This window comes from Prunus avium, chromosome 5 (genome assembly GCF_965620075.1).
Source record: "Prunus avium chromosome 5, drPruAviu1.hap1.1, whole genome shotgun sequence".
Classification (NCBI taxonomy): Eukaryota; Viridiplantae; Streptophyta; class Magnoliopsida; order Rosales; family Rosaceae; genus Prunus; species Prunus avium.
Genome location: NC_142288.1, coordinates 250,212 through 319,929, shown reverse-complemented (window position 1 = coordinate 319,929; position 69,718 = coordinate 250,212). Strand labels below are relative to the sequence as shown.

General features: G+C 39.2%; 7 protein-coding genes across 12 annotated transcripts; 4 read left to right on the top strand and 3 right to left on the bottom strand.

Annotated features, from left to right (window-relative positions):
* The first annotated feature begins 3,082 nt into the window (after positions 1-3,082).
* LOC110769599 (Serine/Threonine-kinase, putative (Protein of unknown function, DUF547)) lies at positions 3,083-8,930 on the top strand. Of its 4 annotated transcripts, XM_021973615.2 has the most exons (13): positions 3,560-3,929; positions 4,065-4,117; positions 4,242-4,369; positions 4,464-4,524; positions 4,992-5,096; positions 5,362-5,637; positions 5,794-6,170; positions 6,375-6,474; positions 6,803-6,856; positions 6,948-7,034; positions 7,499-7,627; positions 7,749-8,020; positions 8,832-8,930. In XM_021973615.2, exons 3-13 carry the CDS (start codon positions 4,299-4,301, stop codon positions 8,854-8,856), a joined length of 1,557 nt encoding a protein of 518 aa, XP_021829307.1. In that variant the 5' UTR covers positions 3,560-3,929; positions 4,065-4,117; positions 4,242-4,298; the 3' UTR covers positions 8,857-8,930. The 4 variants fall into 4 exon arrangements, with proteins under 4 accessions (XP_021829305.1, XP_021829304.1, XP_021829307.1 ...); XM_021973613.2 differs by lacking the exons at positions 3,560-3,929; positions 8,832-8,930 and adding an exon at positions 3,083-3,469 and having other exon boundaries at positions 7,749-8,249; XM_021973612.2 differs by lacking the exons at positions 3,560-3,929; positions 8,832-8,930 and adding an exon at positions 3,083-3,473 and having other exon boundaries at positions 7,749-8,249.
* LOC110769600 (AP-1 complex subunit sigma-2-like) lies at positions 8,879-10,946 on the top strand. Of its 2 annotated transcripts, XM_088253410.1 has the most exons (7): positions 8,879-8,930; positions 9,269-9,355; positions 9,718-9,809; positions 9,951-10,059; positions 10,175-10,210; positions 10,292-10,378; positions 10,576-10,946. In XM_088253410.1, the coding sequence occupies exons 3-7, from the start codon at positions 9,721-9,723 to the stop codon at positions 10,645-10,647; spliced, it is 393 nt and encodes a 130-aa protein (XP_088109536.1). In that variant the 5' UTR covers positions 8,879-8,930; positions 9,269-9,355; positions 9,718-9,720; the 3' UTR covers positions 10,648-10,946. The 2 variants fall into 2 exon arrangements, with proteins under 2 accessions (XP_088109536.1, XP_088109535.1); XM_088253409.1 differs by having other exon boundaries at positions 8,880-8,930; positions 9,269-9,809.
* Positions 10,947-21,413: 10,467 nt separating this feature from the next.
* LOC148294186 (uncharacterized) lies at positions 21,414-21,893 on the bottom strand. Its single transcript, XM_088253302.1, has one exon. It carries the CDS (start codon positions 21,891-21,893, stop codon positions 21,414-21,416), a length of 480 nt encoding a protein of 159 aa, XP_088109428.1.
* Positions 21,894-41,103: 19,210 nt separating this feature from the next.
* LOC110769604 (Tetratricopeptide repeat (TPR)-like superfamily protein) lies at positions 41,104-49,796 on the top strand. The gene is made up of 20 exons (XM_021973622.2): positions 41,104-41,509; positions 41,624-41,707; positions 41,855-42,274; positions 42,393-42,443; positions 42,631-42,723; positions 43,130-43,270; positions 43,352-43,432; positions 43,666-43,913; positions 43,993-44,164; positions 44,598-44,713; positions 44,814-44,871; positions 45,128-45,193; positions 45,344-45,556; positions 45,717-45,768; positions 46,089-46,462; positions 46,571-46,665; positions 47,146-47,385; positions 47,786-48,429; positions 48,783-48,983; positions 49,252-49,796. Exons 1-20 carry the CDS (start codon positions 41,498-41,500, stop codon positions 49,428-49,430), a joined length of 3,540 nt encoding a protein of 1,179 aa, XP_021829314.1. The 5' UTR covers positions 41,104-41,497; the 3' UTR covers positions 49,431-49,796.
* Positions 49,797-49,897: 101 nt separating this feature from the next.
* LYK5 (Protein kinase superfamily protein) lies at positions 49,898-52,105 on the bottom strand. The gene has a single exon (XM_021973623.2). The coding sequence runs from the start codon at positions 52,071-52,073 to the stop codon at positions 50,037-50,039; it is 2,037 nt and encodes a 678-aa protein (XP_021829315.1). The 5' UTR covers positions 52,074-52,105; the 3' UTR covers positions 49,898-50,036.
* An 830-nt stretch (positions 52,106-52,935) lies between these two features.
* On the bottom strand, positions 52,936-56,924 carry LOC110769602 (Calcineurin-like metallo-phosphoesterase superfamily protein). Of its 2 annotated transcripts, none has more exons than XM_021973619.1 (9): positions 56,478-56,924; positions 55,719-55,946; positions 55,479-55,600; positions 55,207-55,267; positions 54,915-55,055; positions 54,320-54,427; positions 53,928-54,156; positions 53,587-53,838; positions 52,936-53,206 (listed from the first exon to the last, which is right to left on the bottom strand). In XM_021973619.1, exons 1-9 carry the CDS (start codon positions 56,619-56,621, stop codon positions 53,124-53,126), a joined length of 1,368 nt encoding a protein of 455 aa, XP_021829311.1. In that variant the 5' UTR covers positions 56,622-56,924; the 3' UTR covers positions 52,936-53,123. The 2 variants fall into 2 exon arrangements, with proteins under 2 accessions (XP_021829311.1, XP_021829312.1); XM_021973620.2 differs by having other exon boundaries at positions 56,490-56,919.
* An 8,533-nt stretch (positions 56,925-65,457) lies between these two features.
* On the top strand, positions 65,458-66,177 carry LOC148294185 (uncharacterized). The gene has a single exon (XM_088253219.1). The coding sequence runs from the start codon at positions 65,458-65,460 to the stop codon at positions 66,175-66,177; it is 720 nt and encodes a 239-aa protein (XP_088109345.1).
* Positions 66,178-69,718: the final 3,541 nt, after the last annotated feature.

The following is a 69,718-nucleotide window of genomic DNA, read 5'->3' as shown; positions in this document are numbered from 1 at the left end:
AGGTATTAAAGCAAATAAAAATCACAAAACACACAAGAATATAAAAATAAAATAATTATAAAATAAAAATTACAAAACAAACAAACAAATATAAAAAAAAAATAACGAAACAGTCTTACACAAACTAATACCCAAACGATTGAAAGCCCAACCCAAAAGAAAGTTAACCCACTTTGAAACCCGAAGCCCACACATTTTAAAATTTTTTTTTTTGAATTATTTATTTATTATTATTATTATTTATTTATTTATTTATTTTTTTAAGATGACACGTGAATTGGGAGCGCAAAGGCAGGATTTTTGAAAAAAGAGAATGTGGTCCCTGATGTCTCGGCTCCTATGAGTCACGGGCAACAAAGTGAGGGACGTGTTACATGCAGAGGCCCCTCACACATTCCCAAGCCAGAATTATTGGCCTCTTGGGTGAAGCGGGACGACTTTTTCACTTTGAAGGTGGTGAAAGGTGAAAATGCAATTAAGGGGGGGTTGGGGAACAGGTGCGGCGACAAATAGAGATAAGTCATAAGGGCCGCGCAGAACTCAGAAGCGCAGTGACATGGTATTAACAATGGACTTCTATGACATGGTATTAACAATTTACGTCTATGACATGGTATTAACAATGTACTTCGGGCTTGTTGGGCTTGTTTTGGGTTTTTTTTGAGTTTTTTGTGTTGAGCTTGTTTTAAGTTAATCAGTGGCAGTCATGTAATTTATAGGAACTTCAATACTCATTTCTTATGTAATAAATGATTTTTGGGTATGTTTCTAAAGTGCATTCCATGTGGGGTTTTTTTTATAATATCAGCCCCTATTTTGGGTATATTACTAAAGCTCCCTACTAATTTCATCATCTACACTATTAAAGACTTAAAAATTAATCATTTATATTCCAACAAAAGAAATGGAAAAAAAAAAAAAGAGATTTTATAAAGCACAATATTAAGGTACCCAACTCATACATGAAAAAAATTAAAAAATTAAAAAATTAAAAAATTAAAAAATTAAAAAATTCACAAAGCTTTAAACAAAAGAGGAAGAGAAAAAGAGCGCATTTCGTGGCCAGCTGTTTACCTCCTTTGGAGAGCTCCCGCGGCGAAAGGGATTAGTCACTACTGTTAGCGGTGGACACCCTTGGATCTCATCCAAAAAAAGAGGAAGAGAAAAAAACCACAAGGTGTGGTGCAGTTGGCAAACTGCCACCTTCAGCTGGCGAGCAACCTGGTGCCTCAATGGTAGGGGTTCAAAACCCATTGGAAGCACTTTGTGGCCAGGGGCAAGCCGAATCCTGAGCGGGGATTAATCCCACTCTTCAGGTGTGGGGACACCTCGTGATATTTACCAAAAAAGATAGGAAGAGAAAAAAAGGGTTAAAATTTTAGGAGTTTTAGTTCAAATATCATAAACTAACCTAGAAGATTTAAGGGAGATGAGTAGAAGGGAAATCAAGAAATTTTATGGTTTATTTGTATACAAAAAGAACCTAATATATTATTTTATTTTAGGGTAAATATCCTAAAACTAATATAATATATTATAATATTATATATATCATATTATTTTATTTTATATATCATATATAATATACAAACAAAAGAGGTAAAAATGGAGTGGAGGCCTGGGACCACATTGGTCTCATGTTGGCTCCACCCTTGAATGGAGTGAGTGGACTTCTGCACAGAGATAAGCCATACCAAAGCGTTTTTCGCCATTTGCACAGAGATCAAAGCACTCAAAGATTAAGCATCTCTAACCGCAAAGAAAGGACTAACATATGATTCAACCATCTCTTCACCAAGTGTGTAGATTGAAGAACCAAGGAGCCTATATATAGTTGCAGAATAGAGCCAACGACACACAACTTTTCTCTCAGAAAAAGACTTCAGACTCAATCAACACTTGATAAATGTTCATTTATCATGTTATTCAGTTACAACCAATTTCGAGGTTTTTTTTATAATTTTAAAAAAATGAATTTAAATACATTTAAAAAGTTAAAATGAAAAAGAAAATTAACGTCTAGCTGACGTTAGCACACTCAGCCTTTGGATATGCAATTGCACAAGATGTTTCGTGCTCATGCCCATGCGTGATTCTCTTCTTGAACAGCACATGTGTTGGGCCCACAAAAAAATTTAGCCTGAGCTATAGCTGGGCTACAAGTGGCATGGGCGGAGGGCCAAAGAGCTAAATGTGGCCCTTCAAATTTGCCCAAATTTTTTTTAGCCCATAACTAAAGATGAGTTTTGCACGTTTTAGAGCTACATTTGGTCTATGGCCTATGACTTGGGATGGCCGACTATGTATGAAATTGTATAACTTTATGTATTTTTAAAATAATATTGGGCTATATAGTTATAATATTTGTTTTCCCTTAGAAAATCTTTCCTGAGCTACAGCCCACTTTGGAGCCCATTTTGGGGCCCAATTGACTCAAAACAAATAGCTTGGTGCTAAAATGCACCACAACGCTTTTTGAGGTGAACACTTGCATGCGTTTCTCTGTAAATTTTTGAACACCTCTACACGGTTATTCTCAAAGAAAAACAAAAGCAAACACAAATTCTTCAGCTTCATGCCCTTCCATGGCTTTCTGGATCCCTCCGTCAAAGTGCCAGTCAAAGATTACTCTTTAGCAATAAATTGTTAAATAATGAGTAATTTAAATTAGGTCAAGTCTAATGAACTGAATTTTACCGGTGAAGTAATGAAAAGGTTGTCGTGCGATTCATGTACTTAGATTTAATGGAAGGAATTGTTGATAGAAATTGCATTGAGGTGCCATATAGTCTATAAAGTTTCAAGTCAAGGTGGTTAATTGGAAACGTCTTTATCTAAAGTTGCGTTTGATTCTTTTCGTACAATTTTGCCTTAACTGCGGGAAAGAATTGATGCTATCAAAAAGGTCCACGTGCATTTAATGTTGATATGAGAAACAGCTGTAAATGCTTCGTGTACTTTGCTTACCAAAGAAAAATACTTGATGGACTTTGTAGCTAGGTAGCTAGCTTTATTATTATTAGAAAAGACGGTCCAATGCAGAGACATTATTATTAGAATTTAAAAAGTGGGGGCCGTAAATATTTATATTAGACTATAATAATAATAATAATAATAGTGTGATTTAACATTGGATGGTGCTGGTAGATGAGATTATGATTATGATTATATTATAAGCAGTTGAGTTGTTAATTATCATATACTAGTATAGCATAAGTAGTTGGTTCACTTCACTGGAATGAATATTGTTTAGTTTGTTTGGTCTGCGGTTCTGGGGGTCTGCGGAGATTTGGCGGAACCAGAACACCTACTCCTCTTCAGCGCCATAACTGTTTTTGTTTACCACCGCTCTCCTCTTCCGCCACCTAATTAGCAATTTTAACTGTCTACTCTGTGTCTTGAAAAACTTGTGTGAACATGACATGTGGTCAATGACTGGAGCAAAACAAGGGATATCTTTCTCCAGTGTGTCGGTATTCTTTTTCTTTTATATTTATTTACAAATAATAATTAGTTATATAATCATACCTCTGAAGAGATAAGTAAATAAATAAATAAATAAATTATCGTTGCTTTGCTCATGATTCATTGTTATTATTCATATGTCACCAAGAAAAGGAATCATCATGATATTCAATGTTCATCATTATTGTTGTTTTGTATTGCCCTGTTCAACCCGTCTCCTTGGGTTGTCGTCCCGGCCGGTCCCACAATCTCATTCATTCTTTACTAATTTAATTCTCTTCTCTTCTCTTCCCTTCCCTTCCCTTCCCTTCTGCTCATAGATCCCACTACCCGCCATATCTTCTGGTGTGGTGGATCATCTAATTTTTTATTTTTTATTTAGTCCGTGGAGTGGAAGGTTTTGTTGTCTACTTGTTTATCTTTAGGCTACTCAATCTCGTGCAATGTCAGCTTGTTGACTACTTGTTCGTTTCTTCTTCATCTTCGTCTTCTTCATTTTCATTTTCATTTTTTCTTCTTCTATAAGATACGAAGAAAAAGAAATGATGATGTTATACGCAAGAGCCCAAGTTTAATTATATATATTTCTGGAAATACAGGTCCTTTCTTACTTGGGTTTCAAGTGTCCAGCACCACTTCACCAGGAGACCAGGTAATTTATTTAATTGATTAATGCTGCTCCACTTTCCAATTCATTCTCCAATTTTGCCCTCTCTTTCTTCTAAATTTGTTGCCTTTTTTATGCTAACTACTCTCTCTCTCTCTCTCTCTCTCAGATTCTTAATCAGAAAGACTTGTTTCTTTTCATACTCTGTAACAGACGGAGACAGAAGATGCTGGCTGTGAATTGCAGCTCTTCCTCTTCTACTTGTCCTCCTCCTCCACCATTGGGCTCCCATTTAAGGTAAAACAAAATTGCAGGATTTTACGGGTTTGATTGAGTCTTTTCTGTTCTGGAATTAATTAATTAATGCTGGTTTGGTTTGGTGAAATTGCAGCGGACCTGACAATGGGGTTCTAGTTAACATGTCACCTACACTTTTCTCCTACTTCAACCCTGTAAGTAGTTCTCTTACTTGCTATTTCCCTGATTCATCTGATGCTTGCGATTCTTTCTATTAACATTGATTAATCATAAGTTTGCTTCAATTTGGGAGAATGGGTTCCAACTCAGTTCCCCTCCTCAATTTAGTTGGTTTGAGAAATTTGGATTTTAAGACATAGGTTCATTTCATGGATTCTAGTCAAAGCACTAGCTAGAGCACTTATGTACAAGATAAAAGCTCCCAAACTGGAGAAAATAGTAAAATTGCTACACGAGTCCAAGATTTCTTACTTTATATTATTTATTGAATTCAATTGATTCAGCACACCATGTTTAGGATATCAAAGGCTTGAAAATAGGCTATATCACTAAAGAATGACCATAACCAAAAATAAACGGGGAAAAGAAAGAGTAGGCATTCATGGTTGATCTTGGCCTCTGGAGCAATACTGACACATTTTCTATGTATCTTTTGACACAGATTGTACAGTTGGATAGGAATTTACCTAACAAGGCTTCCCCTTGTTGTGACTCCGAGGAGGCACTGGGTTGTACTATCATCAACTCTTTTGCTTCAACACCGAAGGTTTGTTTTTTTTTTTTTTTTTGTACACGCCTCTGTTGGCTGTAGTGAATTTCAGTAGAGCAGTTTACTAGTTTCTATCTGCAGTGATTTTTTACTCCAACTACCATTCCCAAGTCATTCCTGACACCTTTTTAGTTTTCCTTTTGTTTCAAATATAATGCATTCATATTCTAACAAATGTTGTTAGGTTGCTTTAATTTTTACATTCGGCATTAGTTTGTTTGTTTGTTTTGATTTGTATTTTGGCGTTTCGGCTCTGAAACAGTCTTCCACGGAGCTGAAGGAGGAGATTGACATGCTTGAGCTTGAAATTATGCATGTAGAACGTCATCTTCTTTCACTATATAGAACAGCTTTTCAAGGATGTGCCTTGCCGAGTACCCCAGAAAGCCGTTTACAATTTAAGACAGGACACTCCAAATTGGAGCTGCAAATGCACAGAGGTGGATTGGTCCATCATGATCAAACTTCCCCTGCACATCGCCGGGTCAGCTCAGATAATCGGAATAGTGCCACTAGCATAAAAGCCCCATCTAACTGGGTAAATTGCCTGACAATCGATTAGATTTAGATATTAATTGGTTCATACACATTTAAATTTCTTTTTTGAGGGGCTAAAGGGGATTTTACATTATTGTGCCTATTTATTTTCTCCCTAGCTATCATTTGTTTATAATTGAAGTTTATGAATTTGCAGGACCGGAAAATTAATTCTCGTCATCGCAGCCTAGCTGATCATCTTGGTGAGACTTGCAATGATAGTACCCTTAATACTCCAGATAGACTTTCTGAAGATATTGTAAGATGCATCTCTTCTATATACTGCAAACTTGCCAATCCCCAAACCCACACATGCCCGTCAGCGTCGCCTGCTTCCTCCTTGTCCTCCTCAAGTATATTTTCTTCTAAGAATCCTTGTGATAGTTGGAGTCCACATTGCAATGAGGATGCTACAATGCATCATCAAGGGTTGAAAGAAAACAGTGGACCCTATGCCACAATGATAGAAGTTTTGAAGATATGTTTAGACGATGACAGCTTCAATTATGCTGCTATGATGCTGCAAAATTTCAGGTTGTGCGCATGTACCTCAATATGAAATTTATATTTTTTTTCCTTATGGTAAAATTAGGTTGGTATAACCTTAAAATTTTTGTTGGTTTGATCATTAGAAAATAAGTAAAAAGAAAAGGGAAAAAATATATTTTGTGGTTGTGATTTCAAAACTTCTTTATATTTGTGATTCTTTCAAATGTGACATGCTTCAATGCTTTATAGGTCATTGGTGAGAAGTCTAGAGAAGGTTGATGTCCTAAAGATGAAGCGTGAGGAGAAGCTTGTGTTCTGGATTAACATTCACAATGCCTTGGTGATGCATGTATGGCTCCAGATGTTCAAACTATAAACCCTTTTTTTTCTTTCCATTATATCTTTCTCTGTACAATAAAACTTTAGTTCATAACTTCATATTGAAAACTTTTACTCTGAAGTTGACTTGTTCTATAGGCATATGGTTATCGAAAAAAGGGGATATTCTAGTAACACAATAATTACTTTTCTAAGAGATAGGTATATGTGAAATGTCAAGAAAGTCATGGTATTTGCTTAACTATTCAAAGAATATTACATAATGATAAAAACTGCAAGAAGATATTCTTCATAGGTGTAAATGCATGTCTGGTGAGGCTTATGACATTTCTTTGCAGGCATACCTGGCATATGGAACTCACAGCCGTGTGAAAAGTACTTCAATTTTAAAGGTAAAAGTCCCATCCTATAGTATACTGTGATTAAAATGATATATGGGACTCACCAGTAAACACACTTGTGTCCTTTAAATCCCACTTTCAGGCAGCATACAATATAGGTGGACATTGCATAAATGCGTATATCATACAGAGCTCCATATTAGGAATTCGAGCACACCACTCAGCACCGGTATGCACTGTTCTCTGAAACCCTACTTACCTCATATGGTCTGCGTGCTTTATGAATCTCAACACATCCCGTAAGCCAATCATGAGATTTTATGACTGCAGTTGAGTAGTACTGAACAAGTTTTGGTGATTCCATGATCTTGAAAAAATTAGGCCTCTGAGCTAGAATTAGTGCACACTCTTCTGCAACACCACTGTGAACAAAGGGCCAAGAAACTCTAAAATTACCTGCCTATTAATATCCTTACTGAGTGTTTGAGCATCCTCATTTTGGAGGTGCCTTTTGGTATCCTTACGGATAACTGAATAGCATGTCATTATCCTCAAGGAGCTTTCAATTACAATATGTCGAGTAACCATCATTTGAAGCTAAATTGGATGCCTATCCAGCATTTCACAATTTCATCGGCCATGCTGGGAACAATTTCACTTTATAATGCCTTTCTTCATACTATGTAAATGCAGTGGCTACAAACGTTGTTCCATTCAGGAAGGAAGTTGAAGACAGGGAGCATCAGACATGCATACGCGTTAGAATACCCTGAGCCACTAGTCCATTTTGCTCTATGTTCAGGGGCGTACTCTGACCCGGCGGTATCAGTTTTCTCCTGTTGAAACTATTTTTCAGTGACATTTATGCCTAGAAATAGTTGTGGCCTTTTCTATGCATCTGTTTCTAGCTTTGTCTGAAGTTGTGCTGCTTTACTGGATGCAGGTTCGAGCATACAGAGCGAAGAGCATATTTCAGGACCTGAAACTTGCTAAAAAAGAATTCATTCAAGCTAATGTCTATATGTACAAGGAGACAAAGCTTTTCCTCCCAAAAATTCTTTACTACTTTGCAAAAGACATGTCACTGGGTATGCTAGGGCTCTTGGAGGAAATAAATGATTGTCTCTCAGACATTCAAAAGAAAGCTATCAGAAGCTGCATGGCAGGAAAGCTTGACAAGTACATACAATGGCTACCTCAAAGTTCAACCTTTCGGTATGTAATCCATGAGGAATTAGCCAACGTAAAATTAACTTTATAATTCCCCAGTATGGTTAGAGAGGAGCAAGGAAGTGTTTGTTTCTGATAGGAGCCACAAATAAAGGGCAAATGTTAATCTGTACAGAGTTGGATTGAGGAAATTAAGTACAGAATATTCTTCACCATCCACTTAAATTGAATCACTTTGTTCTAAATAAAGTTTTCTAAGAATGCTTTGCGGTTATGGATAGCCTTTTGGATTTTGGGCAGAATCATGCAGCCAAAACCAATAACCGACCATTTCCAAGGACCGAAAGAACCTCTCCATCCTTCCAGAGATTGTTGTGGACTGGAGAGGAGAGGGTTGTGGTTGCTGCTGTTGACTGGCATTCGCTGGTGAATCATGGTTGAAAATAGTTTTTCAGACTCGTCTATGGACAAAGTTTCTTTCTTTTCTTTTCCTTTTTTGGTCTGGTACAAAGTAAACTTATAAAAGTGTTGATAAAGTTATAGCAAGGGGCTTGTAGCTTAAGTGGTTAAAAACATTTACTTATGTATCCGAGGTCCTAGGTTTGATTCTTCTGCCCCAAATATCCTTTGTATTAAAAAAAGAAAAAAAAGAAAGGGTGATGCTAGGGAGACGACATTATTAGACAACCTTATAAACCAACTCTCTAATAAAGGTGGAACCTATCAATACAATGGGTCTCACCTCTATTATAAATGTGGTATCCCTAGTATTTTCCAAAAAGCAAAAAAGTTACATAATTATAAATGTTGGAGTTGGCCAGCCTGTGTAATACTAATATCCAATATATGGTTGCAGCATTCTTCTCTGTGCACTCCGTTGAATCGGCCGACTCTTTGAATCCAAATTTGTAGCACAACGGCCCCCCTCCGTTAGTTACGTTTACCCTGACCCTGAGTGAGTCTAGTCTAACATAACATCTCATGTAGAATATAAATAATAAATATATGTATATATATAATTAAACTTGCTAATTAAGATTATTTACACAAAACAAGAGCATCAAAAGAAAGAATACGCTTGCTTCTTCATTAGCAATGGTAATTACGTCTGTTCATTTCTGTTTACTGGATCTCAAACATTTTCATTGCTACGCTACGCATGATTTCTTTAACCAATTAATCCCTCTATAATATTATTAATTTGTCAAAAGCATTTGCTTTAATTAGTTCTTGAATTAATCCATATTGATATAGTAGTTTAACAGCTTCGATCCGCTTTTTGAATTGTTCCAGATTCATTTTGTCATTCTTGTTAGTCGACAAGGAAAAGTGAGGCTGACCAAATGGTTTTCACCCTATTCCCAGAAGGAACGATCTAAGGTACCAGTCACTTACTTCCAACGATGTCTCCTTATGAAATTAGATAGACTTTTTCTTAGTTTGCAAGTGGGCAATTCTTTTCTAGGCGTTTTCAGCTAACTAGAAATACTTCTGGATGGGAAATGATTGTCTAAACCACGGCAGTCGACCAGACGTCGATTTAAAACGACGCAGCCTTAAAAACACAAAGTTAAAAGTACTTGTAGGTGGTAAAATTGGCTATAAGATTCTTAAACAGGTCATTGTATCGTCAATCCTACATATCGTGTGACAGTGTTGGCATAGATTTTGTATTTATCTTGGTGTGGAAATGTTGCTGCTTATATATAATGCATTGCTTACGCAAACTTTGTGAGAAAAAGGTAATGCGGGAACTGAGTGGCATAATACTCAATCGGGGCCCCAAGTTGTGCAACTTTGTGGAGTGGAGGGGGCTTAAAGTTGTGTATAAAAGGTACAAGATTACTGTTTTTCCTAGCTACTCACACATTTAATTAGTCCTTAATTAATTTTGAAAATCAAAGTTGTACACTGTAATATTGTTCTTGAAGATTCATAATTGTTTTGTTTTTTTCCTACGGATTATCATGCTCAGATATGCCAGCCTCTATTTCTGCATGTGTGTTGACCAGAACGATAACGAACTGGAAACCCTTGAAATAATTCACCATTATGTTGAGATACTGGATCGCTATTTCGGCAGCGTGAGCTTTATTAACTTTGCTCTTGCAACAAATAAAAGATTTTTTTACTATTAGTGATCTTGGGATGAATTCAATTGATTTAACTATGCCATGCTTAATTCTTCTTCTTAAATAGGTTTGTGAGCTGGACTTGATTTTTAACTTTCATAAGGTATTCCTTTTATCCTTCTTTATATCCCCGTTCATTGGCTTATGTATTTTCCAACTTTAATGGAGGTTGGTATATTTGCAGGCTTACTATATATTGGATGAGCTTCTGCTTGCTGGCGAGCTTCAAGAGTCAAGCAAGAGAACAGTCGGGCGGATGATAGCTACCCATGTATATACTATAACATTCCAATTTTCTCATATTACTGCGGATGTTTGGACGTTGTTACCGTGCGGACGCCATTATAAATATAATGGAAAGTAGGGAAGAATAATGGAAAATACATGGTGTTCGCACAGTAATAACGTCCAAATGTTCGTAATATGTGTGTGTTTGTATATTGATGACTCGGGTTTCATATATAACAGGATCGATTTGTGGAGGTTGCTAAAGAGGAGGCGAGTTCAATAGGCACTTTGATCGCACAAGTCCGCATGTAGGAGAGGAGATTGATTCATATGAAATGCACAAATATTGCTATGAGTTCTACATTAATTGATTAGAAATTCGGAACTGCCTGCCCCAACCTTCCTTCGGCAATTACCGTTTGACAGATCCAAATGTTGCTTTTATATTAGAGCTCCAACGCTGGAGACAGAGTATATAACCCACACCGTGCTTTGTACTTACTACACGTGCTGCTTCATGTTCTCTTATACACTTGATTACTGTATAGTAACGAGAATAAAGGGGCACAACTTTGCATCCATATCTTTAATTAAACAATTTCTTTTTGGCACTTCTGCACATATGTACATAGAATAATTTTTATAGCATTTTTTATATAAATAAGTTCACTTTAGCATGGCGGATTGGTGACGGTCGGCTGGTACAAATTTATGGTGATGTTTAGATTCCCTACCGTCGCATATTCAAGGTTCAAACTGCTCCAAGCGTCCCTATGGATACTAAGGTTAGCACCCTGATTTCGGCAAGTGGGCAGTGGGATGTTTCCAAGGTTTATAGTTTATTTACTTTCATGGAAGTGGAGACTATCTTGTCTATACCTTTGGTCTGTGATAACGTCGATCGTAGAATTTGGCACTTTACCGCACATGTGCGATATACTGTGAAGAGTGGATACTGGGATGCCTTAGAATATTAGAATTTTGCTCTCAGTCACACTGACACTGGTACTGGATCTTCTCCGTCACAAAAATTATGGAAGCATCTTTGGAAAATGAAAGTGCCGACGAAAATACAACACTTTCTTTAGCGTTTCGCTCAAAATGGCATCCGACAAAAGCTGTCATTTTTCACCGTAAGATCGCCATGGACACGACTTGTTTTTGTTGCTCCACTGGCTGTGAAACAGCAATTCATGCCCTACGAGATTGCCCAGCTATTCGTCCCGTATGGGAGTCTTCGGAACTGCCGACCGTTTTTCTTGGTTTGACTTTGGACGACGCTGCTACTTCGTTGTTGGGGGCATGGGATTTAATCCCAACCGCTCAGCAACCTTTTTTTGTTACTATGCTGTGGCTATTGTGGAATGATTGGAATGCTGTCCTTTTTGGTTCTAATCCTATGTCTGCGGAGCATCCCCTTTTCTATGCAAAGAACTATTTTGTCCCTTGTGGTTCTACCTGGGAAAGTTTTAACGAGGCCATTGTTAACATGCTTGTTCTTACCATGTAATATTCTTTTTGGGTTGAATGCAATACCATTTTCTCTCTCCAAAAAAAAAAATTAGGGCTTTGCACAAATAGGCCCATTCTAACTTGACATATTATACAAAAACTCATTAAAAAATTGACAAGTGGTTACTTTTGGGTTTTTCTCTCCAAATAGGCTCTATAAAGGTTTTTGTATAATATGCCAAGTTAGAATGGGCCTATTTGTGCAAAGCCCTAATTTTTAAGTGAGGCTAATGTAAACATCATTCCCAGGGTTTCCATCATTCACAGTGAGGATGTTCTCATTTTTCTTACATCTAAATGTCCTCTTATAACATAATTATATATAGAGAGAGCGCTTCAACAATTTTAGATATTATAATTTCTCCAAAAAATCACTTCACTCAAAAGTTATTTGACCAATCAATTATGTGGCATACACCATGTCACTAATACTAAGTTAATAAAATGGTGTACATGTGGTTAGGTATTTCATTTTTGAGAAACAGATCATAACATTGCATTAAGAGATAAGCATAACATCATTAGTGAGAATGGGAGACAACCATTGAGGTCCATCTTCCATCCAAACTATAAGGTCCGAAATAGAAAGTGCAAAACGTGCGAGGCTATGAGCCGCACGATTACAAGTACGAGGTCGAAACTGACCAACACAACTATGAAATATGAATTAGCCAAAACCTGAATTTCATTTACTAAAACTCCTTCGTAGCCCAAATCTGCATCACATTGGAAAGCCATCTGTATTGCTGCTTGTGCATCTGACTCCAAGTATATATGTTGCAACCCCAAGTCCTTAGCAAGTTGTAGACCCAATCTGATTGCGAATAATTCAGTAGCATTGGGCGTAAACAAGCCACACACTGGTTTGACTGCTGCTGCAATCAACTCTCCACGATCATCTCTAATAACAACTCCCAGCCCTCTAAACAACTCCCAGCCCTCTAACACTATCATTTGTCTTTAAAGCCCTGTCCACATTAATTTTAAAAAACTGAGCAGGAGGCCTCTCCCAATTCACCACCAAGTTACTTCCTCCTTGAGTCGCGCATGCATACGTACAATTCGCACAATAGAATTCTTCTGCCATCTCCTGCATGTGTTGGTAACTTTGGAAAGCATTGGGCTTACGGCCTTGAAACAATTGATCATTTCTTCCATTCCACACATTCCAACAAATATACCCAAAATGCCTAAGTTCCTTATCAGTCAATACAGTCAAGATATAGCGGAATAAATTGAGAAAGCAACCATGATATTTCGAGGTACATGAATCTTGAAGAGCTGAAAATTGCCATACCTCACGGGCTGCAGGACAGTCCCATAAAGCATGTAAAACTGTTTCCGATGCTTGGTGACATCGAAAGCAAATAGGGTTAGATACTACTCTCTTCACAGAAAGATTTGCTCGACATGGTAAAATCTCAAGCATACATCTCCATAAAAATACTTTGACTTTATTAGCCACTTGCAGCCGCCATAACCTCAACCAAATGTTCTCAAAGTTGCTGCTAGATGCCCCCACCTCTCCATCTCCGCGATCTCGAATTGCACAAGCAAGCCAATATCCACTTCGTACTGTGTAGCAACCTTTTTTCTCATAATGCCAGACCAGCCTGTCCTCATTTTGTAATACATATCCCATTGGTATACTGAGCACTGCATCTGCTTCATGTTTCCAGAAACTAGCATTAACCAGCTCGCGATCCCAATGTCCTGAATCATTGATGAAGTCACAAACTCGGGTGTTTAGGGGCAATCGTGGAGGAGTGGTGATTCTAAAGAGATGAGGTAGTGGCACCCATTTGTCCTCATTAATAGAAATTTGCAATCCATTACCAACGCGCCAACGCAGTCCTGCCATTAATAATTCTCTGCCCCACAACAAGGATCTCCATACAAAAGAAGGATACACCCCGACATCCGCATCCAAAACAGTGCCGCTAGGAAAATAACGAGCCCTGAAGATGCGCGCTGTCAAAGAATTCGGATTTATAAAGACCCTCCAAACCTGTTTAGCTAGGAGAGCTTGGTTAAAATCTTCAATGTTTCGAAAGCCCAATCCGCCCAACTTCTTTGAGCGACATAAAAATTCCCACCTTCTCCAGTGAATTCCATGCTCCCCATTACTCTTTCCCCACCAAAACTTTGCAAATATGGAATGTAGCTCTTTGACAACAGACTTAGGCATTCTGAAGCAGCTCATGGAATAAGTAGGGACCGCTTGAGCCACAGACTTAATTAGAATTTCCTTACCAGCATTAGATAAAAAAATTTCCTTCCAACCTTGAACCTTCCGCTTGACTCGCTCCTGGACTGTTAGAAATAGAGAATGCCGATTCCTCCCCACCACCGTTGGCAGCCCAAGAAATCGCTCGTGGCAAGCCACAACAGGCACTTACAGTATATTCTTTGCTGCATCAATAATTTCCGCTGTTACATTTGAGCTAAAAGACACCGCAGATTTGTCAAGATTTATCTTCTGGCCCAAAGCTTTTTCATAGGTAGCAAAAATTCCTTTGACAATTTCAAACACTTCCCTTTTGGCCTCTAGGAAAATCAGGGAGTCATCGACAAAGAAAAGATGAGACACTGGTGGGGCTTCAGCCGCCACTTTCACTCCTCTGATATGTCCCAATTGCACAGCTCGTTGAATGAGACCTGTAAATCCCTCTGCACAAATTAAAAAAAGATATGGGGATAAAGGGCATCCTTGTCTAATACCTCGATGCAGGGTGATATGTCCAAGAGGATTGCCTTGCCATAGGACCGAGAAGGAGACCGTAGTAATACAATCCATGATACGAGTTACCCAACTCTCCGCAAACCCTAAACGTTTCATCATTGCCTCCACAAAACACCATTCCACTCTGTCATAAGCTTTCGCCATATCCAATTTTAGAGCCATTTTAACACCGCTCCCACTTCGTGGCCCTTTCATATGATGAACCACCTCAAAAGCGGACATGACAATGCGTAGACTTTGGTTTGAGCTTGGATATTTCATCACTTGGAATATGTGCGTAAGCACTACAGCCGAACACCCTAAGCTTGGAATAGTCCATCGGCTTCTCAGACCATACCTCTTTTGCACTCTTAAAACCGAGAACTGTAGATGGTGATCTGTTAATCAAATAACTTGCATGATTAACAGACTCTGCCCAAAAACTATCAGGCAATCCTGCATGAAATCGCATGCTCCTCTCTCTCTCCATGAGAGTTCGGTTCATCCTCTCAGCAGCTCCATTTTGTTGGGGATTCTTCTTTACTGTGAAGTGCCTTATGATGCCTTCTTGCTTGCAGTAATCGGTAAACTCATTACTTGTATATTCACCTCCATTGTCACTTCTCAGGTACTTGATTTTTCTTCCAGTTTGATTCTCGGTTTCTGTTTTCCATTCCTTGAACTTTGCAAAAACCTCGGATTTCTGCTTCATGAAATAAACCCAAACCTTCCTAGAAAAATCATCCATGAAAGTAACAAAATACCTGGCTCCACCATTTGATTTGGTTGGTGCAGGGCCCCAAACATCTGAGTGAATATAGCTGAGTTGCTCCTTGCTTCGGTTATTTGCACTGCTACTCGCGAATGATACCTTCCTTTGCTTTCCAAGAACACAATATTCACAAAAGTCCAGTTTGCAAGATGACACGCCTTCCAACAGGCCTTGCTTGTGTAATTCCTGCAACCCTTTCTGGCTTATGTGCCCGAGCCTATGATGCCAGAGTTCAGTCTTGTCTTCTATACCTTGATTTACAGAAACAGCTGCTCCCCCGACTATAGTGGTCCCAATTAACTTATATAGCTTATTGGGTTGTAGGTCACCCCGCATTACCACCAGTGATCCTTTGGTTACCCTGAGTCTTCCCTTTTTAGACTCGTACCCATAGCCCGCCTCATCTAAAGTACCCAAGGAAATCAAATTCTTTCTTAGTCTAGGGACATACCTAATGTTCCCCAAAGCTCATATCATCCCATCAAACATTCTGATTCGAACAGTGCCGATTCCTTTTACAGGACATGCAGAATCATCCCCCATTAAAACTTCCCCACTGCTGACTTCTTTGTAAGTATCGAACCATTCTCTTACAGTACACATATGAAAAGTGCATCCAGTATCCAAAATCCAATTTGTGAAAGCCTTGGAGCCTGATGTTACTGAAAGAAGCTCTCCGTCACTCTCATGCTCGGTGACTGCACTAGCTGAACCTGAGCTTCCTTCCATCTTGGCTTTCTTCTCTTTCCAAATCTTGCAGTTCCTCTTCCAATGATCGGCTGAACCACATACGAAGCAACCTTCCTTCTTTTCCTTTTTCGTCTTGGATTTTGACCTACCTCTGTTGCTTGTTTTCTCTTCCTTGGTTTTTTCCCGCCCCCTCTCTGTGCCTTTGGCATAAAGGCCTTGAGAACTTTCAGTTATATCATCTAGTTTAGCATATGACTGAAAAGCTTGAATTACGTCTTCAAGCTTGAGGGACTCTTTTCCAAACATTAGAGTTGTTCGAAAGTGCTTGAAAGACGAAGGTAGAGACCTCAGCAAGATGATAGCCATATCATCATCTTTGTAAGTTTCTTCGACCTTTTGAAGATTAGTTATGCAATTCTGGAACCTGCATACGTGATCTTCAATATCACCTCCTTCTTCCAGTCGAAGTTCGAATAGTTCATCCTTTAGAAAAAGTTTATTGGACACGGTTTTGCCCATATAAACATTCTCCAACTTTGTCCATGCTTCATGGGCAGTCATCTTTTCAGTGATGTGTGACCGAACTGATCTTGTGAGATGGATCTCGATGGAACTCTTGGCCTTCTTGAGAACCTTAGTCCATGCTGCGTCTGTCATGCTTGTCGGCTTCTCACCGTTGAGTGCATCATCCAAATCTTGCTGTATCAGTACGTTCTTCATCATCCTTTGCCAATCCGTGAAGTCATCCTTGCCGTCAAAAGGTTTTAACACGGGTCCTAGATCCGCATTCATCTTCCCTTTAGACATCGTAGAACCCCTTGAACCTGGCTCTTGATACCAATTGTTAAATAACTTGCTGCTGGATCTTGTTCTTTAATGTAACCAACGGCAATAGACTAAACTAGCAAATATTAGGAAACTTAGACACACAAGAATTATACTGGTTCGGCAGAACTTTTGCCTACGTCCAGTTGTGATTTCTCTAGGTAGAGAAATCACCGCTCCTTTGATTAATAATAGAGATTACAGAACTTTTGCAAACCCTAGAACTAATCTCAAAACTCTTGGCTGTCTCTGGCTATTTTTCCTCTCACTAAAAAATAAGCCTTGCCACATCCTATTTATAGATATAGAGTTGGCTTACATGTCCTAAGGCTGATTGAATTCCTATTCCTAAGTGGATTAGGAAATTACACTTATCCAAAACCAAATAGGCTTCTAGAAATCCAAACCTGAATTGAATAAGGAAAACTGAAATTCTTTCCTAATCCCTCTAGGACAAGAATACCTCTAATTTCCCTAAAGCAATCCTAAACCAACTAGGACATATTTGACGAGCCAAAAACCTAACAGGATACACCCCGACATCCGCATCCAAAACAGTGCCGCCAGGAAAATAACGAGCCCTGAAGATGCGCGCTGTCAAAGAATTCGGATTTATAAAGACCCTCCAAACCTGTTTAGCTAGGAGAGCTTGGTTAAAATCTTCAATGTTTCGAAAGCCCAATCCGCCCAACTTCTTTGAGCGACATAAAAATTCCCACCTTCTCCAGTGAATTCCATGCTCCCCATTACTCTTTCCCTACCAAAACTTTGCAAATATGGAATGAAGCTCTTTGACAACAGACTTAGGCATTCTGAAGCAGCTCATGGAATAAGTAGGGACCGCTTGAGCCACAGACTTAATTAGAATTTCCTTACCAGCATTAGATAAAAAAATTTCCTTCCAACCTTGAACCTTCCGCTTGACTCGCTCCTGGACTGTTAGAAATAGAGAACGCTGATTCCTCCCCACCACAGTTGGCAGCCCAAGAAATCGCTCGTGGCAAGCCACAACAGGCACTTGCAGTATATTCTTTGCTGCATCAATAATTTCCACTGTTACATTTGAGCTAAAAGACACCGCAGATTTGTCAAGATTTATCTTCTGGCCCAAAGCTTTTTCATAGGTAGCAAAAATTCCTTTGACAATTTCAAACACTTCCCTTTTGGCCTCTAGGAAAATCAGGGAGTCATCGACAAAGAAAAGATGAGACACTGGTGGGGCTTCAGCCGCCACTTTCACTCCTCTGATATGTCCCAATTGCACAGCTTGTTGAATGAGACCTGTAAATCCCTCTGCACAAATTAAAAAAAGATATGGGGATAAAGGGCATCCTTGTCTAATACCTCGATGCGGGGTGATATGTCCAAGAGGATTGCCTTGCCACAGGACCGAGAAGGAGACTGTAGTAATACAATCCATGATACGAGTTACCCAACTCTCCGCAAACCCTAAACGTTTCATCATTGCCTCCACAAAACACCATTCCACTCTGTCATAAGCTTTCGCCATATCCAATTTTAGAGCCATTTTAACACCGCTCCCACTTCGTGGCCCTTTCATATGATGAACCACCTCAAAAGCGGACATGACATTATCAATAATATGTCTTCCTGGAACAAAAGCACTCTGTGACTCAGAAATTACCTCTATTAAGACCATCTTCAATCGATTAGCAAAAGACTTAGCAATCATCTTGTAAAGGACTGTACACAAACTTATGGGCCGAAAATCAGTGACTCGAGTAGGTTGGGCTATTTTCGGGATCAACGCAATTAAGGTTTGATTAAAATCTCGCACACTACCTTCCCCATTTAGAATGCGTAGGCATGCATCACTGACTGAATCACCCACTATATGCCAATAGCGTTGGTAAAATAAGGCAGGCATCCCATCAATTCCAGGAGACTTGGTTGGATACATCTGACCAAGGGCTTGCTCCAACTCCAAACGATTAAAAGGACGTAGAAGGATTTCGTTCATATTCGTTGTAACACAAGGAGTTATAGCTGCCAAAACCTGTTCCATATCTTGACCACCTGTCTGAGTGAAGAGACCATTAAAATAGCTGCAAAACATGGACCCAATATTATCACTATCTGACTGCCACACATTACTTTCATTGAAGAGCACCCAAATGGTATTATTTCGCCCCCTAGATTTAGCCTTCTCATGGAAAAATCTAGTATTTCGGTCGCCTTTTTTAAGCCAAGTGACTCGAGAACGTTGTTGCCACATTGTCTCCTCTACCTCCAATAAGTCATTTATTTTTCTCTTGACTTCTCGTCTGCGAGACACCCACACTTGTTCAAACTTCCCATTCTGTAATTTGCGCAATTCAGCATGGGCAATTCGCAATTTCTTTTGAATATTACCAAAGTGTTGGCGATTCCATGAGGTCAAAGAATCAGCACAGTGAGCAACACTAACCGTAACATTACTGCATGACCCCCTTGTATCCTTCCATGCCTCCTTAACCACCTCTTCACAACTAGCCTCTTGGACCCACATTTGTTCAAACTGGAATCTGCGCGTGTTCCTCCTTCCTTGTTGCTGAGTCAGTGTAGTGGATACATTAAGAAGGATAGGTTTGTGATCAGATCCCACAGTGTCTAGATGTTGAATCAGCAAATTAGGAAATCGATTAAGTAGATCTGCATTAGCCAAACCTCTATCCAAACGAACCTCTGTCATGATACTTACAGTTCTTCTCCCTGCCCACGTGAAGGGGTAGCCCTTAAAAGGAAGAGAAATTAGAGAGCAGTCACGTATGACATTTTTGAATTGTGTCATTTGTCCAATTGGTCTCTCCCTGCAACCTTGTTGTTCTTCTGCTGATAAGACTTCATTAAAATCACCCAATACCAACCACGGTCCATCAACTCCGTGGTGCAGTCTTCGTAGCAACTCCCAAGAATGTTTTCTATTGTGGACTTCAGGATGACCATAAAAACCTGTGACATGGAAAGCATCCCCATTTGGCGAATGAACAATAACATCGATGTGCCCTATTGAAGATGATAGTAAATTCATACTCCATCCATGTTTGCACAGCATCATTAGGCCTCCACCCATCCCTACACGTTTCACTACAAAAGCCATATTCATCCCAAGCCGATATTTCACCTTTTCCATTTGTGTCTCTGTCATACGGGTTTCCATGAGAAAAACCACGTCAGGGAACTTCTCCCTCAAAAGGAGTTTGAGGGCACGGAATGTTCTAGGGTTCCCAAGCCCTCGAACATTCCAACTTAAAATAATCATTGCTCATGGTGGGCCAGCTCCACTGGTCCCACCATGTTATTGACTGTCGTCATGTTTTCTGAACCATCAATTCTTCCTTTCTTGCTTCCCCTCGCTGTTTCCATCTCATCCTCGCTTGTTTTACGCTTGGTCCCTAGCACCACATTGATTTTTTCCGTAGTAACTCCAGGCTCAGTACCCCTTGCTTTCTTTTTCCATTTTCCTCCTCGCACTAAAGTTTTGAGAGGAATAATATCCATATTCATTGACAGCTCATGCCCTCCATTGTGTGGTTCATTGCTTACCACTTTAGGATTTTGGAAAAAAGTTGGGTCTGCCTTGTAGTTGATGCCTTTGTTAGTAATTTTTCCTCCACCGTTAGAGAAGTCCAAAGGCTGCCCAGGCCCCACTTCCTCTACCACCGAAACTGTTTCCCCCGCATTTACTATTCCTTGAATGTCTTCCCCTAATTGTCCTCCCAATGATTCTTTGAAACGTGCCGCAGTCAAATTGATAATAGGCGTTAATTTGGGGAGCTGTTTATTATGTTCATCATGAGGAGAAACGTTGATATCTTTTGCTTTTGCTCCAGCCATAATGGGTGTAATAAAATTATCCCCTAAATCATTGTAACTGCTGCCAACCTTTTCCTTCCCCTTCACTTTATTGCACTTGGCTATTGAATCAATTGCCACGTCAGCCCTAGTGTTTTGTGGGCTAAGTGGCGTATCCCCACCATGATGTCTGCCGTCACTCCGTCGTCCACCTTCTTGGGTGGCCTCCCAAGCCTCCAATCTTTTACGCCGCTGCAATTCCTCCTCTTCTTTGTGCCTGCTCGCCTTTGCAGGAAAAGGCCTTGTCATCTTGGCTCCCTTTCCGGAAGAAAGATCATGTTCATTTGTCATTAAGTTAAGGGATTCTCCCCTTGGACGTGGCGTTTCAATTTCTTTCTGACCTGCTCCTCCATCCTTGATTGAACCTCCACTCTGTGCGTCTTTTTGAAGTGGACCTTTGCCCCAATTACTTGGCCTCTTGGGGCTTGTTGACCAAGGTTTCGCAGAATCGTGAATCACCCTTAAGAATGAACCATAAGGTTTATCTTTTGCACTTTTGACCACATCATCCACAAATGTACAAGCACCCATAATATGTCCCATTCGCCCGCAATTGTAATAGAAATCCGGTAGCCGCTCATAACGAAAATCAACCCACTCTTGTTGTCCTTATGGAAGTGATATCTTTGTCCCCCGTTTGAGTGGTTTGGTTATATCCATCTTGACACGCACCCGTAGAAACCGACCCATACATTCTCCCTCCTATCCTTGAGTCACGTCTATGCATTCACCCATACAGTTTCCAATTTGTCTCCCTGTTTGCACCGTCATGCCGAGCAATGGAACATTATGAATCTGGACCCAAAACTCAGCAAACTTCAAAAGCATCCTTGATGGCGCAATATTACCATTCGGCTCTTCCAGAAGCACCAAGGCTTTATCAAAATTCCACGGACCGTTGCGAAGTACTCGGTTACGGTCTAACTCCGTTGCAAAGATGAACAAAAAGAGGTTCTCCCCTAAATCTTTCGCTCTGACTTCCCTAGAAGTGTTCCAAATCTTCATCATAGTCTGTTTAAAAGCTTCACAATTGAAAAGCTCGGTTGTTAGCACCTTGCCCACCAAAGCAGTTTTCAACCTTTCATGGTCGTCATCTTCATCTGCTTCTCCTATTGGCACAACATTAGTTTCTTCTTTAGTGAGGAGGAGAACTTTGTCAAAAGAAGTAATGACTTCCTCCATCTCGTCTCCCCAAAATACAGAAGAGGATCGCTTAGTGAATCTTCTCAAAAGAACAAAGAAAGAGAAATTAATTTGAGATGTAAAACCTAGAATAAACTCTAGGGGAAAACCCTAACAAAGCCGTAGGGGTGTAGAGCTCTCACCTACCCGTAGGGAGAGAAAAGGCCGGTTAGGTATTTCATTTAGAGTGTTGCTAAACGAACCCTAAAATTAACTGAGTACACCCTACTGACAAATTATTTATTGAATTACTAATTTACCCTAATATAAAATGACCAAAAAGAATAGATTGAATTGTGAAACAAATGTAATTTTAATAAGTACACCTTACTCACCATATTCAATCCTAAGCGAAAAACCCTATTTCCAAAAACCTAAACATAATAGTTGTCTATTTTGAGTTTAAATACTTGTTATCCCATATATAACCTGTCATTTTGAACAATATAAAATTATTTCCAGGAAGTTGATGAGTACGACATCTTTTACAAAGGAAATATGGAGAGCAATGGTTATTATAGTACTTATATTCATAGAAGTGGGCAAAAGCGTTATAGATGTGGAATTTTTTTTATAAGCACGACATGTATGTTAATCGATTCCTTTTTCTAGTCCAAAATGTATGAATCAAATACTTTTTAACTAGATATGCCATAAAATAAAAATAAAATAAAATAAAATAAAGAGGAAAATAATCAAGAAGAAAATTAGGAAACAATCTGTTTGTAATCGGGGCTGGATATTAACAAGGCCTAGTCTTCAATTGCAGGGATGAATACTCAAGAAAGTAAAGTGGTTGATTTAGCCATTTCGTTGGGTATTGGACTGGGGAGTTGGCGTTTGAAATACTTGGGGCTTCCACTTTAATCCATCGGCAACAAGGTGGGTTTGGTGGTCTGATAGTATTCGGCAGTCAGCTCTTGAATGGGTTTGGTGTTGTGTGATAGAGTGTATTAGGGTGTATCATGAGTATTTTTGGTAGTTAAATAGGGTATACTTAGTTAATTTTACATTTAAATTTAAATATTAAGGTGTACTTAGAACATAGGGTGTACTCAGTCAATTTTAGGGTTTGTTTAGCAGCACTCTTCATTTAATAGAGAAATTATAAAAATCAGTAATGTTTAATTTAACAAAAAGTCACCACCACATAGTGTATCCCACCACTGCCTACATTACCGTTGTTGTGCCACCTGCCACACCACCATGGTGCCCATCTCTCGATCATCTTGGCTTTCCACATTAATTAGAAGCCTAAGGCCATGAGAGCGGATCTTCGAGAGTTGTAATCTAAAAATAAGATAAACTCCTCCCACTTGAGAACTCTTGGCAAATTTATTTTTGCTTCAATACTATATCATTCATAAACCAACCAAATAACCTTCAGTTTCAAATTTTCTTATCGGATGGAGCACCCGAATATTCAAAAAGTAAGGATCTTGATAGGCATATTGATGTAGAACAACTAGCAGAGGTGATCGAGGAAGAAGTGCAGTGACGTGTAGGCAAGGGCAAATCAAGTACGTTGATGCTTAGTTTTCGCACCACCAATCAGAGTGCATGTAAACCCTTTAGTCAATCCTTCCTCAATGGCGTTCTTCTAGGCTCTAAAGAGCACACTTCCGTAAATCGTCTTTTCCTTGCGCTTGGTGTAGCGAGGTGCTGGCGTCCTTGACTCTAATCCCCTGAAAAAGGAGACAAGCAGGGATCATTGAAGAGGTGGTGATGGGGCCACCAACCACTCTCCGATGCCTAAGTCCGATTCTTTCCCAAAGGAGGATTGAAAAGTACTGTACTCAAATATGGGAGGATTTCAACTTACCTATTTAGTGGATGTTCCATTTTTGATAATATCACTACTACAAAAAGGGCAAAAGACGAACATAAAAAGACGACGGTAAAACAAAAAACCGTCGTTGTTTTTAAAAAGACGACGGTAACAAAAAACCGTCGTGGATAAGTGACTTAAACAACTAAAAAATGGAGATACTGTTGAGAATTTTTTTATAACGACGCACACAAATAAAAAAGCGTCGTCTTATTAAAAAGCTTTTCTTCAGAGTTAAAATCTGACCAAAAAACAACGACAGCAGGTATGACAAGCGTCATCTTTTAAAAATCAAGTGTCCTTTTTTTGGTAAAGACATGGTTGTTTTGAAAGAACTGTCGTCTATTATATGTAAAGATGACGGTTTTTTTATAAAAAGGGTCGTCTATTATTAAGTAAAGACGACGGTTTTTTTATAAAAAGGGTCGTCTATTATAAATAAAGACGACAGTTTTTTTTATAAAAAAGCTCGTCTATTATTAAGTAAAGACGACCCTTTTTATATGAAAAGGGTCGTCTATTATGAAGTAAAGATGACGATTTTTTTAAAAAAAGGGTCGTCTATTATGAAGTAAAGATGACGGTTTATTTTAAAAAGGGTCGTCTATTATGAAGTAAAGATGACGGTTTTTTTAAAAAAGGGTCGTCTATTATGAAGTAAAGATGACGGTTTTTTTTAAAAAGAGTCGTCTATTATATGTAAAGATGACGGTTTGTTTTTAAAAAGGGTCGTCTATTGTGAAGTAAAGATGACGGTTTTTAAAAAATAAGATTTAACGGTTATTTCAACTCTGATTTTGATGATTTTTTACAGCTACACTCCTTGACTCTATATGAATACAATGACTGCATTCGATCGTCAATTTAAAATATTAACACTAGTGGATACCACAAAATATTATGTTATATTTAATGAAAGTATAAATAAACACTTAATTGTTAGTGAATATATTATTTTGATGGCATACGCATTCTACGAAACTAGTTTCAACGATCCAACCATCAAACTTGTTTGTTTACACATCGAGATCATATACGCCAAAAATCGGAAAAAAAAATAAATCAGAGATCAAGTAACGGAACAAAACATTTCGACGGTTATAAACGAAAAATCAAGATTTAACGGTTATTTCAACTCTGATTTTGATGATTTTTTATAGGTACACTCCTTGACCCTATATGAATACAATGACTGCATTCGATCGTCAATTTAAAATATTTACACTAGTGGATACCACAAAATCTTATGTTATATTTAATAAAAGTATAAATAAACTCTTAATTGTTAGTGAATATATTGTTTTGATGGCATACGCATTCTACGAAACTAGTTTCAACGATCCAACAGTCAAATTTGTTTGTTTACACTTCGAGATCATATACGCCAAAAATCGGAAAAAATAAACATTCAGATATTAAGTAATAGGGCAAAACTTTTCGACGATTATAAACGAAAAATCACGATTTAACGGTTATTTCAACTCTGATTTTGATGATTTTTTATAGCTACACTCCTTGACCCTATATGAATACAATGATTGCATTCGATCGTCAATTTAAAATATTTTACACTAGTGGATACCACAAAATCTTATGTTATATTTAATAAAAGTATAAATAAACTCTTAATTGTTAGTGAATATATTGTTTTGATGGCATACGCATTCTACGAAACTAGTTTCAACGATCCAACCGTCAAATTTGTTTGTTTACACTTCGAGATCATATACGCCAAAAATCGGAAAAAATAAACATTCAGAGATTAAGTAATAGGACAAAACTTTTCGACGGTTATAAACGAAAAATCACGATTTAACGGTTATTTCAACTCTGATTTTGATGATTTTTTACAGTTACACTCCTTGACCCTATATGAATACAATGAACCAATTCGATCGTCAATTTAAAATATTTACACTAGTGGATACCACAAAATCTTATGTTATATTTAATAAAAGTATAAATAAACTCTTAATTGTTAGTGAATATGTTGTTTTGATGGCATACGCATTCTACGAAACTAATTTCAACGATCCAACAGTGAAACTTGTTTGTTTACACATCGAGATCATATACGCCAAAAATCGGAAAAAAAAAAAAATCAGAGATCAAGTAACAGGACAAAACATTTCGACGGTTATAAACAAAAAATCAAGATTTAACGGTTATTTTAACTCCGATTTTGATGATTTTTTACAGCTACACTCCTTGACCTTATATGAATACAATGACTCAATTTGATCTTCAATTTAAAATATTTACACTAGTGGATACCACGAAATCTTATGTTGTATTTAATGAAAGTATAAATAAAAAAAGGGTCGTCTATTGTGAAGTAAAGATGACGGTTTTTTTTAAAAAGGGTCGTCTATTATGAAGTAAAGATGACGCTTTTTAAAGAAAAAGGGTCGTCTATTGTGAAGTAAAGATGATGGTTTTTTAAAAAAAGGGTCGTCTATTATATGCTAAGATGACGATTTTTTTTTTAAAAGCGTCGTCTTTTAAAACACGCTAAAAAATGGCCGCTTAAGTGAATTCGCGCTCGATAAATTTTCAAATTTTCACCCGTCTTTGAAAACCTTATCTCTCATTAACAAGCATCGTCTTTTAAAACACGCTAAAAAAAGGCTACTTAAGTGAATTCGCGCTCGACAAATTTTCAGATTTTCCCCTGTCTCTGAAAACCTTATCTCTCCCTCCTTGAAACCCTCATGAAACTCTCTACAAAATCATCAATGAAGGAGTTGAGAGATTGAGGTCTTCGCAAATCCATAAGATGTAGAGGGAGGTTTTGTATTTGAGAATCAAAGCTGATTGAAAGGTTTGATTTGAAAGATCTCGACCTTCACTTTCTTCAAAGAAGATCTTGCTCTCAGGCACTCAACTCGCTCATCAAACTCAGCGACTCGATCTAGAAAGACTTATGGAAATCGGTATATATATATATATATATATATATATATATATATATATATATATATATATATATGTTTGTTCATGTATTGTGCTAATTTCGTGGGATTTAAGTGAGTTTCTCATTTGGGTTTTTTATAAATATGCACAGCCGTCCCACAAGGCCTTCGTAATCAAGAAGAAGCTGACGAAGAAGATGAGGCAAAACATACCCATCCCTCACTAGATCCGTTTGTTTTTGGACCGACAACATCATCAGGTCCAAAATACTTTTTGTTTTTGTTGTTTACTTTAATTATTTTGGAATTTCATTGTTAATTTTTTGAATCTCTGATTTTTCGTTTGTTATGGTGCCACCACAAGAACAGGTACTTTGCCAATTATGCCAATTGTGTTCTGCTGTCATTCTAGAGCTGCATAGATCTTTTTGCTAAGGTTAGGTTACTGCTAAACAAGTTTATGTTTAAGAGTATTGGGGTCTCTTTCGTGCAGGTCTTTCCTTTTCCGACACCAACAACTTGGAAAATGTGCAAGAAGGCAGAGCTAAGTCAACCCAAGAACAAATTGATGAAGTTAAAATCAAATTAGTAGAATTTGTGAGCTCCGTTATTTCTAATTATAGGTAGGAAGTATGTATGTAATAGAATAAAGATTGGTTGACTATGTAATAACTATTGACTCTTCAAAAAACTAAAGATAATAAAATGATGGTTTTATTGGAAAAACCGTCATCTGTATATATTATCAATGTCCTCTTTTAACACCATAACGTCTTTTTTATATACAATCAACGACGGTTTTACTAAAAAATCGTTGTCTTAGAGTTAATAGACGACAATATTTCAAGAAATCGTCGTCTTCACATTTAATAGATGATGGCTTTTTAACAAAACCGACGTCTTTGGATATAATAAAACATAGTTCTTTAACAAAAACCGTCGTTTTTACATCAAATAGACGAAAGTTCTTTAAAAAACCGTCGTCTATTATATGTAAATAGACGACGGTTTTGAGTAAAAAGCGTCGTCTATTTACATATAATAGACGACGGTTTTGAGTAAAAGCGTCGTCTTTACAAATAATAGACAACGGGGATTTACCGTCGTGGTTTTATGCATCAAAAAGATGTCGGTCGATTTCACGACGGTTGAAAAACCGAATACACGACGATGGATTACCGTCGTCTATTTCGATTTTTGTAGTAGTGTATTTTGATTGCTTATGAATTATCCTTTGACTTTTGATATGGAAAAAGGTTATGATTTTCTTGTTTGGAATTTTACCAAGCATTGTTTAAAATGTTTTATTTTTTCTTCAAAATGAATTAAATCTCATTATGTATTGTATAACATATCTCTCTTTTTCTCTCATCCATCATGGTGCCACTGAAGGAAGTTTTACCTATTCTAGAGGCATCCACTAGGGTAATCCCTCTTCATTTATTCTCTATATGGAACCTTTGATCACGCATTTCAATAATTCATCTTTGCATGTGCTAAGAATCATATCGGCTCAATGGTTTGCAAATTTAGTTATTTTCATTGACACCCTCTAAGGTTTGTGGTGTTTTAAAAAACCTCTAAAATTTCAAAAATTACACTAACACCCTGTAAGGTTTCAAATTATTTTCACAAAACCTCATTCTTTAAATTTCCATGGACATTTTGATGATTTCATTCAATTAACTTCTTCACATCATAACATTAACCTCAATGAGACAAAGTGTATGCGCAATCTAATATCTAATTTTAACTTTGTCATTTAGATTAATTTTTTTTTTTTGAAGACATGAGCAGTTTTTTACGTAACGGGTTTTGTGAAAACAAATTGAAATCTCAGGGCCCGTTTGATAGCCATTTCAATTGTAATTTTTAGTTTTCAATTTTTGTGCCAAAGTATAGAAGAAAAAGAAGGAGAATGGAAGTGAGAATAAGAGTGGAGATGAGATTGAGAAGGAAGATGAGAGTAGAGGATAGGAAGAAGGAGTAACAAAAGTGAAAACAAAAACTAAATTTTAGGCCAAAAAAAACTAAAAATTGAAATCTATTTGAAATTGTTCTCATTGGGCCAAAGCCCGCATGCCCAAGTGGGTAGTTCGAGGCCCAATGGGCCAAAGTCCGGCTTGACCCGATTGTTAGGCCTGCTTGGCCCAGTCCGTTCTAAGATTGGGTAGGGTTTGGGCTTAGGATTTGTAACCCTAGGCCCACCCACGACCCGCTCAACTAGGCTTGCCCACGACTTGACCCTTTTTTTGTCAAGTTCAAGTTTAATGGTTTAATAAAGAATTTGAAAGCTTATTTTAGTTTTATTAATTCTAATGGCACAAATTGCTTTAATTTTCTTGATGTAGTTTGGGATAGAAGTCATACATTTTCATAAGATTCATTTATAGGTATAATATTTTGTAAACATATTGGCAATAGGTCTAGGTTTAGTAAAAGAGTTTGGCTATTATATTTTTGTTTTCTTAAGTTATGTAATAATCTATACTATTGTTTAAGAGAAGACTATTTATCCATCACTTTTGACAACAAATATGTAACAAAAAGATTTAAAAGACTTGAAAAAAATATTTTTTTTTTATTATAAAAAAGCCCTGCCCGTTTAGGCCCATGGAGGCCGCTTAATGCCCTGCCTAATGGGCGAGCTTGGGCCAAGCCTTTTGAAACTTCGGCCTTCCCCTCTCATTATTTCTCTTAATTCATCCTTACTCCATTTTCATTTTCCTTTATGGTCTAGCAGAAAAAAATAAAAAAAATTGAAATGATAATCAAACGGATGTAGAGGTTTATAAAAATATCAATAACCGAAAGAGTATTGGTATTGCTGTGCTGTGAAAATAATCGTTGTTAGATTTGCTATGAGATAAATTAGTTGTGAAAGAAAGTAGTTTGGTATTTGGTAAACTTTTTGTTAAAAGTTGGAACAATAATCAATTTTTGAGTGTTTGGTAAATTTTTATGTGAAAGTGTTGTAAGCTGTGTATAATGACTAAAAAGACAATTATGTTGAAATGGTTTTTCTATTCAAGTGTTTGATTAAAAGAATAACATTTTCACTTCACTTATATATATATTTTTTTGTTAAATATGTTTTTATCACACCCTAAAAATTATTGCATAAAAAAAAGCCCTAAAAATTAGTTTAATTATATAATAGATGAAGTATCATGTTGAATTAAATATTTGTTTCCAAATGCTCTAAACTACTGTTTGAAAATAGACCCAACATACTCCATTAATAAGATCACCAATTTGAGCATTAAGACTTTGGCGTGTTCTGTCCAATTTGATAAGATCACTAATTTATATTTTCTCAACGCTTCCCATATGGCTGAATTAGATTCGTCAAGGGCAACCAGTGGAGCTGCTACTAATTGAATAATTCCTTTGTTTCTCAGTAAACATGACTGGGTTTTAGCCAGTGCTTTAACCGTAGGCCTAAAACGTAAACATCCTTAACCCCAAACACCGAAGCCCTAAAACCTAAATACCCATAACTCCAAACACCAAACACGACAAGATGGTAGTGAAAGCAGCTGTAGGGGCTTTTTTATTCCGACAACTATTGACGGGCTTGGGCTGCTGTAAAGAGCCAAATGTGTGAAATTGCCCCTAGGTCTGAGTTCAACGATCAAACCCCAAGAATGCTTCGAAAGGGTAGCTGAGCCTTATGAAGCACCTTGGTTACCTTCACCAGCAAAACTAACAGTCGCTTACAGGTAAATACTTAGCTTGGCATGAGAGGCTTGTGGCATGGAAGCGAAACAGTCATGAGTTTAGCATTAAAGAGAGAAATGGCTGTGATTTCCTATGAGAAACAAGGGTTTAAAGTAAAGGGAGAAGGCATTTTGAGAGGATTAGTTGAGAGAGAGAGAGAGAGAGAGAGAGAGAGAGAGAGAGAGAGAGAGAGAGAGAGAGAGAGAGAGAGAGAGAGAGAGAGAGAGTAGGTGGTTTGAGTAATTTCCGATAGCTAGACGAAAGCTTTGCCTAGTTCTGGAATAGCTTGCCAAAAGAGAAAATGGGAGGACATGGAGGAATAGAGCACGAAATTGTAGGGGTTCGGGGATGAGAGATAATGCTTGCTCTCCAGATGTGGGTTGAGATAATGGGCAAAGGGTACCCTCCTTTTATAGCCCCTGGAAGCTCCTCCTTCCCAAGAAACCCTAATGGGTTCTCTCCAATTTTGCCAAGTCTCCCCTTCCATTTCTCTTCTCTCCTTTCGATTCATCCCATTTTGTGAAACCTTCCTCTATCCAAACACACAAAGACAAGATTTTTGGGAGCTCTAGGCTTTCCCGCAGCTGCTTCAGTGTTGAACTCCTATTTTTGGCTACCACATCACCTTCTTTCCTTCCCTCTTCGATGGCAAGAGCTGGTGGGAGAAAGAAATTGGTAAGAGCGTTGGTTTAAAGGGTGCCCCTTCTCCTAGCAACCTGCGCGCGTGTTGCGTAGATACAGCTGCACCAAAATGGATTCAGTTGCATCCTCAACTTGTGATACTCGCAAGTGCACGAGCCGTTCGGTAGTATAGCGTATGTAAGTGCGAGGTCGATCCCACGAGGATTGGTGATTGAATGATTCAATTCATTTTCCCTACACAAAACAGAAATGAAAAAGAAGGGAAATAAATAAAACAAGGAAGAAAGAAAATAACTAACTCAAGCAGATAAGTTCCCAAGTTCAATTAGATTAACGGATTGATTCTAGCTAATGTATGATTAAGCCATGGTGTGTGGTCATAACCTTGTGTTCCTAATTCCCTAATTTGATCATTTGTTGTCTAACCTAAAATTAAGCATTAGGAACCCATTAAGCATAGAAGAACAATTTAAACAACCAAGCATGTATCTAATCCCTGTTGTCGAATGTCCATACATACTCTTCCTATTCATAGTTCAATTCGAATTAAAGTATGGTGTCTACTCTTAATTCAAACCAAGATAGCTAACATGCAAGCCTAAATGGTGATCAATCATTCAAACTAGCATATTAACTTATAAGCATAATGAATAAGAACATGAACCATAATTGAAACTTGGAAACTAATCAAACTTGAAACTAAAGAAAAGAATTTACATAATGAAAAATAAATTACAACTAAGAAGCAAAAGGAAAGCTAGAATTGAGAACTAGAAAGGAAAACTAAGAGAATTTGAGGGAGAGAAGGGAAGGGAGCTCTAGAGAAGTGTTTGAGAGCTCCCCCCCTTGGGGTGTGTTTACAAGCTTGGGAAACCTCACTATATATAGGCCTAAGGAAGCTGAAAATCTGAATTAAGTATGGCTAATGCATACAACACTTGTTTTATAGAATCTGAAATGGTTGATGCACTTCACTAATGCATACAACACGTCCATTATAAAATCTGAAATGGTTGATGCACTTCACTAATAAATCCCACCAGCAGCCCTAGCTCATCTTCATGTCACCATGACCAAGCTTCCAACCAGAAATAATAGCTCATCCTGAGGTCAGCATGACCAGCAACTTCAAGGGCTTACGAATTGGGCTTCCCTTAAGCAAATTAAGACTTTAAGCACTCAAACTTGAAGTTCAGAATGTCTTCTTTCCAGCCATATATCATTTGGGCCAATCCAAGGTCGGAGGAGGAAGTTAAGGCCAAAATAAATTGCTAACTCATTTTGCGCGCTGATAAAATCCATCCTGAGCATGGCTCTGTGTTTGCTAGGTAACAGACTCCATATTTATCCAATGGGGCTGAATTTTGGATATGTTATAGTACACACCCATTGGAACAACTTTCATGAAGAATGTGGCCTCATCCGAGCTATGTAGGTTGCTGAAACAAAGCTTGCAATATGACCTACGAAACTGAGCTGGCAGGGGACTGTAGCCAAAATTGAGTTTGTCTTTAAGCTCTTCATCCATTCATCCAAATTAGGCCCTAACATGCATGGATTGCATCATTTACTATCCAAAGCCCTCATTATTACCTAAAGCTCAATGAACTGAAAGATAAACACAAAAAAGATTAAAAGCACAAGTTTAACTCAAAAACATAACCAAATCATAAGCTAGAAGGGTACAAAATGATATGTAAATATGCACCGATCAAATACCCCCAAACCTAGATTTTGCTAGTCCTCGAGCAAAACAACACAAAACAAAGTTAAAAACAAAACAAGAAGTTAACTAGACCACTTTCGTAGGTAACTCGATTGCATTGAGCGAATGCGACAAGCCTTTAAACCTCTAGGCATCCCTAGTAGGAGGAGTTGTGTCTCCTGAGGGTTTAACAGATACGATACCCACAAACGTTTTTCTAACTCTACAAAACAAAATGGTTAGAAAACTTAATAGATTTGTTAGTCCTTAAGCAAAAACAAAAACAAAAACCAAAACAAAAATAATTACAAAAACAAAAACAAAAATAAAAGAAATAAAAATACAACTCAAAACAATCTTTCCGAACATTTTCTGAAGAGAAATGACTCATGCACATGACTCAAAAATTTTAACAATAAAAACTCAATTTTAGAAATTATTTACAAGGCGGCAAAGTTCAAAACACAACATGCTCAAAGTGTGGTAGTGTGATAGCCAAATGTAACAAATTCCCCAATCTTAGTTTTCACACAATTTCAAAAATCATACAAAGCACAAATTCAACTTCAAATCTCACCAAAGTTGTCCTCTCACAAATGAATCACTCAGAAGAGGGCTATAATGCAACACTCAGTTATAAACATGAGATTAGAGTTAAACCATAAAGACTTAACTCGAAATAGAAAGATGAAGAACTTGCATTAATATGATCTCAAGAAGGATGCCAAACACTTAAAAGTAAGAAAATGCATGCAATTCAACCATATGACATTTAAGATCAATTTAGGTCTTTAGCATAGGTTGTAATGGGGCCAAGGGTGTAAGGTGAGTAAGAAATGAAGGGTATGGATAAAACAAAGTCCAAGAAACTCAAAATATAAGAGCATAAAACAATTGTTTACAAGACTTCGAATCATCACGATTAGAATTTTTTCTTTTACACGATCAAAACTCCTTATACCTTCATTTACAATTATTCATACTCCTTTCCTTGAATTGAACAAACACCAATTTATTTAGAAGGCCCAAAAATGAAACCCAAAAATGAAATTTCATTCAACCACGAGTTTATCACAATTTTTTCTCTTTTCTTTTATTTTCTTTCACCAATTGAGTGAATTTTTTTTTCTTTATGTAATATCCCTTCCCAAACTTAGCATGAAAAACACATCCGAATTAGAGCTCATGAGTTCCTTATAAAGGTAAATTCTTGTTTTTCGGGCTAAGGTGAGGAAATATAATTGGTAAAATGAAAGAAAAGGTTTACATGTAGGCTCAAAATGGTTAACAATGGAAAATCATGCTTAAGCATGCATAAGGTTAGCTTGAAAGGCACAAACGATCCAAAGAGGGCCTTAATATCACTTCTTAAATGTCATGAAATCAAATTGCATAAGAATGAATGACTTTTAAGTGTTCAACCAAATCAATGAATAATGAGATCAACAACTTTGATGACAAGAAAATAAGAGTATGTATATAACACTCATGAATTGAAGTACAAGGCTCAAAAGCTCACTTTATATAGTTGGTTAAATAAGTCTAATTTATGATTCATACAATTCTTTAGATCATGCAAATCCTTTAATTGGAAAATTATGAAACAAATGGCAAGTGCAAAGAAGGTTTCGAACATGTCATGCTAGAACGATGCCAAATTAATTAATTAATTAATTATTATTTTTTTACAATAAAAATTTACAAGGAAAAAAAAAATAAATAAAAAATAAAATTCAATTTTTTATTTAAGTCATGCAACATTTATCACAATCTCATCAAATGTGTTCAGAAAGTGACTAAACAAAACAAGATTCAAAACAAGAAAGAAATTTAAAAATTTTTTATTTTTTATTTTTTAAAAATTTTAAGAAAAACCAAGTTTACTTGCTAAACTCCAATACCCCCAAACCTAGAAATGAGCATTGTCCTCAATGTTTAAAAATTAGCCACAAACAATGTCATAACAACAAATGAAAGGTATTAAAGCAAATAAAAAAAAATCACAAAATCACAAAAGAAAAGAAAAACAAAATAATTATAAAATAAAAATTACAACACAAACAAACAAACAAAAAAAAATGAAACAGTAAACCCTAATCACACAATTCTGAAACCCAAAAAAATTTTGAAGCCCAAAGCCCACAATTTCGAAACACAAACCACGGTGAATTTAACCCACTTTGAAACCCAAACTAAAGTGAAACCCGACCCACAATTTGTTTACATTTCCGGCTTTGTATTATTATTTAGTTTTGTAAAAACAAACTATCGAACCGTGATTAGCAACACAAAGAGCGGGATTTTAACATGGGTCATGATGTCTCGGTTCAGTGTAAGGGACCAACAGACAGGGCGAGACACGTGTCGACGCATAGAGGCGCCGCAGACTCCACAAGCAAAAATTACGGGCTCATGGAAAGGCGCGAAGACTTTACTGAACGCGTTCGTTCAGAAAAGACACGTCATGATAAATGAGTTGGGTATGGTTGGAAGGCGAGAAGGTTGTGGGACTCAAGGAATGCTTGGAGATTCAGAAAATGCTCAGATGCTGTAATGGCTAGGGTTTGTCAAAGACTAAGTCTATAAGAAAGGGTGAAAAAAACGCAAACTCAGAAACACACAAAAGAGAAAAGAAAGAAAGAAGAAAAGAGAGTGAGAAATCAAATGGCCTCTAACTACCCATTTTCGTTGGATCTCAACCTAGCTCCACCGACTCAGATACGAGGCCAAGCAGCGGCACCAGTATGGATGCCCTACTTTGCTTCCGCACGGGGGCCTGTGACAGTAACTGACTCAATACTCCTGGACAACGATGTTGCCATTGGAGTGGCTAGAAATTTAGTGACTCCTAAAGATATACGTGTTCTGGGGACAAGGGATGACAACCGGGTCGTGAGCGATGCCCTGGCACTGAGCGTGCAGAGTACAGCAACAGTCGCAAGTTTGGGTCATCGCCTACTTGCGAAGTCCCATGAGGTAGAGGTGCTCAAAGCTCAGTTGGCGGCGGAGCGAAGTATGGTTGAAGATTGTCAGAGTGCTATAAAAAGCTTGAAAAGGGAAAGGTCAAGGATAGTGGAGGTGAATCGACACCAGCTAGAAGTATTGCGGGACGAGAATAAAAACCTATCAAAGATGGTAGAGTTGTATTCTCGCGACATGCGAAAGCAGCTGGAGGACCTAGACAGACCGGGTAAACGCAAACAAGCAGATCGCGAGAGTAGTTACGCTCAAGCTAAGATTGCGATCTTTGGGAGCTCAAGTGATGAGCCCCAAGAAGCTGTGCGTGAAGCCCCGGAAGAGGACAGCCAGAGGGCCAAACTCAAAGCTCCAATGGTCGAGACACCAAGCACTGAGAAGAAATGACTTCTACTGCATTATTGATGTTTTTATTTTATTTTATTTTATTTTTTTTGGTTGTTTTTGTCTTTATTTTGTTTTGGAAATAAAAGAGTAAATTTGCAAAAGGAAAAAGAAAACGGAAAAGAAAGCACACTTTCCAAACTTAAATCAAACGAAGACGACAAACGGAAATGGAAGCACAGTTCCCTAACTAAAATAAAATAAAGATGATAGCCGAAAGGGAAAGGCAAAAACACAAAGCTCTAGAAAATGAAAGTAACGGGCAAAAACATTAAACACCAGAAAACACGGAAAAAAGTAAAGTAAAAGTAAAGGTGCTCCCCCTTGAAGCGATTAGGTCGAGCATGCCCGGGAAATCCGAAATGGTGTTGGCTCTCTCTCATCAGCATATGTCTATTTAAACCACACCTCTGCAAGCGGATGATACCCAGCATTTCTTCCTGCAACTCAAGGAAAAACATCAAAAAATCCAGAAACAGAAAAAAAAATGGCATCCTCATGCACTCACCTTGATGATCTCAACCTTGAGCTCTCACTTGCACCACCGAATGCCCAGACAAGGGCTCCTCCAAACACTGTCTTTCCAAACTCTTCATATCATCACGGCACGGCCTCAAACTTTGCTGAGGCAATACCGAACTTTTCTGAGGCACTGTCGAACAGAGCAGTGCTGCTAGGAGGCATGATTAGCAGCAAGCTCACTCCGACAGATCATCTGCATGTGGCACAGAGGTCTGATAAGGCAGCGGTAGAGGAGTCCCACAATTTAACTGTGCTCCACGCGGTCTCCGCTACCAATTTGGGCATGCGATTACTGGCGAGGACAAGGGAGTGTGCCGCGATGAGCGAGGAAATAGCTTCCTTGAAGGCTATGGTGGCGGACTTGCAGAAGTGTCTCTACTGTGCCAATCAGCACGTGGAAGCACTGCAGAGGAAAAATGAGGACCATGTCGAGCTGCTGCAGATTCTGCAAGTAAGAGAAAATAGAGGCAAGCCATGATGATGATGAAGATGAAGAAGAAGAAGTTTTTTTTTTAATTTTATTTTTTTATTTTTTTTATTTTTTTTGTTTTGTTTTTTGTTTTTTTTGTTTTTTAATGCAGCGTTTGAAATAAAAATGTGTTTTAACACTCAGAAATAAACTAACTAACAATACCACGTAAATAAATAAATAAACTAACTTAACAAAACAAAAACAAAGACTATACAGAAAAGAAAACAAAGAAAATAAATAAATAAATAAAACTTAATTTAAAAACACACGAATATACAAGCAACTCATGGATGACCAGTTAAGGGCCTCAGAAAACACAGCCAGGGGATCCGGGAAGGTTGGAGGGGTCACAATGGTCCCGCTTAAAACCCAAACTTCTTAGACACCGAAGGTGTCGCCTAAAGAACTCCTAGACACTGTATTGACGGAAGTGCTTACTGGAGTTACCATAAGTCGGCTCATATGAAAAATCTTTTTTTTTAAAAAAAAAAAAAAATTTTAAGATAAGAAATAAAAACAAATTAAGATAAAATGAAACAACAAACCATAAACAAAAATGAACTAAGTACTGTAAACAAATTCAAACAAACAACATAAATTGTTGTACTAAACCAAGAAACCAAAGAAAAAAAAAAAAAACAGCACTTTCTATCACCCGTTTATCACCATTTGGACAGATTCGTTTCTATGTTTTTCAGCTTCGACCTCTGTTCCGTTTTTAGGCTATAACTTTCCAACCGTAAGTCCAAATTTTACGTTCTTTATATGGTTGGATTCAGCATAGAAAAACAAAGAACTCAACGGGGACCAAAAGGAAAAAACAACTACGAAAATAAACAGAATTCAAAGAAGAGAAAGGATTGAAATGCTCCCCCTTGAAGCAATTAGGTCGAGTGTGATGCACTTGGAGGTCGCGACTTCTCTCATTGCTCCACACTTCCCATTCTTATGATTGAGGTTGCCATCTCTCTCCATTTATTGTTGAGCTATAATAAATTGCTAAAACAAACATAGAAAACTTGAAATAGAATTAAAAGGATGAGGAAATAAAAACTAAAATGAAAAGGAAAATCAACACACATCCAATTCCATGCTTCAAAGCAACAAGCACCAATGGGTTGTGTAAGCTGGGACTTAAACCCAGTTCTCTTGCTTGTTGGGCAATTGTCCTTTTCTGTTGGACTACAAACACAACTTGTCCATTAACGTCATTAACTTTAAAACAAGAAATTGTCTAGTTAAGAAAAAAAAATAAAGTAGGAAAGCCAAATAGAATCAAACAATGTTACCGATCCCCGGCAACGGCGCCAAAAACTTGTTGCGTAGATACAGCTGCACCAAAATGGATTCAGTTGCATCCTCAACTTGTGATACTCGCAAGTGCACGAGCCGTTCGGTAGTATAGCGTATGTAAGTGCGAGGTCGATCCCACGAGGATTGGTGATTGAATGATTCAATTCATTTTCCCTACACAAAACAGAAATGAAAAAGAAGGGAAATAAATAAAACAAGGAAGAAAGAAAATAACTAACTCAAGCAGATAAGTTCCCAAGTTCAATTAGATTAACGGATTGATTCTAGCTAATGTATGATTAAGCCATGGTGTGTGGTCATAACCTTGTGTTCCTAATTCCCTAATTTGATCATTTGTTGTCTAACCTAAAATTAAGCATTAGGAACCCATTAAGCATAGAAGAACAATTTAAACAACCAAGCATGTATCTAATCCCTGTTGTCGAATGTCCATACATACTCTTCCTATTCATAGTTCAATTCGAATTAAAGTATGGTGTCTACTCTTAATTCAAACCAAGATAGCTAACATGCAAGCCTAAATGGTGATCAATCATTCAAACTAGCATATTAACTTATAAGCATAATGAATAAGAACATGAACCATAATTGAAACTTGGAAACTAATCAAACTTGAAACTAAAGAAAAGAATTTACATAATGAAAAATAAATTACAACTAAGAAGCAAAAGGAAAGCTAGAATTGAGAACTAGAAAGGAAAACTAAGAGAATTTGAGGGAGAGAAGGGAAGGGAGCTCTAGAGAAGTGTTTGAGAGCTCCCCCCCTTGGGGTGTGTTTACAAGCTTGGGAAACCTCACTATATATAGGCCTAAGGAAGCTGAAAATCTGAATTAAGTATGGCTAATGCATACAACACTTGTTTTATAGAATCTGAAATGGTTGATGCACTTCACTAATGCATACAACACGTCCATTATAAAATCTGAAATGGTTGATGCACTTCACTAATAAATCCCACCAGCAGCCCTAGCTCATCTTCATGTCACCATGACCAAGCTTCCAACCAGAAATAATAGCTCATCCTGAGGTCAGCATGACCAGCAACTTCAAGGGCTTACGAATTGGGCTTCCCTTAAGCAAATTAAGACTTTAAGCACTCAAACTTGAAGTTCAGAATGTCTTCTTTCCAGCCATATATCATTTGGGCCAATCCAAGGTCGGAGGAGGAAGTTAAGGCCAAAATAAATTGCTAACTCATTTTGCGCGCTGATAAAATCCATCCTGAGCATGGCTCTGTGTTTGCTAGGTAACAGACTCCATATTTATCCAATGGGGCTGAATTTTGGATATGTTATAGTACACACCCATTGGAACAACTTTCATGAAGAATGTGGCCTCATCCGAGCTATGTAGGTTGCTGAAACAAAGCTTGCAATATGACCTACGAAACTGAGCTGGCAGGGGACTGTAGCCAAAATTGAGTTTGTCTTTAAGCTCTTCATCCATTCATCCAAATTAGGCCCTAACATGCATGGATTGCATCATTTACTATCCAAAGCCCTCATTATTACCTAAAGCTCAATGAACTGAAAGATAAACACAAAAAAGATTAAAAGCACAAGTTTAACTCAAAAACATAACCAAATCATAAGCTAGAAGGGTACAAAATGATATGTAAATATGCACCGATCAGCGCGCTAATATCCTTTGACTTTTTGAATGTTCTATCTTGAGGTTTGTTTTGCCCACGTGCTGGAGCCTCCCAGCAGTTTACATACATGGGCATCATTGGCTTTTATTGTGGTCCTTGTCTCTAGCTAAGTGCTGCAGATATTTTCTTGGTTGCTTGGGTCTCTCTAAGGTGATGGGTTAGCCCATTAAGGGAATGGGTTGATTTCCTAAAGTGATGGATTACTTTACCAAGGTGACAGGTCAGTTTTCTAAAGTAGTGAGCTACCTATTTCTCTCCTTTATGCTTACCCACATATTTGGGCTCAAGAAATGGGCTCGAGTTGTGGGACTCCCAAGCAGCCCAAAACTTCCATTTCTCGGGTCATCAATGGGCCTCATGAATACTCGTTACCATCCATACCACAACCCACTCAGCAAGCCCCGGGTATTTATGTGGCTTGGGCCCACTTAAGCTTGTGCGTGACTAGGTGTAAAATAATAATTTTTCGCTTGGTATGACATGTCGATTGGCGTGCTTGAATTTTACCGTCTTTGAAAAGGGATACGATGCTTGACGGGATAATTAGCATGAGCTTGTAGAGCTAGTGCCTTTTATAGGCTCATTTCAATTCTTAGTGTGACAGATTGCATATTTACCTATTTGGCATGGCATGTGGATCGAGGCTCGTGCAAGCGTGCATGACGAATTTCGTGTATTTTGAATCGGGTCTCTTTTTAATAAGGTGTTGCACTGGGCCTGAAATTTATTTGGGCCCAACCTCGGATTTTTTGGACCTCAACAACAGCAAAAACAAAAACATAGATTAATTTTGATTTTGACTTAACAATTTAAACAAAACTTCATCACAAATACAAGCACAAAATTCATCACAAAGTCAGAATTAAAACCCTATAAATTATAGCGAATGTGAATAATGAAATTGAGAAAAAATAACTCGAAGTACCTTATTATTGTGGCTTTTCTTCGATTGATCGAACAAAAAAAAGAAGTTCAAATGGAAGAGGAGCGATGGGAAGAGAGGGCGTGAACTTGAAGAGCAAGACTGAAGCATGAACGAGTGGAAGGAGAGAGCGTGAAATTAAATGAGGGTATTTTTGGAAGTACGAAAGTTTTATTAAACACCCAATGCCTACTCAATCTGATTTCCGCAAAATCAGAAAATGAAAGCAGGTCCACTCCTCAATCTGATTGCTCTCACAGCAATTTTAACAATAAGTAAGGTGGATGAGGAAATAAGAGGGGTGAACGAATATCTTAGGGCGTAAAGTCTAATTGACAAAGAAAACAAGGAAAGTAGTAGTTAACCGAGAATCAGGTGTGTGCAGGCAAGAAGGTAGGAAAAGCCTGGAAGTAAAGCATCATATAGACTGGAGCGCTCGAGTCTGTATTTTCACCCTATAGCTCGAAAATTGAAATTGATTTTCAAGTAAGCGGAGTCTAGGGTTTTGTACTGGGGTTTGATCATTGAAGAAATTCGAAGACATTCCTAAATGCAATGCAAGAAACGGTCTCTGTCCTGACTATCCTCTCTCTCCTCTGCCTGTCTCTGGGTTGTGGCTCTAGTGGAAATTTCAAATTTATTTACTAAAATGGAAAGTTGACTGAAATAGGGTTTTTCCAGGAACAAGAAAAGGAATGTGAGCTGCGACGTTTGGAGGAGTGTATAGAGGCCCATCCAGATGATCCCTCCCTTCGCTTCGAACTCGTGAGTAATCATCACTTAAACTTAATAATTACTTTTTCATTTTTTATATATGAGAATTTAGATGATGATTTGCTTTTTGTTCTAGTTTGTTTGTTCATCTTACAATCTTAAACAGTAAGTCAGTAAATAATGATGAATACATGTTAGGGAGTGTTGTTGTGGGAGGAGTGGGATGCCAAGGAAAAAGCGGCAGAACAATTCGTAGTAGCAGCGAAATTGAAGCCTGAGATTGAGAAGGGAGGGGCATTCAGATATCTAGGGATTTATTACGCAGGTCTAGACTCCCAGTCCCATAGCCAGAGAGCTCTTAAGTGCTTCCAGAAAGCCGTCTCTCTCAATCCTGATGACTCCCTCTCTGGGGAAGCCTTGTGTGATTTGTTGGACCAGCAAGGAAAGGAGAGCTTGGAGGTGGCTGTGTGCCGGGAGGCTTCCCAAAAATCCCCCAGGGCCTTTTGGGCTTTTCAAAGACTCGGTTACTTGCTACTCCATCAAAATAAATGCTCTGAAGCTGTCCACAGTCTTCAACATGCCATTCGAGGCTATCCTACCTCTCCACATCTCTGGGAGGTATCCCTATCAATGCACATTTGTTTTTTTTTTTTAATGCTAATTATCTTTCTTTCTGTTCTGCTTACTAGTCTACTTTCTACTAAACTATCTCACCCTTCCTCAATTATTGTTTTAGGCTCTTGGCCTTGCCTACCAGCGACTAGGCAGGTTCACTGCTGCTCTCAAGGTTCTTTTCCCTTTATCTTTCTCTTTTCTTTCTCTTCTTTTCAATTATTAATGCAACCTTTGATTTTTTTTTTCTTTGTCAAAGCATGATATTATCTGCTGTCTTCTGAATTTCAAATTGATACTTCTCCAGTTATATTCCTCTTTTAAATATGATTTTTATCATTGATATTACGCCATTCTAACAGTCTTATGGAAGAGCCATTGAATTGGAGGGTACAAGAATCTTTGCTTTGCTTGAAAGCGGAAACATCTTTTTGATGCTTGGTTCCTTTCGAAAGGTCAGCTTTTGTTTTGTTCGTGGTGATTCTCCAACCAACATTGACTTATTTGTTTGTAATTGTCATCAACCACGATGTTGTAGCATTTATCTTGTATTTACATTTGTTCTTTTAATATAGGTATAGTTGCATTTTCAGCACTTACATGTTTTTTAAATTTTCTTTTGTACTTTTGAGTTGTGGTTCCTTTTTTTAGTCTACTTCTCCTCTCAGAATTTTTGTACTAAAATGGGTTCAATTTTCTAATAGAGTTGATGAGGAGCAATTAGTTGGACTTGCAGGTGTAGTTATGCTGATTGTTAAAACAGATTCTTTGCAGCATATAAGATTATACTGGAGTTTTCCCATAATATTTGAAGTCCTGTGTTATAAAATATATCTCATGTGGTGGTGTTTCTATGTGAAGGGAGTTGAGGCATTTCAGCAAGCATTAGAGATTTCTCCCAAAAGTGTCTCTGCGCACTATGGGCTTGCTTCTGGGCTGCTGTGTTTGGCAAAGGAATGCAATAATTTGGGAGCATATAGATGGGGTGCTACAGTGCTAGAGGTAAATTGTCTTTGAGTGTCTAAAGATTTACAATTCAAGTTGTTGAAATGTTAAAAGATGAACAGTTTGATTTGATTTCAGGAGGCATCTAAAGTTGCCTGGATGTGTACTCAATTAGCTGGAAATATGTCATCTATTTGGAAGCTGCATGGTGATATACAAGTATGATCCTTTAACGATTCAGCTATGTTATGCTCATTTCTGTCCCTCAAAGAGATACTCATAGCGGACTTATTCTTCAATCTTTCATGTTATTTTTTAGATTCTACTTAACTTTTTCTTGCATATGAATCTTGTTGTTATTAATTCATTGTATGTCGACCTTGCTATTTAAAAAATAATAAATTTGACAGGAACCCAAAACTAATCTGAGATATGCTTTACCTCTGTGATAGCTTACTTATGCAAAATGTTATCCATGGATGGAGGAGGACCACAGTTTAGAATTTGATGTGGAAGCCTTTGATAATTCCATCCTTTCATGGAAGCGTACCTGCTGTTTGGCTGCGAAAACCGCCAGGTGCTCTTATCAGCGAGCCTTGCGCTTATCCCCATGGCAAGCTAATATATATGCTGACATTGCAGTAACTTCAGATCTCGTAGACTCTTTTGATAACAGTACTGGACATGAATTAAGTGCTTGGTATGATCTAATATACTCGTTTAATCATATTATTTAGCTGTGTATTTTTCTCTTAATTTACCGCCTTTTTTTTTACCAGGCAGCCATCCGAGAAGATGGCTTTGGGAGCCCTGTTACTTGAGGGTGACAATTCTGAGTTTTGGGTAGCATTGGGATGTTTGTCTGATCATAATGCATTGAAACAACATGCTCTAATCAGGGGATTGCATTTGAATGTATCTCTAGCTGTTGCGTGGGCATACTTAGGGAAGGTACCATCCAATTACATAGATTTTTTTTTCCCTTTTCCCTTTAGTGTTTTCATGGCCTTTCTGCATGGGTTTTCTTTTACATGAATTTCAATTTTAATGGGAAATGAGGAAACATAAAAATTACTGAAAGTTTGTCTGTCATATTCACTGGAGAATTTTGGATTTTGTAGCGTGGTTGATTTTTTTATGTGTTTGCTAACATTTGTCGAGTTGGGTTTTAATATAGATTGGTTGAGCCTTGCCTTAGAGGATTTGGCTATTGCTTGAATTACTAACTATTGCTTACCTATTTAATTGTGTCTATGAACATTTGCATGCCACTGGGTTGATCCATTATATAATTTAAACATCCAGAAGGCATTACTGATGTTTATTGGAAACCTTTAGCTTGCAAAATTTTCTTGTGTTGTCTGAGTTTTTGATCTTCCTACAGCTGTACAGAAAACAAGGTGAGAAGCAATTTGCAAGGCAAGCATTTGATTGTGCTAGAAGTATAGATCCTTCACTCGCGTTACCATGGGCAGGCATGTCAGCTGATTTTCATGCTAGGTAAAAGTTTTATTTATTTTGGATTTGTTTTTCAGTTCAGCTGATTTAATTTTTGTAGCTTTGCACTCAACGTTACTAACAGTGAGTTGTGCATTCTTAGAGAGTCTGCAGCTGGAGAAGCTTATGAGAGCTGCTTACGAGCTGTGCAGATATTGCCTGTAATTTTCTATCTCTTGCCCCTTATGTTATTCCACCATGGTTTAAATAGGAAGGAATGTTAAATGTATTTATTACAATCCATTTAAACTGATGATCTGTTCTATTTTGGTATTTTGAGATCTTATGACCTCCTTTAGAGGTGACTTTTAATTCTTTCTATCTTCTTTCACGTTATTGAACTTTGCTTTCTTGTTTTTAACTTTAAATCTGTGTTCTTAATTTCTTATTCCTTTATTTTTAATTCTTTCTATGCAGCTTGCCGAATTCCAAATGGGTCTTGCAAAACTTGCTCTTGGTTCAGGGAATCTTTCATCTTCGCAGGTCTAGTCATGCCTATGTGATAGTTGACCAATCAGAGATTATAGAAGTAGCACATGTTTTATTTTGTCTCCCTCTGTAAGAAGGGCCAGCAAGAGACATCCTTGTGTCATTTTAATTTTCTAATGGTACTGCTGCTTATCGTTGCTGCAGGTCTTTGGAGCCATCAGACAGGCCATGCAGCGTGCACCTCACTATCCTGAATGCCATAATTTAACTGGGCTAGTCTATGAGGCACAATCCAATTATCAGTCTGCCGCCGCTTCTTATAGACTAGCACGCTGTGCAATCACCAATTTGTCAGGCAGTGGTAGAAAATCTCATATGACGGATATATCAGTCAATTTGGCCCGATCACTTAGTAGGGTAACGCATATAATATCTTTTCAGTATCTGTTTTTGATCTGTAAGGGTGTAACCCTAATTACATGTATACGCACGCATACCATCGTACATGTTATCCTAATGCAAGTGTTGCTTCGTATTTCGTTAAACATTTTCTGAAAAATGCTTCTCTGTGATGCAGGCAGGGAATGCTCTAGATGCTTTGCAGGAATGTGAAGATTTGAAGAAAGAAGGTTTGTATTAAGTATGCTTACATATGACCTTATAACAAGGATAGAGATAATGTATTAGTGGCTGAATGCTTTCTTATTCACATCAGACCAACATTTACTTATAATAGGGGATGTTTAGAATTTTTACAAGCTGCCTTCAAGGATCTGTATTGTTGCTTCTGTTCTTATGAATAATTTTGTGTCTGACTTAAAGAAGAGCGTGAAAAGACTTTCTTAAGAGCATCCTTGGATGTGGTTGTGTTCGATTACATATTGAAAACTTGTAAAAAAAATGTCACTTTGTTGACTTATTTTTTTGTCTGGTGTCCTTCATGTTTAAGGGTTGCTTGATGTGGAGGGTTTGCAAATATATGCTTTCTCCTTGTGGCAACTTGGTAAGACTGAACTGGCCCTCTCTGTGGCAAGAAATCTGGCAGTGAGCGTCTCTACAATGGAACAAACATCTGCAGCTGCCTCTGTTGTTTTTATCTGTAGATTCCTGTATCATATTTCTGGACTGGATTCGGCAATCAATAGCATTCTGAAGATGCCAAAGCAACTGTTTCAGAGTTCAAAGATCAGTTTCATAGTATCTGCTATTCATGCTCTAGATCGAAGTAATCGGCTTGAGTCTGTTGTGTCAAGCAGCCGTTACTATCTTAAATCTCATGAAGAGATAACTGGAATGCACTTTTTGATAGCACTTGGTAAACTAGTAAGTTTATTATTCCAGTAACCTCTCATGTTTGGTTGGGATTTGCTTGTTTATTTATGATTTTTGAATGATAAGTGATATTGCTATACTCTGGGTTGCTTTATGCAGATAAAACATGGATCAGAACACCGTTTGGGATATCAAAGTGGAATTGATCACCTTAGGAAAGCTCTTCACATGTATCCTAACAGTAGCTTGTTAAGGTATCTCCAACAATCAACCTCGTGGTTGAAACCTGATTTCTGTATAACTGCTGACATTGCCAGTAGCAACTGCTGTAAAGGAATTAACTAACAGAATGACCACATATGGTAGAGAGGTGTCTTAGTTTTAAGATTCTGGTGGTATTTTTGGTGGATTTCTTGTTCACTGATTGTAACATTAGTTTTTCTTTTATAAAAAAATTGTTGTTTGTTATAAAAAAAAAAAAAAAAAAAAAAACAAGCATCTGAATTTTAGTGCAACTTATTGGATTGAAACAAGAGATTTTATTGGTCAAATCAAAACCTTCTGTATTTATTCTAGGCAGCTAGGTTGGCATTGTTATGGTTCACATGGATTTTCTGCCATCTAGTTTGTAGAATGATGCTTTTGGCGTCAACCTAAGCTTCTTAATGCCTTGCCACTTCTAGGTATTATTTTTAGTCTTCAAACATTTTTCTGACACACTTTTTTTGGAACAGGAACCTTCTTGGTTATCTTTTGTTGTGCAGTGAAGAATGGAATGATACCCACATTGCAACTAGGTGTTGCGACATAGACACTACTAATCCAAGTAAAGGCGGTTTAAAATCAGCATATGAAATTCTTGGTGCTGGAGCAGTCGCTTGCTATGCTGTTGGCAATTGCAGTCCTAAGTTCTCTTACCCAACATGCACATACCAGTGCCTGAATGAACCTGGAGCCATCCAGCTGCTACAGAAGTATTGTAACTTATTCCTGCCTCTGAATTTGAATTCATTATATAACTTCTAAGTAAAAAATCTATGCCGCTTTTAGATTTTAAGGATCAATTTCTCCTCTAAGGAAAAAGAGAAAAAGAATAATCATTCCCTCCCTTTGCCTTTTTGACTGTTTGTGTTAGTTTTCGCCTTTCATAGCTGTTTTCCTGTATGTTTTTTATATTGGCTACATAAAAACATGATGAATTAGACTACTGCTGTTTCTTTCCAGAAAGAAATTTGCCTGTTTTTGGAACGAAAAATATGAAGGTGCTTTTTATTTTAATATGGGCTTATTGCTTACGCTTGTCTTTTCCATATTAAAGTTAACATGTTTTGCTTCCTAGTGAAAAGAATCACAGTTCTTGTTTCATATCCACAGATGTTTACGCCGAGAACCATGGAACCAGAACATAAGATATCTGCTTGTTCTCAATTTACTGCAGAAGGCACGTGAAGAGAGATTTCCTTGCCATCTTTGTATTATACTTGAGCGGCTAATAAGTGTAGCTCTTTCTGATGAAGTTTATCATAATACGGGCATGTCTTATGAATATAAGAAATTCCAGCTTTTACTTTGTGCTTCTGAGATCTGTTTGCAAGGTGGTAATCTGACTGGCTGTATCAACCATGCCAAAAACGCTTCATCGATTATGCTTCCTGATGATTATATTTTCTTTGCACACTTGCTATTACTCCGTGCCTATGCCTTAGAATGTGACACTGTAAACCTTCAAAAAGAGTATATAAGATGCTTGGAGCTCAAGACAGATCATCATATTGGTTGGATATGTCTAAAGTTCATCGAATATCGTTATGAATTGCAAAGTGATTTGGATATTTTAGAGTCTAGCTTCAAAGAATGCTCAAAGGAGCGGATGAATTCATGGAATATGTGGAGGGCTCTATTCAGTCTGGTGCAAGGCTTGATATCTATATTGAGCCAGGACATTATTTCTGCTGAACAGTTTTTTGCACAAGCTTGTTCATTGGCGGGTGCTGAGAGCAGCCTCCTGCTTTGTCATGGTATTTGTCTGTTAATAGATGGGATTTTCTTTTTCCTCTAATAGGTCCTACTAATCATTAAATTTAAGACTCCATGCTTTAGTTAATTTTCTTTTTTTGGGGTAACAGTGCTGTTGTTTAAATTTGGCATGACATGTTCTAACTAAATTAGATAGCCTAAAATTGGATAGACGTCTTGTTTTCCAGTAACAAGTATATATGATGGTTCATACTACATATTCTACAAGTGGGTGCTAGGTAGATTTGGTTTCTGGTCATTGTCTATGTATGCCTGATTTTGTACAATAGCGAGGGTGGTAGAAGTTTTGTATATATCTCCTTTCATGCAGTAATTAGATCATTGATGGGTCCAGGTGCCACCTGTATGGAGCTTTCTCGCCAGGGGTGTTTGCAGTTTTTATCACTTGCTGTACGGAGTCTCACTAAAGCTCAAGAAGGTCCTCTTGTTCCCTTACCGATTGTCTCAGCATTGCTAGCTCAAGCAGCTGGAAGTCTTGGTTCAAAAGAGAAGTGGGAGAAAAACCTCCGTCTTGAATGGCCTACTTGGCCTCAAGGTATGATATCTGTGTGACGCATTGGTGTTCATGTCCTGATGATTTACTGTTTTTTTATTTAATTTTTTTATTTAATAATCCAGCTAGAAATAAGCTACTGATGCATCATCATTCACATGCAAATCCGTTTTCATGCTGAATGGTAGAATTATGTGAAACCACTGAGAATTCCTTATTGGAAAAAACAGACCTCTTTCCCTAAGAGTGGCTGTCTGGTTTTATATGATGTATAGTCCATAATGTGTGGACGTTTTAAAATCTTTTGCAGAAATGAGGCCTGCAGAGCTGTTCTTTCAGATGCATTTGCTTGCAAGACAGTCGAAAGCTAGTTCAGACTCTTCCAGAGTTGAGTTTTGTCAGAGTCCGGAGAAGTGGGTTCTTCGAGCGATTCACACAAACCCTTCTTGTATGAGATATTGGAAGGTTTTGCAGAAGCTCGTGGAATGAGTTGCAAATGGTGAAGATTGGGCATGCATTTTGTATCATGCATTATATATAGTACGCCTCCTACTTCAGCTTAGCCTTGGTGTTTAAAATTTTTACTCAGCTAATTTGTTCGTCATTGTGTACCATATCGAGAGCTGCCTAATCCTAAATGCTCCCAGTTTTTCTGACTCTTGTACAATATGCCATCATGCTGTCCTCAATTGTATGTAAATATGGAAAGTTTTTTGGGTAGCTTGTTGCTACAGAATTAGGTGAATTAAGTCATTACAGGAATAGCAGCCTTTGTAACATCAAATTAGATTTAGGAATTGTATTGATCATACCAGGCTCTACTAATACAGTTATTTTAATGATTTTTCTGAAGTAGATTGTGGCTGCTTTACCTGAAATATTTTTTGCAGTTATCATTAATATGAAGCCACAAAATAGCGTTGCATGTACTGGTTTTATATAATTTAGCCCACTGATGCGATTTTGTAATCTCGACTTTATTCGATTTCTTATGTTGAAAAAATGATGTGAAAATTCACAAGCAGCAGATGTTCAAACTTACTTTGCTTAGATTACAAAAATTCTAGTTTTAGTGTGGTGATTGGAAATTATGGCCTATCTTCCAAGACTGAGTGAGGTGGTTGAGTGTTGGAGCTCATCAGCATCAGATGGATCCCAGTCCAGTGTGGAGGAAAGAATCTTGGAGAGTGTGATGAAAGCTTCAGCCATTGTGGGGCGAGAGTTGATCTGAGTTGCAACGCAGCTTTTAGCCAACTGGGCCATGGAAAAAGCGAGATCCAAGGGGTACTCGCGCTTAAGAGATGGATCCATAAAGCCTTCAAGTTTGTCTCTCACATGGTCTCCTTCCAACACCCCACTTATGGACGCAGATAGTAACAACTCCTGATCATCTCCTGAACCACCATTATTAGAGGCCGGAGCGGGAGCAGCCGCCGCAGCGGCTTCTCTTCCAGATAAGAGCTCCAACAAGACGACCCCAAATGCAAAGACATCTAGTTTAGGAGTAATGACCCCGTTTTGGATGTACTCTGGCGGCATATAGCCATGAGTGCCCACCACATGTCTGGTGAGTTGGAGTTGGTCTTGATTGTGCTTGTGACTGTGGGAGACGAGAAGGGGTCTTGCCAAGCCAAAATTGGAAAGCTTGGCCCTCAAGCTGGCATCCAAGAGGATGTTGCTGGTCTTCAAGTTGTTGTGGATACAGGGAGGGTGGGTGAAGTTGTGGAGATAGTTGAGAGCATCAGCGACGTCGTGGGCAATCTGAACCCTCTGCTTCCATGACAGTGTAGTAGGAGAATGAAGGCAGTGGGAAAGAGAGCCAGAGGGAGCATACTCGTAGACAAGGTAGGTGTGTCCCTGGTCGACGCAGAAGCCAGAGAGCCTGATGATGTTGGAGTGGTTGATCCGCTTGAGGAGGTTGATCTCGTCTCCAGACTGGGAGACATCCCCTATCACCACCTTGATGGCGGCATCGTCCCCCTCAAACGATCCTCTGAACACGGATCCTTGAATTCTGTTGGCTTCGCTGAAGAATTGGGTGGCCCTCTGCAGTTGCTCCAATTCGTAAAGGGTCAAGGACTCAACAGCATAGCCAAGCCCTCTAGAAGAAATGGTGTCGGATGAAGGTTGCGGCGAGGTTGGCAAGTAGTCTGCGATCTTACCAGGTTCAAGTCCAGGTCCAGAAGAGACTTGTAGTTTGGAGTTGGGGGATTCCGTAGCCGCCGCCGATTGGTAATGTTGACGACGGCGGCGGCGTAACAGGAGGAAGACCGTAATAACGAGGAGGAGGAGGCAAGCAGCTCCAACGCCGACACCCACGAAGATAGGTTTGTTGATTTTGCTGTTGTTGTTGGAGTTTGGAGGTGGAGCGGCGGATGGAGGAGGAGGAGGAGGAGGAGAAGAGCGTTGTTGCAGTTGAGCAGGGGTAGGTTTGGAAGTGAGAGGAAGCAGAAGTTGGGTGAAGGGATAGATGATGTCGTTGGAAGAGAGGCGATTGGCTTGGAGCAAGGTGGGTAGGTCTAAACCGAAGCGTTGGGCGATGGTAGTAAGGTCGTCTCCCCAGGTGACCAGGTAAGAGAGGAGGAACTTGACCCCAGCGGTGGTCTGGTTGGCGGTGGGGCAAGCGCACCTCAGGGGGACTTGAAGGGTGAGGCCCACCGTGAGGTTAGTGTCGCGGAAGGGGTTCTGAGCCATGAGGGCCTGGCAGGTGGTGAGGCCCTGGTAGGTGTTGTTGGCCACTCCGAAGTAGGTGTCGGCGGAGCTTTTGAGCACATAGGAGGAATTGTGCTCGTAGTAAGAGTAGGAGGAGCAAGAGCAGTTGACGGGCACGAGTATGAGGGTGTCCGCGGGAATGGGCTGAACATCGGAGATGTTGTTGGCTGCAGCGATGAGGGTGGGTTCGGAGCCCAGCAGGTAGGCGATGGAGGTCGGGGAGTTGTAATAAGGAGGGATGGAACGGAAGGTGAGGTAGGAGGGGCATGACGATGCGACGCCATTGCAGACATAGCCGTCGGTGGTGTTGTAGTGGTTGTTGCAGTCGAGCTGTTTGTTGTTCACATAACTCTGCTGCCCTTGCACTTTGATCAAGATAAACACCACCACCACCACCACAACCAATACCATCCAATTCATCTTCAATGGGATGGCTAAAGCTAACGCAAACAAATTTCTTTATAATTTTCTGAGAGACTCCGTGTGAGGCCTCAATTATACAACTATTCAACGCGTCTTTAGTTGACCACTTGACAACCTTTTCTTTTTTATTTATTTTCATTTGACTTTAAAAGTCAGTCCACTCTTCAAACCCATAATTTTGATTTCTGCCAACCATTACCATTTTGGTTTCTTACTTCATCGTCATGACCAAGCGTACAAAATGGGCTCCTCCCTCCCTCTCCCTTGAATATCTTTCAAATTTGATTTCACTTATTAAGGTATATAATGGTCTTTCCGATCTAGGATTTAGATTTTAACCCAAAATTTGATACTTAAAACCTAAAATCAAAGCGATTAACCAATCTACTAATCCAATACTTGAAACTTAAAATATAAGTTATAAATGATAACAGCGGTTCCCTTTTTGCATCTTCATCACTCTAAGAGCATCCACAGTGGGGGGTGTAAATTCAGGGGTGTAAAGCCACTTTTACATCCCCTTTACACCTCCGGGGGTGTAAATATGTTTTTTGCTCCAGTGGGGGGTGTAAATTCGGGGGTGTAGCCGTGGGTCCCAGCCTTTTATGTTGACTTTTCTTCATTTTTGTTCTCTTTTCTCGGGTGAGTCCCACCTGCAAGGGATGTAAAAATGGATGTAAATATACATTTTATTTTACATCCCCATGGTGGTGATGTATATTTATATACATTTACATCTCACCATTGGAGACGATTCCGATAACTCGGGGTGTATATTTAACATACACCCCCATATACACCCCCCACTGTGGATGCTCTAACACCCTACTAACCCTACTAACTTGGACAATGAACAGTATAAAGATAAGTTTCACTACATATATTTGTTAATCTGAAATTTTACATATCCAGCCACTTATTATTAGGTGAATAAAATTCTATATGCCTCAAAAAACAAAATTCTACACTAGAAAGTCAAAACTAGGTTCCCCTGATGATCATCACTGCAGTGAACTAAAAAACTACCACCATCTATCATTGCGCAGGTCAGTCGCACTTTCTTTTGTGGGCGCATCTCCTGCACGCTACTATACCAGCCCAAATTACTCCTATCAAAGCAAGGACAAAAGCTGCAACATCGAACGCAAAACTATAACAATCAGGACAGCAAACACAGATAAAATCAAATCAAGTTGCAATCAATTCAGCATAATTTGATGGTACCCCTTAAAAAAAAACACAAACAAAAAATTGATTTGATGAAAGAAATGCACATCCGAATATTAGACGACCTGAATCCCTTATATATATTAAGTCTATTTAAATTTTATACTGAAGCCCTAAAAAATTATTTTTCTTTTTCTTGTTCCATTTATCCAGTCCATTTGATATTAAAGAGCTTTTGCCGGAAACACTGAAAGTTTCCCATGCAGTGTAGAAAAAAAGCGGCTAGGCACATTCCTTGCAAGAAGCATTCAATAGTAAAGCTGAAAGTCTGAGATAAACATACTCGCTACAGCACAGTAAGCTAAAATAGCCAGGCGATATCTAACAATCCATGGTAGAGTGCTTTCAAGAGAGCAGTGCCTGTGATGCTCTCTTGCTTTCTTGGTGGTTGAAGAGGTGGAATTTCTTGCTTGCAGTTCCGATAGCGATGTAGTTACACCTGTCACAGGATTTCCGTTTATATCCCTGACTTGAATTTTCAATGTCACAGGAGTCACATCCCAGTCTATCTCAACTGCTCCAAAATTAGACATGCCTGAAGAAAATACACATCCAGAAAATAAAAAAACCTGACATGCTCCGCAAGGAAACTCAGATATGTCAAATTTAAAATGACAAGCATACCATATGTGCACGACCTGTATCTGCAGTTTTGGTCCATAACTCTCATAGTGTTAGGAGTTAACCATGCCAGAAATCTCACAAAGAAATGTAGCGGTGGTGGGACTACCTTCTCAACTGCTTGGGTTATCCCACTTGAAGTAACATCATACAATGGATATCCAGTGGCACAATCATAACGTGTAATTTCTCCAAAGTGAACATCTCCACTTATGAAAAACACTCCATCCCTCTACAAGGAAAAGGATTTGTAAAAGAGCTGATCTAAGCATCCTCTCCTCTCAGACCAAGTTGTAAAAGTAAAAAATAAATACCCTGCTTCATGCATCTGCTGCTTGTATCCTAAATAGAAATCGCTACTGAAAGAAGTATAATTGAAAATATGTATATACCACCTTGCTATCTGCTATCAATTTAAATAGCCGATCTCTCTCCTTTGGAAAACGTCCCCAAGACTCCATGTAAAACAATGGCCCAGTGGTTGCTGACAGATTTGATATTACCTGAATTGGGAGAAAAGATAAGGGAGTTTCACTAAAATACCCAAAATGGGGGCTGAAATTATAAAAATACCCAACACCCAAAACACTTTATAAACATACCCAAAACTCATCATTACACACACTCAAAACCCATTTATAAACATACCCAAAACCCAGCATTACACACATACCCAAAACCCATTTTGGGTATGTTTCTATGTTTAAATAGTGCTTGGGTATTTTTATAAATACATGTCTAGGATTGGGTATTTTTATAAATATCTAAAAAGATAATTACTGAAACGTATGCATTATTAACAAAACTTGCAGACACCATAGGCAAATCCAAACAACCCAACTAGCCAAGCATTAGGGAGTAGCACATATGTAAATTAATTACATAGCTAACAGCTTTATGTAGAACAATGTAGGCATAAATTAATGTATAGAAGATCCAAGCATAGTACCAACCTACCTAATATAATGTTGGCATAAATTGACAGCATACCTGTATAGAAGATCCAATAATTGTAATGGCTGTTGGAGAATCATTCAGCTCTTTTTCTAACCATTCCCACTGTGAGTGTCCCAAAATAGTTCCATCACTACGTAAAGGGTCTCGATGGTACCTAGTATCTAATAGTATAACCTGAGGAAGTTTATTGCCCGTAATTAGAGCAAAACACATTTTTACTGAAAACAGTTGTTTGCTTACTTGATAGGCTTTCCTGGGAAAGCCCATTTGAATTCCATAAGAAGAAATGTTTCAGACAGATACTTAGAAGCTTTCACTTTGATACCTTGATTTGTCTGCCCATGGGGCCAACTGTGTAAGATGCATAAACTCCGTCTTGCTTGCGCCTACAATTGAAGCAAAAAAATAATTCAATATAATCAGCAATAATTAGGTATTACGAACTACTGCATTGCAGTACACCACAATTAGATAGAGTTAAAAATTAATGATGTAATTCATACAAAGCGAATGAGGCTTTAACAATGACAACATCAGCATCTTTGGATATCAGTAAGGCCATAATGACAATTCTACAAGGGGAGAACAGTCGCTCACCGAGGACTATGTTCCGGCTCATCCAAGAAATCAAGGAGAAGCCTTTGATTAGTTATTTTCCCGGAAAATTCTTTTCCTGCATCATTTAATCCATAATCGTGGTCATCCCATGTGCCAATTACCTACAAGATTGACACGCTACTACTTAGAACGAAGAATAATTATATAAAAAGGAAAATATGTATGAGCAAGATTAAGGATCTCAACAACTATTCAGTCAGAGAAGTGAGGATGAAACACCTTAGTATTCTCTCGAAGACGAGAATAACCAGGGTTAGACTTGGCTTTCTCAAATCTAGACTTCATTTCCTGCTCAGTAGAAGGAACAAATCTTGGGGCATTCTTCCACGGCCCAATTGTTCTTTCTTTTCCAAATAGTTTAAAAGGACGCCTAATGTCTCCATAAATGTTATCACCAAGCCAAATGAAAACTTGGGGATCAAATGAGATTATTGCATTCCAGATGGGCTGCACAAAACCAAAAATTTTAAGTTATCCTGAGAAACAAAAAAGAAGTAAATATATTCACAAAAGTTTCAGAGATGAAATTTCGTTGTGTGGCAAAACAAATCGATAGATGATTTGATACAATATAATGCCATTTGAACAGCTAAGTAATAAGCAACAGTTGCAGTAGGGTTCACTAGCAGAAAGTAAAAGCAGGGACAATGTGCACAGGAAGATTGCCTAAACGTCACCTATCAATGGCCAGTTGGATTCAGATTTCGCTATGAGGAGATTGCCATTGTGGTCAAACTGAAGAGCGGAAGTGGGTTCATCTCCAACAAAGTGTTCTTGAATTGTTTTTGGCATTTGGCAGACTTATAAATTTGTATACAATTATTATAAATTAGGAAGTCATCACTGATGAAGTGTGAGTCAAATATGCACTGTAATTAGAGAAACATGTGTTGTCATCAAAAGTAGTGTGCCAAAATGGCAAAGCTATTGAGAGGTGAGAAGAAGAAAAGTTAAAAAAACAAAGAGCAGAGTACAGACCGACAGACAGACCTGAGGAGCGCTTTGGTTGGCACATGATCCAAACGCAATACGAGTAACCAGATGCTGCTGCTCGGAAGGGACGCCCCACGCCACCACTCCAATCGCCGTCACTGTCAACATCCACCACCACTTCCAAACCATCTCTCTCAACTCTCAACTCTCAATTCTCAATTTTCAATTCTTAATTCAACTCTCAATTCTCATACGAGCAGCCACTAACTCTCTGATTCTCGCGTAAATGTGAGGATTCTTTCCATTCTTAACCAATCACCTTATTTATTTCCTGAAAATTGCCTTATTTCCATAACAAGAGCCTGAAACCTTCCGATCAAGAAAATCCAATAAACTAATATATTAAGGAAAAACTTCCATTAAAAAATTCTTACATGCCTCTTTTTTTTGGTTTTTAGGTGCAATAGTCCTTGAATTTGTACCCACTTCACATTTTAGTCATTCAATTTGCGAAATGCCTGCTCTAGCCCCTCAATTCCATTCGTTACTCGAGATATGTTACTTTTCTGGTTAAATTTAGGGCAAAATAGTCATTTGCGGTCCAACTCTCATTACTCACACCTACTCCACCACTCCATATCCAAACTCACCATTCTCACCATCAATCTCACGACCCCATCATCATCATAATCATCAATTTCAACCCTTCCACCTCAGCCAATACTAGAGAGACAAAGAGACGTAGAGATATAGACATAGAGAGATAGAGAGACAAAGATACAAAGAGACAAAGATGAGTGGTGGGGAGGTGCGTCAAGGAGAGGGCGTGGGGCTGGGTGGGTGCGGGGATGAGAATGGGTGTCGTATCTGTACTGTTAATGCATTTTTTGGGAGGGTCAACTTAGGTAAAGGAGCGTTGGATCTTTAGCAGGGCGAGAAGGTTATAAACCTTCGGCATAGAGGGGTCTTGTAGAAGAAAATAAGGAAGAAACAATCGTCAAGCTTCATGCACCGGTGTGGTACCTGCTGAAAGCTCTCCGATGTTTTTTTTTTTTTGGTCAAGGAAATGAACATGTCATTACCATATGGGGTTACATAAGAGTCCAATACAAAAGTCAGAAACATAAAACAAGGGCTCAACCAAACTAAATACAAGCCCAATCCAAAATACAAAAAAGCCCAAAATAACCAAAAAACCTTAGAATCAAACCCTAGATACACCAAGCAGCCGCTACCACCTAATCTACCACCGCTGCCGCAACCAGAAGAATAAGAAGGTTCAAGGGAACCAACAAAGGGGATCTGTAGAGCGTGGAGTTGGGGAAGCAAGCCACCAACATGCATCATGCTCAAGCGATCCAGTAGCAGGTATGGGTCCAAATGGACCATTAAACTGCAAAGCCAACACCTCCATAACCCGATCTCAGATATGAGATTGGTTTGTAGGGGAGAAACAGCAGCAGTAGCAAACAAGTAGACAACCAAGAAAATTCTAGGGAGAAAGGAGGATTTTAGGGTTTGAGTTTTCTTGGGAGGGGGAGAGAAATGGACTGATGGGGGGTGAGTGTATGAAAGGGAAAAAGGGTGAGAGAGGTGAAATGGCTGAAGAGTAGTGATGGAGGGGGTGTGGGGGAGATCTGGGCTTACATAAGGAAAAACATAAGAGGAAGGGCAAACCAAAGCAAACTGAAAAAAAGGAAAAGGAAAGCCACACCAAAGGGTGGCAGAGAAGCCACACAAGAGGTGGCGGAGGAGCCGCCCCGAAGGGCGGCGGCACAGCCACCAGCTGCTCAAAAGAGGGTGGTGGAAAAGGAGAGAAGTTCTAGAGAGAAGGAGGATCCTCTCTCTCTAAAGCTCTCTCGGTTTAGTTAGCGAATGTGGGATATGTGGTAATTTTGACAGAGTAACAGTAAATGTGAAAAGTAGTTACCCTATTTACCTGGGCACTGTTCCCCATTTATAGGAAAGTGAAACTGAGAATTTGTATAAAGTTTCAATGTGGGACTTTGTGCAAATCACCATGATGGTGACACGTGTCTGTGGCTCTAGGTTCTGTAGTTGAGAGCATCGGCAGGTGGGTATCGCTTCGGAAGGAGGTCCTCCTTCGGTAGGTTAAGAAGGTGGTGATGTCACTCATATTCTAAGGGCTTGTCTAAGTGTCTTTTGGAGTGATCTCTTTCTTTTTGGCAGCCATCATGCCTACCAAAGTACTAGTCTTCTGATGCCAAATGCGCTTGGTTGATTATGGTGCAAATAGTAGTCTCCCAAGTTGCCAATCAAAGAGTGGCTTCTAGGTTGGGAACTTGTAAAGTGTTTAGGTAATCAAATCAAGGGCTTCGGCGTGGCGGGCACGGTAGGCAATCCCTTAGTCCCCCAAGTTCGGAAGCTAGAAGGCACGTTTGCTGGGGAAAGTAGTTCCTTAAAGGACATGTCTTTGAAACTGGCTCAGGGGGAGCGGACGGGAAGCTATGATGTCATAGGCGGGCATGTAATGTCGTTGGAGGTTCAGTACAGAGGGTGCTGAAGGAAAGGTGTTACGTCAACAAAAGTCGCATTAGTCCCTTCGAAGCTTCAGCACGGATGCTAGTCTACTTCTTGATTGGACCAATTTTTGGTTTATGGAAGATGAGATACAAAGATGATCACTCATTAACCAAAGTAGGAAACCAAAAACCTTAGCTAGGTTTTCTCCATCACTTAGCTTATATAGGACAACACAAAAGGCAATTGGGTGGATATTTGGGGCTCCATTTGGTCCATGGGCCCAATACTCTTTTGGGCTATTTTGTCAATTTCCTTTTAAATCATATTTAAAAACCCAATCCAATATTTCTATATGTCAATATTAATTCCATAATTAATCTTTTAATTATAATTTAACTATTAAATTATAACTATAGTTTTACTTAATTGACTCGGTCGAACTATTTGACTTTGGTCAATTTCTCTGGTCAACATGTTGACTTTTGACTGTTGACTTTGACATTTGATTATCAACCATTGACTTGTGTCTCCTCATTTAATTTCTCCTCATTTGTACCTCTAATTACATTTTTTGGGTGTGCAGATCCGTAGGTTCCCTTTAGCAAGGTAGTTTTACTTAGTTGACTCAACTCCTCAGAGATGATATACGAATTAAATTCCACAATTTTATTCTTCCTATTAATAAAGGTTAATTGAAACATTTTAGGACATCCACAGACCATGGTTGTTGCCTAGCAGCAAGTCACGGTTATCCAAGCTAAATGATACATTGTAAAAGAACCTATTCAATTGGAATGACCGTGCAATTGAATCCTTCTCTTATGTCAATACTCATTATTCACATTATTAGATCATGAAATCTGATTGTCAATAACCTAATGTGAATAATTCCTTTTATATGATTATCCTGGTAAGATTTGAAGACTTATTCTTTCAAGTCTTATCCACTGCTCTGTGCAGAGATTTGACCAATCATATTTTGGAGTATTCTCTGTCCTTTACTGAGAGTAGAGATTCTTCTTGTACATTCATTTGTTTCCATGACTCTATTGAGAATCCTGATGAGCACATTTAAGCTATGCCTAATTCAACATGACCGTATAGTGCTCTCAAAGATTAACAATATAGCCACAAAACATCTATGATGCCTTAGGTCTAAGGATTAGTTTGCACCATTGCAATTTATGAGTTCTAGTTTGACATGTGAGTAAAGACTTCCATGCTGTAACTCATGTGTTGGATCGTTCAGTGTACTTGTTCATCTACAAGCACCTACACACATATCGATGTGTCTCCACACTTAATGACTTGAGACCTTGTCATTCCCTACATATAGAGACGATACTGTGTGTACTGGTCTTTACGAAATATTGACACCCAATCAATATTCATATGACCAGGAACATGTTCAGGATTTAGAGATTGTGGGGGTCTTTTTGTTCCAGCAGCCAGATGAATAATGCATTTGCCAAAGCTTCCAGGGCCTTTGTTCACCCGTTTTAATTTACTTCCTGAGATGACAGGGCAAAGTTCCCCATTAATTCAAAGACCATGTTTTGGTCAGTGAATTAACTTTCTTTATGTGTTGAGCGTGCCACTGTTAGCAATTTTTCAACCCTAACAGACTTATGGTAAAATAACTTGCGCCCCAAGTTATTAACTTTTACCAAACGATTGTGAATTTGGGTGAGGAATATCTCCCAAGTAAGTTCTTTTCTATGCCTTAGACTGGTAAGGACTTTTACAATTTATCTCAGTATAAAAACCGGCAGTTCTGGCCAGAATGAAAGATGACAGATTGAACCAATTTCAGACAGAACTCCCTTTTACAAGACTCAAAAAGGGAAGAACTGACTATACAAGGACAAGGAGAGGGCTGCGCTTCCATTTCTGTCTGGATAGTTGCCTCTGTTCTGGGCTGGACTGGATACGCCTGTGCTAGACTGGACTTTTAACAACTTCAACTGTTAGGCTTCAGCTGTAAATCGATACCAAAGCTTGAGTTTGGCAGAGCTTTAATCTATTTCGAACCCTGGAAGGTTTTTGGATGGGCAGAACTGGGACTTCTCCAGTCTGAAAGGGGCAGAAGTGGCTGGACTCGAGCTGGAAGCGGGCTGTAATACCTGTGCTGCTTAGTCAGGGCTCTTCACAAATTTGTTGAGTTTTTCATATTTGAGAAAACTCGAAACTCTGCTTAGCTTGGCTTGTACTAAACCAAATTTGTAACGAGAGAAATCTCGTTATTGTTGACTAGTGAACTGGGATTCAAACCAGAGGTAGCGATTTAAACTTGTCTTTGCTGGGAGAAGACATGATGATTCTGCAAGCTTGTTGGCAAGCTTTTGAATATTTCAGGCTCGAAGTCTGTTGGAACTTGTTTAGGATTTTGTGATCAAGTGATCATTTGAGTGTTTGTCTTTTGACTGAGTTTTGGTTGATTGGTTGATTGATTGTCCCTTGCTCTATTCACCCTCTTTTGTATATATAGGAAGTGTTCCTCCGAGAATGGGCGGCAAGTAATCAAAAGATCTTTTAATTTTTAAAATGAAATAAACAGGGGTTCTATCCATTTTCTGGCGAGTAAGCACTCAACGATTAGTTCCTGAGGTGACCACTTCTGTATTTTTGATGGAGTGCCCTGCCTGTTCTTCCATTCCACCTGCTTCTGCAAAAGGTCTGGAGCCTTGGAGATGGCTGGCTCTCAGCTTTTGGACAGTTTCATGTTTCCCGCTTATCTCTCTTTTTTATAAAAACAGAGTCTGCTTATCCTCGAAAATGGTATTCCTCCAAAATATCAGAATATCTTTTAGATAAACTAAGCGGGTTCTAATCTTCTGGCAGCAAGCTACTTTAGATTTTTTCTTCTTTTATACCTGCTCCTGTTCTATTTCCAGTTTTCAGCCGAAATTATTGACTCCTCCAAGTCAGGGATCACGTGGGGCTGTTCCGTTTTGAAGGCCAGCTTGAGTCTAGTTTGCTTCTGAGCCTAACTTTGGATTTCTTCGAGGCCCAAGTTTTTTTTGATTCCTATTGTTCACAAGCCCTTTAATGTTTTGGGCCGTGTTTTTGGCCTGTCCACTCATTTAATGGGCTGGGTCGTGCTGATGGGCTTGAGGTCGTCTGATACAAGCGGCCTAGGAGATGGTGTGGGCTTTGTTTTTGGCGTGCTAAATTTGGGCCCAAACAATGCCCCCATTAAATCTGAACCGTTTATCAACCGGTTTTCAGATTTAATGTTTTCGGCTATTAATTTGTGCGCGCCAGTTTAAAACGCCCCCTGTCTGCCACGTCCACCTACCTAGACTTCGTGGGAAACCGGTCAGTTACTAGCTGGTCACTAGCTCGTCACTATTAGCTTTCAGCTGGCGTCTTGTCTTCCATTTCCCACGATTTTGAGTCCTTTAAAAGAAATTTGAAATTTCCAGTTCCTGTTCATCTCAAAACCTAGCTTTCTCAGAGTTCAATTTTCTCGGTTTTTGTCAGAATCCTTTCCCTTTGCTTCGTTCAATCCCTAAACCCTTTTTCGTTCCTAGCCTGTAAACCCAGAAAATGTCTTCTCCAAGGACTCGTGCCCACAGTGCTTCCTCCTCGGTTCCTCCAGACTATATCACCGGGAGTGGAATCGACGCTCACGCCATGGAAGTTCGAAGCAGACTTCATCCTTTTGTTCAGAAAAAATTGGACGAAAACGTCCTTCACTTGTTTGACAGTACTCTGACTGTGGGACCTCGCTGGTTTGGTCCTGTCCCAGCTGAGATGGCAGAGTTGGTTAAGAAGGATGCCGAAGCGCCTCTATGTTACCAAGGGAACTCTGCCCTATCCTCTTATTCTTGGGTCAGCAAGAATTTAAGTCGTTCATTCCCGTCCAGTGAAGTAAGGAATAGTCCTGTGAAGTGGGCGGACTGGATTGACAAACTTCTTCCCAAGTTTGGAGCTCACTGGAGGCGGGCAGGAATTTATGATGCGATTCTTCTGTCTAAGCAATCCATCAACCGGGATGAGAACCTGCTTGCTGCTGCCCTATGTTTCTGGAATTCTGCCAGCAACACGTTTGATTTCCGTGTGGGTCCAATGGCGCCAACTCTGCTGGACATGGCTCAGATCTTTGGGTTTAGGCCCCATGGCCGACCTGTGGATGCTGTTGGAGACTATCATCGTAGGAGGAACCAGGAGAAGCTAGCCAAGCCTTTCACTGTCTCTCCTGCCACCATCAATCAGAACTGCTCCTTTTCTGTTTTTCTGAGGAAATTCAGTGTGGAGAAGGACAAGGATCAGCAGCATATGCTATTCCTTCTGTATTGGCTGAACAGATTTGTGTTCCCCAATCGTTCTTCTGCTGTTCTGCTTGAGTATAGGCATTTGGCAGAAGCTTTACACAACCATACCGACGTTGGACTTGGGCCGTCAGTTCTGGCTCACCTTTTCAAGAACCTGCATACTGCCACAACGTAGAATCCCCTGAATTTATCTGCTCCTGGCTCGTTTTGGATGATCCAGGTCTGGTTGCAGGTGTATTTTCCAGAGTTCCGGTTTCCTGATCTAGTTCTGCCTGAAAAGCAGGTTCTGGCTCTTCCTCTGATGTCGGCAGAAGTGCCCAAGCGTTCCATTGACGAATACCTGATGTGGTTCAGACATTGTCTTAAGCGCTCCGCGGCTCAATGGCAAGTGGTGATCAGAAGAACCTATCCTTGGTTCCAGCCTGGGCACCGGCTTTTTGAAAAGGAGCCAGAAGACGAGGCTGCCAGGACAGAATACAGGAAGATATTTCTGAGTGTAGCCTTGCTGAGGGATCTGCCTCATGGAGGCGGGAAGCCACCAAGCTATCATCTGGGGGCAGAAGTCTACCATCCTAATTTCTGTGCACGACAACTTGGCTGTCCACAGGTCATTCCGTTCAAATACTACCGAAGTTGCAATCGAGCCTCGTCCTGGAGAGATTCAGATAATCTGGAGGTGCACAAGGATGCTCGTTGTGCAGTTAATAAAATCAATAACAGTCTGGATGGTCTTTATCCATCCTGGGAGCCGAATTCATCCAGTTCCTCCGATTTTGATGCTTGGTGGAAGGCCAGGTTTCGAGGGATGCCTGCTTCGGCTGCTGCAGTCAAGGTGCTTTTTGAGGGCTGGGCCTGTGGAAATGTGTTTGGCGAGGCTGAGGCCAGAAAATTCACAGTTAAGACTATTCAAGATGTCAATGATCAGATCATAGAAGGTAAATTCTTCGTTCTGTCTGCCATTTCTTGTTCTGTCGTTTATACTTTGTCTGACAAATCAATTCTGCCTGTATCAGACCCCTCCATGAAGAAAATCATTGGTGAACAGACGGCTCAAGCTGGAGCAATGTTTGGTAAGCTTCGATCTACCCTGTTCCTTTTATTTCCTTATACTGTGTTTAGTTCTGACTTCAAATTTTTTCCTCATATAGTCAGTTCTGTCATTGCTGCTGGGGACCTAGAGCCTCCTTCTGGTGAGGAGGATGAAGATCTGGCAGAACAGCCTGCCGTGGCCAGTCCAATTGCTGGAAAGAAAAGGAAAGAGAGTACTTTTGCTCAGGGCAGCGTTGCCCGGTCTGAAACTTCTGGTAGGGTCCTTGTGTTTAGGTCCCACTTCCTTTTGACCTGTTCTGCCTTGCTCTTTCTTCTAATACTTGCTTCTTTTATGCAGCTGAAAGCCCTCCTCCTCCTCCTCGCACCAGGTCTAAAAGACTTAGGAAGAGGCGTGAGATCGATTCTGATGAGACAGAAGAGTTTGCCGCTAATCCGAATGAAGCCTCTGGGACTGATGATGAGCTGAGAGAAGCTTTTGAGGCTGTTGAAAAAGAGGGGCAACAAGAAACGGCAGTGGAAACTCTAAAAACGAAAGGGAAAGATCTCGACGAAGAGGTGGGGTTGAATTCTGGTCATTTGTAGACATGCTCTTTCTGCTTTTCTTTTCTAACTCCTGATTTCTGTTTGTCTGTTTAAGAGGAGATCCCGGCTGAGGTGATCGCAGAGAGCATTGCCTTGGCTCAACAACAGCGTGCCATTCCCCGGACAGAGCTGACTAGCTCAGAACTGGCCGCCTTTGAGGACACGGAGGCTGAACATTCTACTGCAGCTCCAGTATTTGAGGACTAGCCAGAGCCTTCTGTTTCAGAGCCAGTGGAGCAGGTAGAAGTTCCTGTAGCCGCTTCAACCGATCAACCTGCATTCGAGCCTGTAGAACAAACAGAACTCTCTGTCACAGCTCAAGCAGAACAGGCAATGCTAGGGTCTAGGGAGCATATGGAGGCTTTGGCAGAATCGGGACCTGTGGGACGGGTAGAACTTCCGGTTGCGAGCCTGGCAGAACCATCTGCCTCGGGGCCTGTGGAGCAGGTGGAGCTTCCTGCTGCAACCCCAGAATCTGAAGCAGAATTAACTGCTACTATTTCTGAAGCCGCAGGAGCAATGGCAGTGGTTATTAGCCCTTTGAAGCCTGTTCTCGCAGCTGTAAGTTTTCACCATGTCATGAATTTTTCTTTTGTTTCTCCCTTTTCTAATCCACAATTCTGGTTTTACAGATGCCCGTCCAATCCCGTGCTGTTTCAACCATCACAGCCTCCTTTGCTGACCCAGAATTGGCTGAATTCGAGGCTATGGACTTGGACGCCCAACTGGATAGGCTGGAGAAACTCAGTTCTACCCCTAACAAGACCAAATTCAAAGCAGTGGATGAGGCCATGGAGAGGGTGAAGGTCTGGCAATCTACTGAGCTGGAACTGGAGGAAAATAGGGAAGCTGTAGAACAACTAATGAAAGATCTGGACCTGCTGCACAGGCAGAACATGGCTCCTAGGCCAATTCTTGAGATAAGTCTGAACCTGGCCAGAGATGTGCTTAACCTTCGCGATCGCTATGAGGATCTTAAGCCTACCTTCGAGACTTCTGAACTCTGCAAGACAACTCATGACGCTAATTTGGCTGATTATGCAAAACAGAAGGCAGAACTGGATCAGATGGTCGCAGGGTACAAAGAGGCCAAGGCTACTGCAGACAGGCTGGAGAAGCAGATTGAGGAGCTTCAAAAGCAGCTGGCAGAACGCAGGGAGGTACAGCGCAGGCTGGGTGCTGGACTGAGCTCCAAGACTAAGGCCACTTTCCTGGTGCAGACCATGGTTTCAGCCTCCAGGCCAGCTTTGGAAGTTGCAGAGGCTTCAATCCATCAGGGAGTACTGCTTCAGAAAGAGCTTTCGATTAAGAAGACGAGTCTGCAGGAAACCCTTAGAAAACTAGGATTTTAACATTCAAATTTTGGAATTGTAATGAACTGGTTGAGTCACCAAAGTGACTATTTGAAAATGAAAGTTTATTTATTTATATTTTTTGGAATTTCGATTTCTCTTGACAAACTGAAATAAAAGCTTATACTAATACCGAATTAAAACTTAAAACAAGATCAAACAACAGTTTCAAGTTGTTGTCTTTCTATCCCAGGATCTGTCTGCACAGCCTGTGAATCCCACATAGTTGGATAGAATTTCTTTAACCATTTGCCATTGATTGGCGCAGCATGGACTTCTCCATCTCGATCCTGTAGTCTGTACGCCCCTAATCCTAGGACTTGGTTAATTATGAAAGGTCCTTCCCAAGTTGGTGACCATTTTCCATAACCAGCTATATGTGTTCCGAGGGGCAGAACTGCTTTCCAGACTATTTCTCCTTCTTCAAAACTCTTGTTTTTAACTCTCTTGTTGTATGCTCTTGACACAGCCTGTTTTCCTGCTAAGAGTTTGTTGAGGGTATCAATCCTACTTGCGTCCAACCCTTCCAGTTCTAATAACATGGCTTGGTTATAGTCTTCTCCAACCAATTCGTTTTGATGGGCAATTCTGAGGGATTGGACTGCTATCTCCATAGGCAGAATTGCATCGTGACCATAAGTCAAAGCATATGGAGTCATACCAGTCGCCTCCCTTTTCGAAGTTCTATATGCCCATAAGGTTTCTGACAGCTTCTCATGCCATTGCTTTGGATTCTTCTCAAGCATTTTCCTGATAATATTGATTATCACTTTGTTACTTGATTCTGCCTGTCCGTTGGCTTGAGCATAATAAGGCGTGGATTGGAGTAGCTTAAATTTGAACGCTTCTGCCATGTTCAGCATATCTCCGGATATGAAAGAAGATCCCCTATCGGTAGTGATTGATTCTGGAATACCAAATCTCTGTATGATCTGTTCCTCTATGAAAGTGATGATTTCTTGAGACGTGGTAGACTTAACAGGCTTGGCTTCTACCCATTTGGTAAAATAATCCGTTGCTACAATGATGAAACAATGCTGTTGGCTGCTGGCTGGATAAATCTTGCCAATGAGGTCCATTGCCCATCCTCTGAATGGCCATGGCTTGACTACTGGGTTCATGGGAACCGAAGGAACCTGCTGGATCGGTCCATGTCTTTGACAAGCTTCACATCCCTTGGAGTAGTTAATGCAATCTTTCATCATGGTTGGCCAGAAATAACCATACCTTCTGATTAGCCAACACATTTTCCTTCCACCTTGATGTGCTCCACATATCCCTTCATGTGTTTCTCCCATGACCTTCATGTATTCTTTCTTTCCCAAGCATCTTAATAATACTTCATCCTTGCTTTTCCGGACCAAATCTTCATTCCACATAAGATAATTTGAAGCCATGATTCTGACTTTCTTTTCAGAAGGCAGAATTGGATACTGCAGGTAGTTTATGATGGGAGTTCTCCAATCATCTTCAGTGATTATGGCAGAATTGACATCTACCTCCATTCCTCTGGTCAGAACAGATGGCAGACTTTTCTTTCCTACCCTAATAATCCTTTGCACACAATCTTCCGGGATTTGTATTCCTGTAGCTATTTGAGCCAGTTCATTGGCTGCAAAGTTCTCTTCTCTTGGGATGTGTTCCCAAGTGGCTTCCCTGAATTCTGTCAACAGATTCCTAGCTGCTACTAAATAGACAGCTAGGGCAGGGTTCAAACATTTGTATTCTCCAGCAATCTGTTTTAAAACAAGCATAGAATCTCCCAAAATTTCCACAGACTGGACTCCTAGTTACACCAACATTTCAAGGCCAATGATTAAAGCTTCATATTCAGCTCTGTTGTTGGTGCATTGGAAATCCAACTGGAAAGAATAGCAATGTCTGACTCCCAAAGGTTCTTCTAGAACAATTCCTGCTCCGGAAGTTAAGTCAGTTTTTGATCCATCAAAATACAGCTTCCATGGTGTGAGATGAATCGAATAAATGGGATTGTTAAGGCAAACATGAGCTCTTGTCAATAGATCTACATTTGCTATATCCAAAGAGTCCATATTTTCGATTTCTTCTCCTGGATGATCGGCTAGGAAGTCTGCTACAGCTTGCCCCTTGACAGCTTTCTGAGGGACATATCTGAAAGCAAATTCTGTCAGAGCCAGAGTCCATTTCCCAATTCTGCCTCTTAGCATTGGCCTTGTTAGCATATATTTGATTAGGTCTGTCTTGGCAATGACATAAATGGTAAATGGGAGCATGTAGTGTCTGAGTTTTATAGCAGTGAAATATAAAGCCAGACAAAGCCTTTCGATCACAGAATAATTTCTTTCTACTTCTGTCAAAGTTATGCTCAGATAGTATACCGCTTGCTCCTTCCCTTCGTTGTTGTCTTGGGCTAACAGACTTCCAATAGATGTTCCTGACGCAGACACATAGAGTTTGAGCGGTCTGCCCTTCTTTGGTGGGGACAGAACTGGTGGATTTGACAGATAGTGTTTGATTTCTTCAAAAGCCTGTTGGTGCTGTTCCTCCCATTTGAAGATCTGTTCCTGTTTTAGCCTTAGCAAGGAAGAAAAGGGCTGAATCTTTCCCGCGGAATTGGATATGAATCTTCTTAGGAAGTTAATTTTTCCCAGAAGACTTTGCAGTTCCTTCTTGTTCCGAGGTGGTTGAGCTTCTATGATGGACTTTGCTTTATTTTTATCGACTTCTATGCCTTTTTGATGGACCAAAAAACCCAAGAAGTTTCCTGCCTGCACTCCAAAAATACATTTTTTAGGATTCATTTTCAATTTATGCTGTCTCATTCTTTGGAATGCCTTTCTCAAATTCGACACATGACTTTCAGCTTCCTTGGATTTAATTATCACATCATCTATATATACTTCTAGAGAATGTCCTATCATATCATGGAAAACAGAATTCATTGCTCTTTGATAAGTGGCTCCTGCATTTCGTAAGCCAAAAGGCATCACAGTGTATTCAAAAGCACCTATGTGCCCTGGACACATGAAAGCTGTTTTGTGGATATCTTCTTCTGCTACCATGATCTGGTTATACCCTGCGTTGCCGTCCATGAAAGATAGCATTTGGTTCTGGGCAGCTCCATCTACTAGCATATCTGCCATAGGCATAGGATATTCATCCTTGGGGGATGCTTCATTCAGATTTCTGTAATCCACACAGATCCTAACTGCCCCTGTTTTCCTTTTTAGAACTGGCACAATATTGGCTAGCCAGTCAGTGTAGATGGCCGGCCTGATGAATCCTGCTTTAAGCAGTCTTTCTATCTCTTCTTTGACTTTTAATTCTGTTTCCATGGACATTCTTCTTCTGGCCTGTTTAACTGGAAGGTAGCCTTCTTTGATAGGCAGCTTGTGCTCTACCAGTTTCCTGTCTAATCCTGGCATCTCGTGATAATGCCAAGCAAAACAGTCTTTAAAATCATGTAAAAGTGCGATGATTTCGTTTTTGAGCGGTTCTTCCAATAGTGCACTAATGAAAGTGGGTCTTGGATCCTCTTCTGTCCCTAGATTAATCTCCTGTA

Bases quoted from the DNA above. Each gene is read 5' to 3' on its own strand.
- LOC110769599 (XM_021973613.2), top strand. From the start codon at position 4,299: ATGCTGGCTGTGAATTGCAGCTCTTCCTCTTCTACTTGTCCTCCTCCT. The intron at 4,370-4,463 runs GTAAAACAAAAT...GTGAAATTGCAG, and splicing joins CCATTGGGCTCCCATTTAAG to CGGACCTGACAATGGGGTTC. The intron at 7,628-7,748 runs GTATCAGTTTTC...TACTGGATGCAG, and splicing joins GGGCGTACTCTGACCCGGCG to GTTCGAGCATACAGAGCGAA.
- LOC110769600 (XM_088253409.1), top strand. From the start codon at position 9,685: ATGCATTGCTTACGCAAACTTTGTGAGAAAAAGGTAATGCGGGAACTG. The intron at 9,810-9,950 runs GTACAAGATTAC...TATCATGCTCAG, and splicing joins CTTAAAGTTGTGTATAAAAG to ATATGCCAGCCTCTATTTCT. The intron at 10,211-10,291 runs GTATTCCTTTTA...GTATATTTGCAG, and splicing joins TGATTTTTAACTTTCATAAG to GCTTACTATATATTGGATGA.
- LOC148294186 (XM_088253302.1), bottom strand. From the start codon at position 21,893: ATGGAGGAAGTCATTACTTCTTTTGACAAAGTTCTCCTCCTCACTAAA.
- LOC110769604 (XM_021973622.2), top strand. The intron at 45,557-45,716 runs GTAACGCATATA...TCTGTGATGCAG, and splicing joins TGGCCCGATCACTTAGTAGG to GCAGGGAATGCTCTAGATGC. The intron at 45,769-46,088 runs GTTTGTATTAAG...TTCATGTTTAAG, and splicing joins TGAAGATTTGAAGAAAGAAG to GGTTGCTTGATGTGGAGGGT.
- LYK5 (XM_021973623.2), bottom strand. From the start codon at position 52,073: ATGAATTGGATGGTATTGGTTGTGGTGGTGGTGGTGGTGTTTATCTTG.
- LOC110769602 (XM_021973619.1), bottom strand. From the start codon at position 56,621: ATGGTTTGGAAGTGGTGGTGGATGTTGACAGTGACGGCGATTGGAGTG. The intron at 55,947-56,477 runs GTCTGTACTCTG...GGTTTTGTGCAG, and splicing joins CTCCTCAGGTCTGTCTGTCG to CCCATCTGGAATGCAATAAT. The intron at 54,428-54,914 runs GTATGCTGTCAA...CTCCCAATTCAG, and splicing joins TTATTGGATCTTCTATACAG to GTAATATCAAATCTGTCAGC.
- LOC148294185 (XM_088253219.1), top strand. From the start codon at position 65,458: ATGCCCGTCCAATCCCGTGCTGTTTCAACCATCACAGCCTCCTTTGCT.